Source organism: Populus alba, chromosome 14, assembly GCF_005239225.2.
Source record: "Populus alba chromosome 14, ASM523922v2, whole genome shotgun sequence".
Classification (NCBI taxonomy): domain Eukaryota; kingdom Viridiplantae; phylum Streptophyta; class Magnoliopsida; order Malpighiales; family Salicaceae; genus Populus; species Populus alba.
In genome coordinates, this window is record NC_133297.1 from 4,471,572 (window position 1) to 4,541,169 (window position 69,598).

The window sequence follows — 69,598 nt, forward strand, 5'->3', positions numbered from 1 at the left end:
TTTTTTTTATTTTTAAAATACAAAAATAAATATGGCCTTCTAGAAACAGACGAGCCATACATTTCGTGAAGGGTTTTGCTTCTTTCTTTTTTTCAAGAAAAAAAACTTCTGGTGCCTGTGGAACTAAATTGTCAACTCGAGCAACATAATTAATAGAAAAAGACTTGATGCATAATTTAGCATTGCTCTGCCAGCAAGAACAGTCGTTGACCATGGGCATGGGGACACTGAGGTGCTGTCTGTTCTGTCTATTGCTTGTAGAGTCTCAAAGTCAAGCTCATGCTATCTAATGAGCTCTCGACATTTTCTTAACAGTGACAGAAATCGAATACTTCCAACTCCCATGGACGTGTTCCATGTCTATCTTGCAAAAAAGTAGGTGAAATCGAGGTTCAAAGTCCATGTAGATCCACACCTTCTTTCTTTTCCTTGTTTATTTTTTCAAAACTATATTAGTTAATTCGAAGTTTTTCTTACAGAATGACATCATTAAGTCTCTCATGGCCATTGTCACTTCCCAATTAGATGATTTTCCCTGGATGACTAATTTGAAAACACTCTTTTCATTGATTCATGTTGTGGATTGTTGTTTTTTATTGGTACTTTTTAATGTTTTTCTAAAAATTTCATATGCAATATTAAAAATATATAAAAATTATTTTAATATATTTTTAAAAAACAATTTACACACTTGCTTAAAGAACTTTAAAGATTGGAATACTATCCATAAGAGAGAAATGAAAAAAAAATAATTCAATTATTTTCATTTTTGCCTTATACGTGTTGGTCCAAATGGGTTTTGGGATGCAATGGGCGTGTCTTTGTTTTTTTATTCTTAAATTCTCACCTCATCCCTTTGAATATTTCTTAGTTCCAATTCTCTTCATAAATATCTTAAATCTTAACGAGCAGAAAGTCTTCTTGAAGATCTACACAACCTTATATTTAAGATAAAACAGATTTTCGAATATTCTTGATAATCTTTCTCAAGAAAAATGTAGTTTTTAGCACTTTTTTATTCTAATCTTCCTAACTCTCTCCAATAAAAACAAATCCTTTTCGAATCGAATTAGAACACATAATATAAGGGTCCATTTTTTTTATTTTTTGTTTATAATCAGAAGTTGTTGATTACCCAGGCTTTTTTATTATTAAAATAGGGGTTTAGACTAGGTTATATGTATCATTTTATATACCCTGAAATTAATAAATATATAATCTTTTAGCATCTACTATGTTAGTAATTACAGTGCTAGAATCTGATATGACGAGTTGCTAGTAAACCGATTAAACAGGCTTTTGACATTAAAGGGATGCCAACCAACTTAATAATTCGGTATGGACCCCATACATAGCTGTGTTGTGTATAGAAATCCAGACAGGTCAATCTGGGAAGCTTTTTGCCTGAAACTGTAGTTCTCAGGGTTCAGAATTCAAAGCGTTTCCAACAGAAACAAAACGTAGAAGAAAGTTTTCATTTTCTTTGAAAACCTATTGGTTCTGAAGTTTCATCGAAGCTTCTCCATGGTTTACCAAAATCGAGAGGAAAAGAGAAGCCAAAAGAGGCTTCTTTATTCAACAAAAGGAATAGAAGCAAAGCAAGAAAAGTAATCCATGGAAGTCTGTCCTACCTCTATTATTAGGTAAAAGTACTTGAATATCTGCATGTCTATATCTCTAGTTTTCTCTTTTTACTCCATATGTTGTCTTCATGCGTGAAACCTCCCAATTTCTCTTCTCTCCCCATGTTTTCTAGTTTCTTGTTTTGGTTCGCGTGATTTTAAGTTTTGACAATTTTTTGTGTGTTTTCATTTGTTGTTGAGAATCTTTTTCTTGGTTGTCTGGATTTACTCAATCTCACTCTGATATCATGCTGATATTCTGAAGTTTGGAGCTTTGCTGATACCTTTTCTCTTGATCGTGTGAATTTTGTTCTTTGTGCTTTCAAGATCAGTTTTTGAAGGCAGGCAAAAAATTTGGCATTTGAACAAGATCCTTACCACTAGTTCTACTCATTCAACTTTGCAAAAAAAAATGAAGTGTTTTCAGTATTACTTCAAGGACAAATCAAGAAGCAGGGGACGAAGATCAGCACCGGAATTGAAACAGCGAAGTACAACGAAGACCGATGATTCTTTATATACTACTGATGGGATGATCAAGTCTTCATGCTCAGAAACTTCACAGAGAGGCATATCAGAAATGTATGAAGAGAAGGCTCATAATCTGAGAGTCTTTTCTTTCTCAGAGCTCAGAAATGCAACTAACGGTTTCAATAGGCTGTTTAAGATCGGGGAAGGTGGATTTGGTAATGTCTATAAAGGTTCAATCAAGCCTGCTGATGGAGAAGGTGACCCTATTGTTGTTGCAATTAAGAAGCTTAACGCAGATGGCTTCCAGGTATGACTTTTAAGCCTGGGAGTTTGCATAAGATTTTTTTGTTTCGTTGTTGAGGTTGAATACACGCGCGCGCGCGCGCAATTGGATTGAATATTAGTGACAAGTCCATCTTGAGTTCAAATTTCACTTTAATGTTCTGGTAATCATCTTTTATAAGTTCATTCTTCAAGTGGTGACTGCTTATTCATTTTTTCTGTTTCTCATAGGGTCATAAACAATGGGTGACCGAAGTTCAATTTCTTGGTGTTCTGGAGCATCCAAATCTTGTCAAACTTTTAGGATACTGTGCCGTGGATGGCGAAAGAGGTATCCAGAGACTGCTTGTGTATGAGTTTATGCGAAACAAAAGTTTAGACGATCATCTTTTCAACAAGGCATATCCTGTGCTTCCCTGGAAGACAAGATTACAAATAATACTTGGAGCAGCTCAAGGATTAGCTTTTCTACATGAAGGGTTGGAAGTTCAGGTTCTCGTCTAAAACATGCTTGATAAGTACTTGTGCTCACGCGCGTCTGCATATATCAGTGCTGTTTACGTGAACACAAACAGAGAGCTTCTAGGTTCCTTAATAGAATTTCCACAGAGGACTGAAATTTGGTTAATGAACCTTATAATCTGTCCCCGGTGGATCAACCTCCTTTTACGAGGCTTTATGGCATCTGAATGTTACCTGTGCTAGGAAATCTTAGAGAAGAACCTTTCTTATGAACTGAAATCATGTGATTCCCGTGGCTTGATTGTAGTTCGGTACCTTTTACAACAGTAAGAAGAATGAAGCAACAAGTGTTGCAACACTAAATCTGTTGTTCAATGTCCTTCGATTCGGCCCATAAGTAACGGTGGTAGTTAAATATTCATCTAATCTGTCATATTCACTACTTGGCATGCAATATGTTATGTTCAGGTCCTCTGGATTTTTGTTTATGCTTCGATTTTTAACCTTTTTCTACTCTCTTTTCGCAATTGATGCTGCAGGTTATATATCGAGATTTCAAGACTTCCAATGTGTTATTAGATGAAGATCTGAAACCAAAGCTTTCAGACTTTGGGCTTGCTAGGGAGGGACCAATGGCTGGACGAACACATGTCTCAACAGCAGTAAGTATCATGAACATTTGTTTGTTGCATTAGATGCAGACTGCATCCTTCTCATGGGATTCTTTTTATGCTGACAGGTAGTTGGGACATATGGATATGCTGCGCCAGATTACGTTGAGACAGGGCATCTCACAGCCAGAAGTGATGTTTGGAGCTTCGGTGTGGTACTATATGAGATTCTTACAGGCAGGCGATCGTTGGAAAGAAACAGGCCGAAAGTGGAGCAGAAGTTATTGGAATGGGTAAAGCAGTTACCTGCTGATAGTAAAAAGTTTGGTTTGATAATGGATCCACGACTTGGAAACCAGTATTCTATGAGTGCAGCTCGGAGGATTGCCAGGTTAGCAGACAGTTGTTTGTTAAAGAGCGCAAAAGATCGACCAAAGATGAGTCAGGTGGCAGAGACCTTGGAAAAGATAATCCAAGATTCATCAGAAGGAAGCCCTTCAAAGAATAGTTTTGAAGCCACTGGGAATGACGACCTGATTGACTCGAGTAAGAAGCCGGATCATGTAGAGGCCTCCGAGTCTTGGAAACGGCGAATGGCACACCTGGCAAAACTCAGTGAGCACGTTGACGGTGCCAGTAGAAGAAGATTTGTGATCACGCAGAGGGCCAAAGTACCCTGAATTGATTGCTAGCATTGCATATTGGCGCACTGGTATGTTGTGATGATTCATTCCAAGCTAACTAGATTAACTGGTTAAGAACCTCGCACGAACAACTTTTACGTGGAAGTGAATAGCTGGTTTCTAAATATGATGATGCTAGTAGATGTCATGGTAGTTTTAATTGAAGAGGCAGGCCTTTTCTGTGTGCAGGCAAATTGCGTGGAGGAGTATTGTCTTTTGCTTTTTGCATGGCTTCTGTAGCAGACTACTTGTATAAAAACTTTTGAATTACCAAGGAAATAAAGCAGAACGGGAAGAGGATAAATGGATTTAAATCAGTTCTCACTTTATTTGACTCAAAATATCTAGTGAGTTTTTTTTTGTGTGCGAGCGCGCGTGGATAATCCAGATAGATGATTTTATTAACACCAAGTTAGTTTTTTGTCTCCTACACATCAATGCCTAAACCTTCTGCAAGTGAGAAGTCTTCAAGGAGCACGGGGCAGATTTTAGCCTCTATCCATCTTGCGAGTCACTGGAATTTTGCAACATGGTAAACTCATCTTTTTGGAGTATAGGGCTCCGATAATTTCTTGACATCAGCTTGTAATTTACGAGGCTGCCACGCCCATTTCTTCAATCCAAATATCACACACCCCACGAGTGGATAGAAACCATCACCGTGAACTCAAAACTTCTTTAGCTGCAAGCATCATCTTTAGACAAACCAAATTCAACTATCTTGTGTATCTGATCCTCACTGCCATTCTCTATCCTGAAACTGTGGTCATTTACTTCGAATCCCAAGCATTGTGTCAAAGTCCAACAGTACAGAGTTCAATACAGAAGAATGGAGAGAACAGGAGGACAGAGCGGGGCGTAGTGAAGAAGATATGCAACTACAACTTTCTCGCCTTGAGATGTAGCAGCAGCGAAACCATAAAAAGCTGAAAGATGCATCCAAATGTCGGAAGCCATCTGTGAACAGCAAGAAAAGATGAGGATGGCCATCATCTTAAACATATTTAGAAAAATTAAAACAATAACCACCCAGTTCCCTTTTTTTCCTCACCATTAGACTGATTTTAGAGCTTGGCTGTACACAGTTAAAAGTTCTGAAACTGCGAGACCCGTGTTTAGGAGAAATGAGCACAACTATACAAAAATCTGTATCTGTTCGTGGTTCTTTCACTCATTCTTGAAAAGTTAATATCAGCAGTATGCACTGCATCTCCTCAAGAACAGAAACAAAATTTGAATATTATGGCAGAGGTTAAACACTATGACTGCTGATATAGATAAAAAATGCAAAGAGGGAACTTTCCCTGTTAAATGTACTGTTTCCAATTATAAAAAATGAAAAAGATTCAACCTTAGCACGATAAATGAATTTGACTCAATGGCTGAAAGCTCTTCGTAAACATCCACCCCAACGCCCCAATACTTGTTTCACAAAAAATAATCAGATTTGAAGCAAATCTAAATCTACTCCACAAAGAGAATATTAGGAAAAATGTGCTGCTCAAAGCCTGGAATTATTAACGCAAGATACAAATACGGCAGCGAGTTTGGCCATGTGGCAAAGCTACAAATTGTAACAGATGCACAATAATTCAAACTTACATATACCAACTTAACTCGATCATCTAAGCCAAATTCTAAACTAGTTGGGATTGGCTTCCATGCGTCCTTAATTAAGAGGCTGAGATAGTATAATACCCTCAACCAAGAATTTTCCCTCTAATACCCTCCAAAGCCCTGAGACAATCATAAGAATCATATAAAAAAAAATGAGGTGAAGAGCCCCCATTACCTCCAAAGATAGTCTTCGAACAAGAATGTGCACTATAATACTGGCAGGTGCACGCCAGGAAATGAACTCAGAGGCCATGATCATTTATCTGCAAAGATTTTATATTTTCCCCTTATGGCCCCACGCCAATGTATGTATGCTTAATTCCAATTGTCGACAGAGCCTACACATGAGTCTGTTCATCCCACCATTTATGCTGTTGCATCAACAAGAAATTCTACACCATGAACAGAAATCAACTCAGTGAACAGTTTTCCTCAGAAATGAGGATGGTAAAACATATTATTTTCTGCTGCTCTGCTTTACCTGATACTAGCTGATCTATTGACTGATGGGCAAACCACGTTTTCTTTTAGGCTATACCCTATTCTTGTATCTCTCCTTCTACATCATGCAAGTTTCCAAGAGCGGAAAGCAGCTTACCAAATACCATATCAACCAAAGAAGATTACTGTCTCCTTATGCATGGTGCTTCAAAAACTCATTGCCACTATAATGTGTAGGCAGCTGGGTGATCTTCAACAAGGCATACCAGGTTCTGCTTCCACACAAGGTTTTTAGCACATCGCGAAAACTGAAGTCCTGGAAACCCATCCAACAAGCTTTCAGGATCCACCATAACCAATTTCCATCCGTTTAAGTGAACCCTGATTTTCATTCTTTTGAAGACTATTTCTGCTCAAATAATCATATGTAACGTACATGAGGAAATCCAGAAACAGGCTCTTTTCAGGTGGTGGTTTTGGAATGTCAACATTATCTTGGATGTTACGGTAGGCTCTATCCATTAATTTTATGGAAATCTCATCGAAACCAAAGGAGATCTCATTCAACTTCTGACCCCACATTATGGTCTTTTCAGGCATTCCCTGCTTGCAAAAGTGAGATAATAGTAGATTGGCTGTAACGACATTAGGAACAAATGCCATCTTAAGCAATTTGGCAGTTACAATCATGGCGCGCTCCAGTATGTCAGTACAAACACCATTCATAACAGTGTTGTATGTTACTGTGTCCGGAACAACACCTGCTGAAATAAGCTCCTCCAGCATCATCACAGCTCGACTCATTTTCCGACCAGTACATAAGCCATGAAGACGAATATTATAAGTAGTGATATCTGGGTCCCATCCAGTGGCATGCATTTTATTCACGACTTCATCTGTACTAACTGTGTCAAATGCTTTACAGTATCCATCAATCAAAGTATTGTAGGTGACAATATCAGGGATCAACCCAGTATGGTGCATGTTTCTAAATACATCACTTGCTGACTTCATCCTGCCTTCTTTACAGAGACCGTTAATGATTATATTGGTAGTAAAAATATCAGGAAGAAGACCCTTTCGCGCCATCTCCCTCTCCAACATCAATGCTTCCTGCAGCCTCCCACTGTTGCAAAAGCCACGGATCAAAGAGTTATACACAAAATTGTTGGGCATGAACCCTTTTTTTGACATTTGTAAAAATACATCATATGCCTCATCCACTAGACCAACTATAGAAAGACCATTAATAAAGGCTGAAAAGGCAACAGCATCAGGATGTATCCCCCTCCCTTCCATCTCATTCCACAGGCTATAAGCACCTGCCACATCCCCCATCCTGAAGTACCCATCCAAAATCAGAGTAAAAGCTGTTTTGTTGATGGGAAGGCCTTTTACTATCATCTCATACAAAAGGTCCCTCGCTTCTTGCAGCCTCCACAACTTGGATAAACCCATGATTAGTGAACTGCATGTCAAAGATGAAGGAAATAAACCAAATTTAACCATCATTCTATATGCTATATAGGCTTTCTCTTCTAGGCCAGCCCTGCTATAAGCTGCTATTATTGAATTAAAAGCAACTACAGTTGGAGTTATTCCTTTCTCAAGCATATCCTCTAAAAATTTCATGGCCTCATCCAACCAGCCAGCCCAACACAAGCCTGAAACACAAATATTATATAGTGAACTAATTGGGAGCGAGCTTGATTGTGACAAATCCCTCAACAATCTGTCACGGTCTTCCTCTCTTCCATATCTATAATGCCCTGCAACCAGAATATTAAAAGTTGTACAATCAGGAGCTATAGCCTTGCTCTTCATTTCTTCATAAAGCATGTTTGCCTGACCAATGTCCCTCGCCTTAACATATCCATTCATCAAAGTATTATAGCATACAACATTGGGAATGTGACCGGCCTCTTTCATCCCATCAAAAAGATTCCTTGCTTCCATCATATTTCCCTGATTGCAAAATGCATTTATGACTGTACCAAAAGTAACCAAGCTCGGTGTACAACCATTATCGATCATGAAGCGCATCCAACCAAGTGCATCTACAGTCTGTCCCCTTGTACAGTATGCATTAATCAAAATGTTATACGCATAAACATCTGGTTGACACTTAAACTTCTGCATCACGCACAACAAACTCTCCCCGACTTTAACATGTCCTTTTCTACAGAAACCAAGAATCACCGCATTAAAGTTACGATTGCAAGGTCTAGGCCCTTGATGAATCATACCCCTAAGCAACTTCCAAACACTACCATGATCACCAACTCTAAGCAACAACTTAAAAAGAATTGTAATTGCTGATGAACTTGGCCTCAAACCCACCTCCCTCATCCTTCCCACAATCTCCAATGCCTCACAACCCATTTCCACTTTCAAAAACCCCCGCATAAGCGTATCGAGAACTGAGAAATCCGACTCAAATTCAGCATGCCTTTTCCACATAAACTCCACTACATCCCTACTCCTATCAACCCCAACTCTCCTAATAACCCAAGAAACCACGTCTTGAGCAAGGAACTTGAGATTCTGTGCACCTAAAACATGTGCCGCGACACAAGAAGACTTGACTATTTCATCAGAATCATCTTGAAATGCAAACTTAAAAAACCCAAATGCAGTTTCTCTAGATTCTAATGATTTCATTATCTTAACTAAAAAATAAGGGCAATTGTTTTTAGCAAATCCCTTCAAAATGTAACCTTGGCCTTGTTTAATAATTCTAGACAGCCCAACAACTACTCTCCTCCTCTCATTTGAGTTCAAATAGCTTAAAGAATCGATCTTTTTATCAAAAAGAGGCAAAAACTGATCAAAATAATTAATCTTTCTAGTATTACAAGAACTAGAACAGAAAGAATTTGTCTTTTTGGGGAGACAAGTGAGTTTGAAGAGAGTTAACATTTGCGAGTTCAGTGTTTGGTGGGAAAACAAGGGAGATTTAAAGTAGTGTACCTTGAGGGAGTTGCCCACCACATAGCCTACTTCATCAGACATCCGGGGGCCGCCGGAGAGTGAGGTTCAGCTGGGGTTTTGATCTTTTTCGTGGAGAAAAGGGGAACTCAGTTTTGGACCGCAGTTTGTATTCTTGCAAGAAATGGATCCTAGTTATGGACAGAGATTGAACATCTTAGGCTCCAAAGGGGTTGACAAGGTTGGGTTTGTTGGGCTTGCTAGAGCTACAGAGCAGCAAGTTTAGGTTTTGCGGTATCCCAGCACGGCCTGTGTTGGTCCCTAAGCCTAGCTCCACGCTAATGCATAAATTTACTTACTTATTAATTCACAATCATTTAAAAAAAAAAACAATTTCGTGCAAAATAAATATCAGTGCCCTTTTTCTCGTCGAATATTAATTATCAAAATTTTAATTAGTAATATTATGATAAGATCATTTCTCCATAAATTCTTAATTTCAACGTACATGATATAGTTTTAGAAGGATGAAGAAATTAAATGATTTTCATTATACTATAGCCAGATAAAAATACCATCTCTTATTGTAATGTGTACATAAAAAACCTCTGGTATAACAGCTTAACCCTCTATATTTAGTGGCTGCTAAATTTTGTAACACTCAAATTTCTAACAGTTACTGCCTTTGCATTTCAATAAAAACATTGGATAATTCACCTAGCATCATATTCCTTTATTTGGTGCTACAACTTGAAAATTTTAGGTTTTTTTTTTTTTTTGTCTAATTAGCACAACAAAACTAAAAATTTGAGGGAATGGCATCATTGAAATTTATTTTTTTGATGAAATGGCGTAGTTTGACATTGTCGCACTTCTTAAATACAACATCCATTGACATTAATTAAAATTTAAGAAGAGCATATCGAACACACAATGTGTTTTCTCTGTCATGGGAAAATCCACCGAAACCCTTATTTCTCTCTTAAAAAAAAACATTAAACACTTAAGATTTTGCCCTTAAATCAATCAAAAATCGAACCCTTCCTAGTCTCTAAGCATCCTTTGATGTTTTTGTGTTGAAAATCCACTGTTCCCTTTGTTGTTGACGCCGCTGGCCCTCCCATTCTTGTAGTCCTATAAACAATGTAAACATACAACATTGCTATTAATTTGTATTTGGTTCGGTTGAAATCAAATAATTGTCTAGGTTGAATTAAGGGTTTGTTAAAACAATGATAAATTAGTTAAAAATACATTCAATTAGAGTTTATCTAGTGTAGTTGAACATGAAAATAAGTTAAATTGATGATGAATTAATTATTCCAATTAATTATGTGTTGTGGTTAATTTAGGTTAACTTACCAAATTAGGGATTTTGTGTATATTGTTGTAATAGGCTAATAATGTAGTTATATGCGCGTACACATGTTCATACAATAGAGAATAGATATGGCTAAATTATGACGAATTGCTTGTTTCATTGAATTGTTAATAAGTTGATGAATTTAGTATTTTCTTGAAAATAAATTAATTTGCTATGAATTTGTGTTTGATTTAATGCAATTGATCATGAAAAATATCAATTGATAATGTATCATGAATTATATTTATTTTTTTGTTAAGTTTGTTTCAATGTAAAATTTTTGGAATTTGATTGAATTAATTATGAATTTTTCCAATTAGAGTAGAGGTAATGTGGTTTGGTTATAATTATGTTAAATTGACTAGAATCCAATTTTATATATAAAATATCTAGTAGCATATTTATATTATCACGTTATAGTGGAAATATTGTTCCTAAAATGAACAGTATTATCACATACAATGACGGGAGCAATTTGTTGTTAACTAGTAATTTAAGCACATCGTGTGTGGAAATGAAAGAAATCATTTGTCATGGACTTGAGTGGAATTATAATGATGCTGATGTTGAAATAACTTGAAGGTGTTAAATTGATGGACAATAATATTATTATGTACTGATTGTGTGTGATTGTAGTTTTAAGACAATGAATGATTCTTTTATTCAAAATGGTTTGAATATGATGATATTGCATGTGAATAGTCAACCAAAATCCATGTGTATTCCAGCTTCTGTTGGTCTTTAAAATTCAGTTGCTCGAGGTAAAAATAGTTTATTGTGGATGATTTGCTGCAAAGAATAGATTATACTATATTTGATAATTTTTTTGTTGATCAACATAGATTTGACTATCATAAGCCCAGTGATAATGAAGATGATGTTGATGATGAAATTATTCCTCTTGTTTCTGAATTTGGAGATGCTTTTAGGTATAGTTTTGTTGTTTCACATGATTGAGCACTTAACCATGGATATATTCAAGGAGGATCTGATTTGAAGGTTGGTCAAACATTTAATAGTAAAAAATTTTAATGTGGTTAAACAATGACACATTGCACACTCGGTTAAGTATCAAGTCTAATAGTCAAACTCAATATTTGTTCAATTAAAATGTGTGCGAGCACCAGAATATAAGTGGTATTTGCATGGGGGATATAATAAAATATTGGATTCATTTGATATAGCAAAGTTAAAAGAGTCACATCCATGTGCCGCGACCTTTGTCTAAAAATACCACCATCAACTTGATGCAATTTTTATTGCTAATGCTATATCAACCACTACAATGAATAATCTTTCAATGATGGTTGTAAGCATACATGGTGAAATAAAATTGCATTATAAATATAAAATATCATATGACAAAGCATGAGTTGCAAAACAGAAGGTGATTGATTATCCTTTTAATTCATATGAAGAGTCTTTTGAGAAATTTCCTAGGTTGTTGGAAATAAAGGAATCAAATTCCAGAACAATTGTTGATTTGACACATAAAGGATATCTTGATGATAGTACAATGATTTTTTAAATAGTTTTTTTAGTCATTTAAACCTTGTATTGAAAGTTTTAAGTACTATAGGCCATTTATCAGTATTAATGGGACATATTTGTATAGTCAATATAATGGAAAGTTATTGATTGCAATTGTTTTTTATGCGAATAATGAGATATTCCCGTTAGCTTTTGCAATTGTTAATGAAGAAAATAATAACAATTGAATATCGTTTTTTCTTTGTTTACAAATATATGTTACTGGTGGCAGAACTGGTATATGTATAATAAGAGATAGATATATAAGCATCAAGAATGAAGTAGCAGAAATTTGATGTCAACCTTTAAGATATCATCAATGTTGTACTTGATATTTTGTTAGCAACTTAAACTGTAAATTTAAAGACCCAATTACCAAAAAATATTTAATAAAGATGTATTGTGAACCTTTCATATACAAATTTGATTTGTGGTGTGAAAGAATATGTAACATGAACCTATAATATAGAGAATGACTTGAAAGGGAGCTAAAAGAAAAATGAGCTTTATGTTATGATTGTGGTCATTGATATGGTAATATGACACATAATCTCTTATAATAATTTAATTATGTTCTAAAAAAATGCTCGTGCAATGTCTATTTCTACTCTAGTGCAATTAACATTTTACATATATAATGGTTATTAGATCAAACGGAGATATAAAGCTACTGATGTCATTTGAAGTGGAGTACCCTAGCCTCCAACAATTTAGCTTGAATTAATAATGAGCATGTATACATCAAAGGATCATATTGTAATGTTGTTTGACCTTAAGGAACAAGTTTTCCAAGTCCATGCACCTATTAAATCAGGTGTTGTGAAAAGAGTCAAACGGACATTCATATTGAACGATAAAACATGTACATGTTGTAAATAACAAACATTATATCGTCCTTATTCACATGTTATTGTATGTTGTGCCGAAAATCACTCGGACTTCACACAGTTTGTTGATGGTTATTACTCGTTTGCACAACGAGATGGATATAAGAGAAGGTCATGCACGCTAAAGGTGTGGCATATGCAATGACTCAAGGTATTATAGAAAAACATGTTCTAATCGACAATGTATTTGTAACAATTTATTAGGTTATCTTATGATATATTGCAATATTTTTTTTAATCATATTAAACTTGTCTAATTTCACATCAATCACAAGTATTATAACACGCAATGTACTTGAGGCGGTAGATCATCTGTTTATGTTGAGTGTCCATATTTGGACGATGATTAGAGTGAGCATTACTATAAGCATGAATTACAATACATGCCTACCGGTCCTGCCGACACTTTTATCCCGTGATTGCAAGGTCGATATGGACCGTAACATTATTGAAATGTTATGTTTTTGAACTGCAATATCTTCAAAGTGTAATATTTTATCAAAATGTTTTCATCATATTCGATTTCAACATTTAATTATATTTTGGATGTTAATTGCCCAATTCATCTAAAATTTAAGCCTATTTTGTAGACAATTTAGTCTACCCAACAAATATAAGGAACATTTTTTTATGCCATTGGATTTCACTAGTAAGATTTCATTCTGTGGAGCAAAATAACGGTCTCATTTTGAGGGAAATAAAGTATTAAATTCCTCCGCATCGAATGAAATCGAAAGAAAGAATATTTCAACTGCGCCATAACCATCGGATGATTTCAATTTATTAATGCCACCACTGGGTTCACCAGCTAATGATTCTCCAACAGCGAGAAATTACAATAAAAGGGGAATAAAAACATGAAAGCGAAGCCAATAATTGCTAGGTCCTCTGAATTATTATCATGAAAAGGCCCACTAAATTATTTTGGCCTACCTAAAATTATTAGTCTTAATTTAATTTAATTGCTTGTTCAGAATTATCATTTTCCTTGTATGTAATTCAGGAAATAATTGAAAATATTTCTTTAATATACTTTGAATGTAACAGAAGCAAACCAAACTCACAAGCATGAACAGCAAAATGTTCTTGGATTCATTAATTTTCTCAAAATTTTTATGGAGAAAGGGGAGAAAAAGAAGAGCAGAGCGATCGTTTCAAAGTAATACAATTAACCCTTAACTTCTTAACCCTTATAAACATTAACCCCGAAACAAAAGCAAAAATCCATGGTAGGTCTGGCCCTGGCCTCGTCTCCAAATTACAGCCACCCCCACCACACCTTTACAGATCAAGATTGACATATAAGTTCCCACAATTTTTTTTGTGTTTTTTTTCTTAACTGGGACTTAAATCTCAAAATTGGATATTTAATTTGCTTTTATATAAAATCTTCTGTTCGCTTGTTAAGCAACAGCAACTGTGCCCGTCCGCACATCTTTGTTAGGGGTAGAATCCTTGGGATCTGATTTTCTGATAGATCTAGAAGAGGAGGATGACATTTTCCAGCTCTTCTTCTCCGTAGATTGATCTATCTCTATTTGTTCTTGCCTGCACTCCTTGCTACAGAATGGGGTGTTCCCTCTGCATAACAATTTTCAATCCCCGTCAGCAAAACAAGATCAATAATCATAAGCCCTACCCATACATATAATACAACTCTTTACGATTCGAGTCCATATGATGCAAAAACAGTTCACATGTTATCTTACCACTCGCAATTCTTCTTACAATTTCAAGAACCCATTAGAGAGAAGGGAGTGGAATTATAAAAACTAACCTGTACATGTAGATGTCGGAGTTGCGACCGAGGGTTTTCCGGCAGAGAAAACAAGCTTCAAGAAAGTGAGGCTTGTGGGAATCCAGGCAGCCACTGTAGTAAGACATGATTGACTTCTAACTTCAAAGAAGAAACCCAAAAGAGTTTTTTCAACCTCGAGGGTAGCAGTGAAAGTAGAGGAAAAAGCGAGGATGGAGGAAAGCCGTAAGCTCTAAGCAAGAAGAGAGGAGGAGAACGCTAAGTGGGAGCTTGGCAATTTATATAGAAAAAGACAGGGAGTGGACTTGGTGGGATCTAGTGCACGCAGGAGTAATGTATTATTGTGGTCTGTTACTTTATTACAACCTAGGTGAATTTTGATTGGTCTAAAATAGACTAGGTGTGCTGTTCATTTTTTGTAGTTTGTTTACGGTAAAGTAAATATCTTACATTGGTTTTAAAAACCAGCGGCTGATTTCCTGAATCCCTGCTGCGGTGGTGATATTGAATCCGCTACTGCTAGTCACGGTGCATGTATCTTTCTTGAAAGACACTTTTGCTATAATAATGATTCTGTTTTCAGTTTTTAAACATTTGGTACCTAATCTCTATGTATTTCTCAATACAACCACTAATGGTGATATATTTATTTTCATCCCAAATATACACAATAACATTCAAAGGAGTCCTCGCAGACAGGAGAGGTTGGGAGTTAATGATATATATATATATATATATATTAAATGTATGAACAACATATTCTTCTTCCATGAATCTTTTGAATCATGCAATAAATGATAAACAAATTATTATTTTTTTATTATTTCGAGTTTAAATTAAAAAAAAAACATGTATAAAAAAAGAAATTTTTAAAAACACCTATTTAAAAATATAAAAAAATTATTTTGATCATTACATACAAAGGACTAAAACCTTATTAGAGAATTTTCTACCCGTTAAAACTTAAATCCGGAAAACTATTAGGGTATGAAAGCATAATTTCATCATTCTCATAGGACTATATTGTAATACATTTTGCGTGCACTTCTCATGATTTCTCTAGACAAACCGGGGACCACATGCATTACACAAGTCGTTCTCTTCCACCAAGGACTTGAGTGTTAGTAGGCCCCACAGTCCAATAATGAATAAACAACAATAAAGTTAACTGGGAGCTGCGTAGACACCGGCCCCACAAGAAACCAACAAATGGTAAAAGGGCCCCACCTGGACGCAACATCCAATTGGCTCGACTTCCTAGGGTCCATGTATTTCGGGCCCACAGCAGCTGCCCGTGTGCAACGGGCAGTTGCCTCCCTGACGTTACTCTGTACACGTGCGCGCTGTATGTGTATCCAGCGCAGCACATATCATAGTTCACTATGGTACGTGGCACGTTATTATAAAAAGAAAGTTGCCTTCTTTGTATGCTCTCAAGGTCATCTAAATCAACGGTGAAGATTGTGCCATGATAGAGGCTCCATTATTGAGGGGTGGTGCCACTTTGGGTTTCCCTGCAAGTCGGAGCAAGAACATGGGCTGTATTAAAATGACTGGTGAGGTTGTGATCTAGAAAGGGTGAGTTTATGTGTTCTTGGATTGGTTTCTCAATTATTGTGATGGTTTTGTGTGTGTATTTTAATATTTCTCAAGTGGAATTTCTTAAAAGAATAATTCAATTTGGACATGTGGTGTTTGCTTATCAAAGTTTAGAAAGGTGAGGAATACATGAGTGCGGAAAGTTGATAATATTTTAATTGTTATTGTAGTTTAAAACTAATAATTTTAAGCTTAGCCTAATTCAATTTAAGATTCGTGGTTAAAAATAGATTTATATTATACATTTTGAAAGAATTAATCTATATCAATATTAATATTAAAATGATATTATTTTAATTTTTATAAAAAACCTTAAAAAAATATTTTCTTGAATAATATTTTTTAAAAGTAGATCTAATATCAACTCGGTTATAAAATTACTTGTCATATTAATTTGATTAAACTAAATTAAATTTTAAGTTTATTTTTTTAATCGGTGGGCAAGTTTAATAATTATAACAAAAATTAGATGATTAATTTTTTTACAGTAATAAAAAAAAAATAGCAAATACAACAATAATTGACCCTCCTTTTCAGATTAACAGTGTAGATATACCAAGGGTGTGTTTTAAATGTAGAGTGATTGGAAGTAAGGTGAATGTGTAAAAAAAATAAATGTAATTTGATCATTTTTAATTTAATTGTACTTTCAAACTATTTAATGTCATTTTTACTGCCCAGTACGCATGAACTTTTTTTATATCATTAAAATCAATTATGATGAAAGAATTAACAGAATCCTTTGAATTAAGAGGTTTTTTTTTTTTATATTATCTCATGTTGGAGTTTTGCGATTACTAATATAATAATTATTAAAAATTTATATAGTTATTAATTATATATTTATAAAATTAGTCAACATATACACATAAGCTAATCATATATTTATATTAATAATAAAAGGAATAACAAAATCCTTCTAGATGATGGTTTTTGAACTTTGAATCAGTGACTCATGATCTTGTCAATGACTACAATAGTTTTTGTACGGATTTAATAATTCAGCGAGTATATCTGGCTAAAATAATGAAAAAATTATTATACTTGGACATGTCATGTACACTTATCAAGGGGAGACATGTGAGGAAAATTTAAGTTTGAATTAATGGATGATTGGTAAGTATGACCAATAAGTTAAATTGAGAATTTATATTTCATTTATTATACTACACGAGAAAAAAAAAATCAAACATTGAGAACCTATAAGGAAATATCAAGGAAGAACATGAAGCAGTAGGTAATGAAAACAAGGAGAAAATGAAGATTTAAAAAAATTTAACAAGACAATTTACAACTTCATACTCTTGAAATTATACGAAGTATGCGTAAACTAATTCGAATAACTACATTAATAATAATAAAAAATTTAAATATAATTATTAAATCTAAATTCTAATCTAGATCAATTTAAAAATTAATTTTAATAATATTTTAATAAAAAAAATAAAAATATATTATTTGATGTAACACAATTGACCTGATCATTCTTAACCATGTTAAGACACTAGTTGATTTTTTTATTTAAAAAACATTGTTTGAACATAAAAAAATTAAAATGATACATTAACCTAAGTTACCAGCGAGATGACAAGAGTCATAGGACGGCCAGGTTCCACGAAACATGTTTTTAAAAGCCATCCTCGCCCACAGACAAGTTCTGATGAAATGGGCATGCATCTACATTCTATATAACCCATCATGGATTCAATATTCTGACAGGAAAAATTAATGGTATGAGGGTTCTAATTTAAAGATAGAAAAAAAAATAAAAAATAAAAATAAACGAGTGTGGTCAAGGTTTTGATCTGGGGTGGTTGAGTTCGCATGTGATTATTAGATTGGATGTCAATTACTATATGATTTATTTCTAGCGAATCTCAACAACATGTGTGTTGAATTTGTCTAGGAAATTAAACAATTAATTCAATCTTTACATGTTGTATTTTTTTTTTTTTTTTTTTGTTGGAAGCTCCGAACTACATGTCATGATAAAGTGAGTCTTGTGACATCATCGCTTTAACTTATTAATCAAATTTATTCGGCTTAATTTATTTTAATTTTTTTAAAAAAATAAAACAATGTTATTTTAAATACTTTTTAAAAAATTAAATTGAATTTATTTGATTAATTAAATTGTGAATTGATCTATTAGATTATTTTTTTTTATATCCCAGCCCAAGAGTTAAGTTTATTAAATTTTGAATCGATTCTTCAAAACAAATTGAGTTTAATAATTATATTTGGAGACTATTTCCTTGTTTGCATCTACAAATATGTTCTCTTCCGAATCAAACATAAAAACATTTATATGTTTTTTCATAGAAAAAAATCCACCATAGGCATATGAATTAGTTTTTTATATATATGTTTTGAATTATTTTAATACATTGATTTTAAAATTAATTTTTAAAAAATAAAAAAAATTATTTTTATGCATTTCAGTATGAAAACATTTTAAAAAGCAATTGTAACCACACTCCTAAACAAATATGAGATATGTCTTGTGACATCATGGATTTAACTTATTAATCAAATTTATTTTAATTTTTTAAAGAAAATAAAGTAATGTTATTTTACATATTTTTTAAAAAAATTAAATTTATTTAATTAATTAAATCATGAATTAATCTACTAGGTTAATTTTTTTTATATCGCAGTCTAGGTTAAGAGACAAGTTTGCCAAACTAGATGAAGTTTAATAATCATCCGTTATTGTAACACTATTTCCTTGTTTGCATTAAATATGTCTTCTTCCAAATCAAACATAAAAATGTTTATATGTTTTTTATATGTGCCGAAAAGGAAGAAATAAAAAAGTTAGATATGCTTGTAAGTGCTTAATAGAAAAATAAATAAGAAAGATAAAGGTGATCATAATCTTTTATTTTCAATATACTACATTAAATTTTATTGCATTTCATCAGCATATCTAGCTTATATCAGACCCAAAGCACTATTAACTTGTTAAATAAGTACCTCCGATGAATCGATGCCACGTCAATGTGTTCGAATCATTCTCTATGGACCACATTGACATGGAAAAGGAGCTGGCAGAAAGCCACCTTGCCATTGTTATTATCTTCTCATTGCTTTTGGGCCTCGCTAAAATTTGTGTAATCGCGAATTGGAAAAAAAAAAAAAAGCAAGTTAAAAAAATATATGTAAAGTATAGTCTTTTTTTAATCAAAGTTTAAAAAGAGAGTTTCTAGTATAATCCAATTAAAACTATAGTGTATGTAATTAATCAAATATTTTTAAAATTATAATTAGTATAAAATACAGCACACAACACCATAAAAATCAACCTTAATCGTAAACTCTAGACAATAATTAATAATAATTGCTTGTATTTATCGGTAAAGGTCTGATTCATCCTGATAAATCTTAATGTATTAGTCATTTATATTACCATTCTTATAATAATAATAAAAAAAAAAAGATCAAATAAAATTCTTTTTTTTCTCCTGAAATCATAGGATAAATTACAAGAATCGTTTTCATACATCATTACACTAGAGGGATCATTTATAAATTTAAAAATATGGTATAAAAAATGTCTATATTTTTTAGAAAAAAGTATAAAATCCTATTTGTGTACCCGAATCGTCCTTACACTAGAGGGGTGTTTTGGATATAAAAAATTTGTAATATTTTTTTAATTTGGACGGCCAATATAATTACACAATATCCAAGGAGGTGATTGTTACCCTTTCCTTACTTGTCGAGAGGCAGCACTTAAATAAGTTCTGTCCGTGATTTTATTTATTTTTGAAGAGGCTCCTGCGATGACTCGAGACCAAGTCAATATTGCTTTTGTATTTATTTTCCTTTAATTGACGGACAAAAAGCTCCATATCATGCCGTGGCCCACGTGAAGGTTGCTTTTTTGCGTCTCTTTTTCTCTAATTCGTCGGCTTTTTTAATATAAGAAGTTTTCAGTTGAAAAGTGCATGGAAGCATCACTTACCGGCTTACCGGCTTTTTATCACGGGCACAAGAAGACCTCTCATGTTGATACTTCCTCATGAAGATATGAAGCCCACGAAAAGCATCACTAATTTTTTTATAAAAAAAAATCAATTTTTTAAGAAACACCGCATCTCGAAACGGTCACTTTTAGAAGCAAAAGCAAGTTCTTCGCCGGAAGTTATTTATGCTCACTGAAACATGAAGGGGTAGAGTGATGAGCCAAACCTGCCTGACTTGTAAGCAAAACAAGGCCAAGGAGGCCATTAACTTCACCTCTTAATGCAAGTCTTCTACTACTGAACCAATGCTGTTCAACTCTTTGAGCACCAGATAAATCAATTCACGTATTATTCACCAATTTCCCATTCAGCTAATAAGTAGAGAAATAAAAGGGTTGAAAAGCAATGTTAAGCTTGAGGTGATGATTTTGCACGTCAATAAGCCAGACTTTAAAAAGAAAACATGCAGCAAGACTAAATCAAGGGGCTCGTTGAAGGACCGCAAACATAAAACTAGCCTGTGAGAGCAGCATTGAGAGCACTATGCACATCAACTCCAATTTGAGCTTCAGCTTTCTCGAGGTCAGTAGAGGCCGAGCTTAGCTTCTGGGTGAACTCTGCAAGACCCTTCTGAACTAGGCCGGAGTCAATTTGATCAAGGGGCGCGGCCTCAACAGCAACTATATCAGCAATCGAGTTGGCATGGATGAATGCAAAGCCACTGCTAACAAAATATTTCTTCACTTCATTTCCTTCAAGTACTGATAGTACCCCAGGTTTCAGTTCTGTAATTGTTGATACATGTCCTGGAAGAACACCCATCTGCCCAGTTGATGCTGGAATTATGACCATGTCGACCTGAACAAAGATGTCAAGGCAAGTAAGAATTCTGATGGCCAGGAATGTTCATTTAGTTACCTGATTTCAGCCAAGGACAATAGCCTATCAATATTTTTCATCCTCTCATGCTCAGGCTTTTGAAAATACCCATGGTGGAATCTACACATTGCGCAACCATGTAAGCATACCAAAATCAGGCCGGTGTTTTTTTTTTTTTTTTTTGTGGTGGACAGCAGGACAGTTCTATTTTTCTAGGTACTTTGTAAACAGCATCTCAAACATGGAACAGGTAACCAAGGGGTGCAATAAGAAACCGATACTCCATGGCAGCATTCATTTTCTAGCCAACTTTTCAGACAGTTAACAATTCCCTCTTCTGCAACAAATACCTTTGTGTACTCTTAACTTAGCCAGAAAAGGAAAGGATCCCCTACAGCTAAAAGATGTGGCATAGTGTAGCTATAATAGCAAATAAGAGATGGTCCTATGCAGCAGAGTTGAGTACCCTTTTAGTTTGCAGCTCAGAGAGGTTATCACCCTCCCCTCTGTCTGTGTGTGCATGGCAAAAACAAGAAAAATGCTTTAATAAAGTTGCTCCTGTGGTCCTACCCATTGAACCAAGTTCAAATTTCAAATTCTCTGTCAAATAAAGGATCAGATAACCAGCTCTTTTCCTCACTAACAGAAAGAATAATTCCTGACAAGGCTAGGGTTGGAAACGGGGTATTTCCCCACCCATTATTGGAATAGGAGCAAGGCAGAGTCCTACTTTTCGAATATTACCATATCTTTATCTGCTATTCAAGGTCAGATGGAAGAATCCAAAAACTAGAAGGCATGTCTTTCAGAGCTGAAGGAAAAGCACAATCTATCATGAACAGGAAATGATCTCCAAACATACTTAAGCTGCAATTTTAGTTTTCAAATTTTGAAAACAAATTAAAATTCAAGCACTCTTTTACCGCTAAGATATAATCTTGGTTGTTTAAAAAAGGAGCAAAAAATAGAAATTATTTATCAATTTGAACTCTATTAAATTTGTCAGGTTTTCAATCTATGAGGGTGTTTTGGGAGTGTGGTAGCGGTTGTTTTTCAAAGTTTTTTTCACTCGGAAATGCATCAAAATAATAATATTTTTTTTTATTTTTAAAATTCATTTTTGACATCAGCACATCAAAACGATCTAAAAACATTAAAAAATGATTTTAAGCAAAAAAAAATTTTGGGAAACATGGTTTCTACCATGTTCCCAAATGAGCCCTGTGTGCAAAAGGAGCTGGAATAAAACAATCATGGAAGAGGAGTGAAAAGGAGCTCCATAACACCTAGGATTAAAAAGGCAAAAAGCACACTCAAAGAAATGATGACAATAATGGCAAGGAGATAAATTAAGATCTAAGGATGACAGGCTTCCTCGCAGCAAAAAAGAAATTCGCACAACAAAGTATTATTTTTTGTAGGTTCCCAGCAGTGCAATTATAAGCTACAAGAAGAGAAGAGAAGATAAATGCATGCATTAAGCTTGGGAGGCATAAGCTGATGTTCAATGAAAAAGAAAATTGCGTTAACTGACCATAAATATTCAAGTGACAAAAATGGGTGGAGCAGCAACATGATCGAAACATGCCAAAAATTCCTGCAAAAACATGTATGTTTGTTTGGGAGTGTGGTTGCGGTTGCTTTTCAAAGTGTTTTTTGAGCTGAAATGCATCAAAATGATGTTTTTTTATTTTTTTTTAAATTATTTTTGAGATCAACACATCAAAACGATCTAAAACACATATAAAAAAAAAAAACTTTTTAGCAAAAAAAAAAAAGAATTTTTGTGGAATGCCGTGCAAACGTTCTCAAAGTATGCACTTGCTTGGATTTTATTCAGAGTTCAGTCAGAAAAATGCACAATTAATTTACCAGTTTTGGTTGTAAACAAAGATTGGAGATCCTAGGAAGATTTAATAGGTTATGTAGCTTCAAATCAATCTTCAATGCTTCAAGACAAAACAAACTAAAAAATGAGATCAAAGCAAATACAGAAGTGTAAATCACGTGGCCTAGATTCATGTGCTTGGGCCACAAAGTGTCCAGATAGCATGAAGTAATAGTCATTTAGTAAGCTTGGAGAATGAAGCAACTGGTCCAAACCAGTTCTTCAACAGTTTGTTTCAAGGCTGATAGAAACACACAATAACCTGGCTAGGCATACCAACCAACAATCATTCTGTTTCTTAAGAATGAAAATATTTATTGTTGAGAGTAATCATTAAAGACGCATCGTCAAGCCTGTTCAAACAATCACAAAATACATTTTCAAGACCAAAGGAGCTCTCCTAAGTCATGAGATGATATACATGAAAATACTAGTTTTCAGACTTTATAAACTGTGGAACATCAGAGATATATCCTTTTCGTGAACTTCTATTGTTGTGTGCAATGTTCCTATCAATTTCAGTTTCAATCCAATCATTATGGCATGGTTCCACTTTTTCAGACATGATAAATAGCAGGATCATTGGCATACCTCTCCCTAAGACATGATCAGCACAAACAGGATGTGAAACACTAGTGAATCTTGTTAGAATTGATTCTAGGGTGTAACTAAGCTGCAGATGTAATATATCCCATCTTCAACCCAAGGATATATCAGCAACGATCAGCAAAAGCAAGAATTTCACAATGCTAAAAGAAATCTTGCAAACCATTGATATCTTAAAAAACAAAATGCACACTCTGCAAGTCCCTAGAGCCATACGAATCTCAGCCTACTGTATTTTACACCTACACAATGCACTGGTATAAAATCTAGAACAAACGCTAATCCCCAGTTAACTTATTTTTATAAAAAATATTGACTCGATTTACTTCAGTTACTTAGTAGAATGCTTCGAATCATATCGAGATCCAAACAACCAGCAAAATGGGCAATTTCCAAAACCAAAAATGCAGACTCCACCACATAACCACAAATTCCAAAATGCATCAAATTCACTAGATTTATCAAGAAATTAAGCAAGAGGCATGCATCTTTAAGCCCGGGTAAGGGGAAAAAACACCTTATTTTATCATCAACTCTCAATCACTGCAATATAGAAAAATTGCTTCGGATCACATCAAAATCCAACCAGGCACGAATTCCAAAATACGTCAAAATCACCAAATTTATCAACAAACAAACAAACAAAAAGCACACATTTTTAACCCCGGATGGAAAAAATACGCACCTCTTTACCAGAAATCTCAGAAGCATAAGGAAGTACGAAGTTGACAGTGAGCTTAGAAGGGATAGCAGAAGGAGTAGGAAGCCGAGGTTGCATGAAAGAAAGTGGAGTCTTTGGTGGGTCCAAGTTTGGTGCCACTTTTTTCCACGCCTCAGCAAATGTTGAGTCAATGGTTTGTGCTGCTGGGAGACCAGTGGAGAAGAGTCGAACCCGAATGGTTCGGGCTAAGATTCCGGTGGTGGCTCGGCGAAACATGGTTGCTGTTCTTGAAGGGTCGCTCGGCTATTGCAAGGTCGGAGTTGAGGGGTGGTGGGGTGGTGTTTTGGTGGGGTTGCAGTGGAAATGAGAGACGGGGTGATGGGGGTAAATTACGGGCTCGGGGTGTTTTTGGGCCTGTTTGGTTTTGTTAATGAGGTAACATTCGTTCGTCGTGGAATGTTTGCATAAAAAATACAATTACAATTTACAACAAATATACTAAAATAATTTACAACTAATATACTAAAATGGAAGGCAGAATTAAAACACCTTGTAGGAATACTGTAGCTCCACGTTCATTGTCTCTCTTTATTAGATAATACGGTTTAAAAACATGCTTACAAGAAGGGTACTAAAGGAATTTTCGCATGCCTTATTTATCCTTATAAAAACAAAATTATATCTTAACCGCATGGTAAAAAGATTTAAGGCATATTTGGATTTTGGCAGCGATATGTTTCAAAATGCTTTTTCGCTTAGATATACATTAAAATAAATTTTTATTTATTTTTTAAAAATTATTTTTGACATCAGCACATCAAAACAATATAAAAACATTGAAAAAAATCATTTTAAACAAAAAAAATATCAAAATTTTTGAGAACGCAGTTTTAACAACAATGATGGGTATGCATATATTGCACTCATGAGAACGTAAAAGGTGTTTGCGTTCTTCACGTGGTGCGCATGACATCTGCCAACATACCATGTTATTGAAAGAGACACAATGTCCTCTTTTCTGTTTATGCTGCGTGTGTCTCTACTAGTAATCAACTTAGGTGCTTTTGGGGCTTTTTTTTTTCTCATACTTTTATCTCTTCCTAGAAAATTATAGTTTAACACTCATTTTTTTTTTTTCAATTTTTTTTTCTAATTCTTTCTTAATTCTTCTTGTATAAGTTTTATTTGCTTTTAATTTTATGCTTTAATTGTGATTCTCATTCATTGGATTTTTAATTCATATTCTTGGCCTTTCTATAAAAGTTTTTTGGTTTTCAAATTTATTATTTAATTTAAATTAATAGTATTATATTTTTCAATCTAGTCCTTATTGTTTCGATTTCTATCTTTTTTCTCAATCCTTTTATAGGAGATTATTATTTTTTATTTCATCATTCAGTTATAAAAAATAATTATATATCAATTCTAAACACTCATTGCTTTTGAACTTCTCTATCCTTTCACTGCACTTTGTTTTTCAACTTCACTCGTTAATTAAATATAAAAATTATTTTGTATTTTAATTTTGACCCTTATTCTTTCAATAGTTATGTTTCTTAAACTCTCTTGTGTATTTTTTTTAAAAAAATTATTGCTAGACATTTAATTGATGGAGAACTTGACTTCATGATTGTTTCATATTAGGTGTTTTGGGTTTAATGACTTGAGTCACAGGTTTTTTTAATAAAAAAAATATGTTTTTAAAAAGTTTTTAAGATGATGTGAATTTATTTTAAGTTAAAAAACTAGCTAAAATTTGGATTTTGAGAATTTAAAAACTCATATTTTGATTTATCAATCATAAAAAATGAGTTTATTTTTAAAGTTCTTCCAGCTTGAAGATCGTTTATTTTAGTTAATTTTTTGTTTTTATTTAAAAGAATCACATTGTTAATAAAAATATATTTTGTTAAAAAAAAAACTGAATAAAAAAATGGAATTTTTTATTAAAAAGTACAGTATTTTGTTATAAATATCTATTTTAATCATTACACAATCAAATAAAAATAAATTTCAAAAAATCGGCCTTGTCGCTTGGCACTGCTGTAATCCATTTGATGGCTTCTAGGCCCTGCCAAGCACAGGTAGAATGAATTCTAAGGCCCAGTTTAAAACTACTCTGTTTTTCATAAGGCGTTTGGGTTGTCTTGAAATGAAATTAATTTGTCGTAAAATACTCAACAGCCCATCCATGCAATGGATTCAGTTCAGGGGAAAAAAAAGAAAAGAAAAGAAGAAAGACCTGCTAGCTAAAAAGAACACAATCATATCGAGTTCCTGTCTTCGTGTCCCAGTTTCTGTCTTCAATGGAAGATCAAAGAAAACCTGAAAAAAACAAAACATCAACAACCTCAAATCTCTTATGGTTCTTTGGCGTATCAACATGTGTAAAACTCCTATTAATCCCATCATACCATAGCACGGATTTTGAGGTCCATAGAAACTGGCTAGCTATAACACATTCACTCCCTCTCGATCAATGGTACATTGACAAAACCAGTCCTTGGACTCTTGATTACCCACCTTTCTTTGCTTATTTTGAATACATCATCTCCTTTTTTGCTCACTTAGTTGACCCAAAAATTGTAGACCTTGAAAAGGGACTCGATTATAAGGCAGAGAGTGTGGTTTTATTTCAGAGATTGAGTGTGATTGTGTGTGATTTGGTTCTTTTATATGGGGTTTATAGATTGAGCAAGAATTTTTCTATGGGGTTTAAAGAGAGAGTTTTGATGTGGGTTTTGGTTGTTTGGTCACCTGGGCTAGTGATTGTAGATCACATGCATTTTCAGTATAATGGGTTCCTGCTAGGGTTGTTGATGATGTCGATTTCGTATATGATGGAAGGGAGGGATTTGATGGGTGGGTTCGTTTTTGCTGTTTTGTTGTGTTTTAAGCATTTGTTTGCTGTGGCCGCTCCTGTTTATTTTGTTTATTTGTTGAGGCATTATTGCTGGAAAGGATTTGTTAAGGGTTTCTGGAGGATTTCGGTTTTGGGAGCTGTTGTTGTTGCTGTTTTTGCTGCTGCTTATGGCCCCTTTGTTTATCACGGGCAGGTAATTCCTGGTTTCTATGATTCTAGTTCTTGTAAGAATTTAGTCAACACCAGATATTGTTTTTATAGCTGTTTTCACTTTTCATACCCTGGTATAACTGTTAGAGAGAGTGAGAGACTGATGCAGTTATATTGTTGTTACAATTTTTGTGGTTCTTATGTCACATTTTGTTTGATTGTTTCTTTCTTTCCTTCCTTTTTTGGTATCTAGGAGACCTAAAAGTCTTGTGATCCCAAACCCCACCATCCCATACCCAAGAGCCTTACACGACTCGAACACAGGACATGCTCAATGAGCTATCTGGGTACCATCAAGCTACAACTTGTGGTGGTGTTTGATTGTATCTTAATGTGAAATCATCATAAGCGATTTTGTTTGTGATCAAACATCGTTGAAGATGAGGATTTGCTAAAAAGACCACTTGCATTTGTTCGTATGTATAAGCACTGAAATGAAGATGGAGTTTATACATCCACTCTACTGTTAGGCTTATTCAATCTGTATTCCTAATGCACACACTTGACAATTACTTGCTTGAGCTATCAGAAGAGATTCTAACAAACTCAGCAAATTCAAACTGCTGTCACTGATGTTTTGAATATGCAGCGACTAGCATCTTGGTGGTAGACATGGTGCTTTTATCAACATATTTAAGTTGTTTCCTGTGTTATTATTGTGCACTCAATTGACTTCTCTTTCTAGCTCAAACTCACAATGACACTTGTGTTCACACAAATGATCTTTGTAGGTTAATGGTAGTGGTTGATAGTCGATAACTAACTGCTGAAAGTCATAAACTATTTCTTGTATTACTTCTGCTTAGCGTATTCATTATATAACTCATACTTTGCAGATGCAAAAAGTTATCGGCCGCATGTTTCCTTTTGGAAGGGGACTTTGCCATGCATACTGGGCCCCAAACTTTTGGGTGTTTTACATTATATTAGATAAAGGGCTCGCTTTCTTACTCAAAAAACTTGGGCTGAACATCCCGGTACCGGCAGCCTCTTTCACTGGTGGGCTAGTAGGGGATTCGTCACCATTTGCTATACTGCCTCAGGTAATTCTGCAGAATATTCTTGAAGATGGAAACGATGTTGATGTCATTAAACCTGATGCCATATATCTAGCAAGGTGCTTCATTTCTTAAAATTGATTTCAATAAGTTGGTGGCTCTTATCATTCACGAATCAGCATCAGCTCAGCTATAGTGTATAATTGATTGATTCTTGCGTGATTTGGAAAAATATGATCTGGCAATGGAAGAAGCTGACACGCTCCCATCTGTCATCCATGGCATGCCTACAGGATGAACAGTTCTGTCGAACATATTTGAATTGATTAAATAATGATTTTATTTACAGTACTAGGAGATTGATTTTAACTCTAGAACATAGTTAATTTGCTTATTTTTCTTATTTTATTTTCTAGCTGCTGCTAGATGTAATTTCATATATCTAAATTTAGTCACATGGCAGGTCACCCCCTTGACAACATTCATTATGGTCCTGCTTGCCTTATCTCCATGTCTTATCAAGGCCTGGAAGAATCCTCAGCCACGATCAGTCCCTAGATGGATAGCTTATGCTTATATGTGTGGCTTTTTGTTTGGGTGGCATGTTCATGAAAAAGCATCACTCCACTTTGTCATCCCTTTGGCAATTGTCGCAGGAAACAGTTTGGAGGATGCAAGGCATTATTTCTTGCTTTCTATAGGTATGCTGAATTGTTCCTTATTTTCAAAACTTTCTAAATAAACATGGTCTTGGTAGCAATAATTATATGAGAGATTTGAGGCAATTGTGGTAGAATTGGGTTTGGAAATTTAAGCAGTTATATGGGATTTTTTTTTGGATTGAATTCCAAACTTCTGTATGTACTGGAAAGGTTGAATCCCCATACCCCGTAAACCCATTGTCCAAACCCCATAACATCACACTTGCTTGTGCAGGCATATTTCACTGCGCTTAGATAAATTCCTCTAGCCTCTCCTGTTTTAGAGGATATGTTTGTTGTTTGGTTTTTGTTTGCTCAGACAATCGATGCGCATAAGTTTAAGCATTATTAGCTAAGCGCAGCCAGTCCAAGATGAAAATGAGAAGGCTTCTGCGAGAATAAATCCTGAACAAGCATGAAATCTAATTCTGTTTGTGTTGTTTGTCAGTGTTGTAATTGCAGAAAGACCCTTTTTTTAGCAGACTAAATGCATTTTTGAACGGGCTAACTGACTAGATCAAGGGAAATTACTTTAGAACATCAGAAAATGCGAGCATGAAGCAGGGTCAGCCAAATTTAGAGTGGTTTCAATTTCAATTGCAATTGTTGGTTCATGCTTCTTTATGTCTAATGCAGTGTCTTGCTACTCGTTGTTTCCCCTTCTATATGAAGCCCAAGAGTATCCAATCAAAGTGCTGCTGCTGCTGCTACATTCAGTTCTGATGTGGCAGAGCTTTTCTGCACTATTCACCAAGGATGCGACAGCCAAAGCAGTAGTTTCAGCAAAGAAAACAGACAGACAGGTGGGTTTGAAGGGAAGTTCCAGTGATGTTGTTGAAAAAGGAGGATTCTGTATCGGATGGATTGGAAGGTGTTACCTGTTTGGTCTGCTGGCTGTTGAGATTTGGGGTCAGTTTCTGCACCCTTACCTTCTCGGAGATAAGCTTCCTTTTGTACCACTTCTATTAATTTCTATATATTGTGCACTGGAAATTATGTACTCATGGATATGGCAGCTAAGACAGATTGTCGTATCCCCCTGACTCGTCATCCCTCAAGTAGACAGCAAATTTTGTGACTTAACACTTCAGTGTTTCTATTAGAAAACTTGCATTGTGTTGGAATGTATACTAACTTTGACAAGCGTAAAGTCTCTTAAGGTTACTCTGTTTCTCGTTGACTCGGAGCCTGTGTCGGTATTTGTACAATGTGGTTTGAAAAATTTTAGGCACTTTTTTGGGAGTATGGTTCGATGTTTTTTTTAAATTTTTTATTTTTTAAAAAAATTTAAATTAATATTTTTAGTGTTTTTTATTGTTTAAATGTTCTGGTGTTATAAATAAAAAAAGTATTGTTTTAATATATTTTTAAGTAAAAATCATTTTGAAAAATATTATGCATTATACAGGAGGTTGCCAGATGATTTCATGGGTTTTTGTAAGATGTTAGAGCATGATAAGCTCAAGCTTTTTAACCTCGTTTTTAGGATAACATTTGGTTACTATATCTCAAGATAAAAAGACAGACGGCTGAGATGGAGGGTATATATTATGATTTTTTTATTGTTTTAAAATGACAAAATTTACCTTAAAATCATTTTAAAGACATTTATTTTATATTGTTAATTTATTTTTTCAACCATATATATTTATATTGCTTTTGCATTTATTAACAAAAAATAAGTCGTGTTAGAGATGCGTTGTTGCATTGTTTACTCCTCACAAATTATTACGGATTGAAATTGTGTATTTTTTCGGTTGAATTTAAAAATAGAGGACTATAATAAATGAATATAATAGGTAAGTTAGGTGGTGGTTTTGAATATTTTTTATTTAGATTGATTTTGGTTTTTTGAATTTCTTAAGGCAATGTATAGGTCTATCAAGATATTTAGTGTATTTTCTATACATTTTGGATTAAAATAGGTTCTTAAGAACAAAAAATGAAGCCCTTATTTTTTATACAACCTCTAGTTATCGGAATATATAGAAAGCAGACAATGCCTCATTTATTGTTATTGTAAAGCTCCTATTTGTTTTTAATGGCAAGACCCGTTGGGTCACCAAATCTACGCACCTTGGTTCATTCTAGTCTTTAATATTATTTTTGTTGTTACTGCTATTTTATAATCAAGTTCAAAAACATTTGATAAAAAAACAATTGAACTCAATTGAGTCTATGAGTCGCGTTGCAAGTTTAATCGGTTAATTCGCAACATCCATCTCTCAGTTTTTCAATTCATTATTAAAGAAATTGACTATGGTCAATATAAGGATAAATATGATTATTATTATAGTTTTAAAACTCTATTTAGAGGTCGATCCGAATCTAAAATTAGGTCAAGAGTTGTGTTGATCATTGATCCATATCAACACGAGGATACAAATGATTTTTATTATAATTTTGAAACCCTATTCGGGAGTTAACCCAGAGGAAAGCCCAGCCCATGGGACAAGATGGTCAACTTGGGTTAATCCGAAACAAAATAAGAATAAAAATGATTATTATCACAAATTTTAAAAACTAACTTGATGGTTGTCTTTGGAGTAAAGCTTGAGTCAATAAAAAATACAAGAAAAGAACATATTTTTTTCTTGTGTTTTATCCTGGATCAAGTAGGTTATAAGTTGGCTTGAATTTTTAATCGTGTGAAGTCAAGTCAATCATTCTTTTATTTTTTTTAAACTCGAAACAATTTAGACCTTGGATTGGTCGGGTTATGTTTAACATCTAACAAACACATAATAAAACAAAATTTCTAGTCCAATTCTAAGCATTAGAAAATACAGGACAATATAATTATTTGTCCAATTCTATCCAGTTCAGCTCTGTCAAATCCAATTCAATCAATATTATTCAACATACCAGATATTACCTTATAATTTTAAATGGATAGTTATCATTTAAAAATGCAATTCATGCATTGTTAATTTAAAAATATATTATTTTATAACATAGTCCAACTCAAACTTGATATATGATTGATTTTCCGCTCATATCTTGGGTCTAAAAAAGTTAATCTATAGTTAATTGAGCCAACCTAACTAATCAATTCATGCTTGGTTGTTTCAATGTATCAATCCAATATCTAATCAAAATTTATTGAGTTTTTTTTAAATTTCTTTATAAAACAATGTTATTTTTTTTTTTTTTATTGAAGTTAAACAACATGAAGGTAATCTGAATTTTAGGTTGGTTAACTTTTCTGATTTTAAAAATTATGCAACAACAAAGACAAAAGTAAAAAATAAAAAATAAAAAATAAAAAAATCCTCTTTCATGGGCTGGATTTGGATGATCAACACTGACAAGAAAAAAAATCCCTAAACCCATATTCCATGCGAAGCCCATAACGAACATCGCTCAAGTATAAAATACTACAACTAGGGATCCCATTATAGCCGCTAGGGTTTTCTTTCTTGTTCTCTTCGCAGCGCCAACAGCAGCAGCAGCGCCAGCAGCAGCAGACATCTCTCAACAACCACCGCCATGGCTGAGCAGGTACACTTTCTCTCTCTGATCTTGTTTGTTTTTTTCTCATGAACTCAAACGATGAGTCCTTCAAATCTGGTATCGATCTGATTTGTTTATGTTCTTTTTTCTGTAGACGGAGAAGGCATTTTTAAAGCAGCCTAAGGTTTTCCTTAGGTAATATAAAGCAGTACTGCTTGTTATTACCATGCTTATGATGGTGTTACTTCTTTGTTCGTGTTTGTTTTAATGATGTTTTTGTTGTTTAGCTCGAAGAAAACTGGAAAGGGAAAGAGGCCTGGTAAGGGAGGAAACAGGTTCTGGAAAAGCATTGGGTTGGGTTTCAAGACACCCAGAGATGCCATTGAAGGTTTGCGCCGCTATTATTCTGTTCGCATCTTGGTTGTTTAATGTTATGTGTGTTTCTGTGGAGACATTTAAATGCTCCTTTTTGTGTGTTTATGAGCCTCTGTTATATTTTGATACAATTTTTTTTTGGTTTGAAAATGTCGAATTTGTCTTTTTTGCGAGACTGTGCTCTATTTTTTTTTTAATGTCTGGAAGAGGTTTTCGTGTTAAGCTCAAGAAAACTTGTTTTGCAGTTAATTTTGTTAGTTTAGAACCCTGCCAATGTCGTCTGCTCTATAGGGTTGCCCAGACCCGCCGTTTGCAACTGAATTTCCACTGCTTAGTTTATTTGATTAAGCTGTCTATGCTTGCGGTGTTGCTGAGCAATTTGTCGGCAGAATCTCTATTCATTCCTAATATTAGTAGGAATACAGTAGCACAAAACATCTTTTTTGGAATCTTGTTTTAATTCACCTATAAATCAGTTCGCTGCTATGTGTTTTTCTCTTTGATTCACTATTGTTCCGAGTGCTTGTCGCAATCTTTTTTAAAAATTCATTATCATATATATATATTTGCTTTTTAGCTGGAATCTGATTGTTGAATAGTTGATGGAGTGTGGTAGCTGCAATATATTTTCATTGCGGACTGGCATATGTTAAACACACACACACACACACACACACTTGTAAATGGTTTAATGATAGGGTTATTTGCTTTGCATCCTTTGATGTGGTTGAAGTGTCTTGGCCTTGGACAGCTCAAGGTTATTTATCCTCTCATTTACTTTTCTATCTCGAAGTTGTTATTTAGTTGCTAGTTAGCTGTCTGCCTGATGTGTGCTTCAATTGATTGATCATGTTGATATTATATATTTGAAATTGCTTATTTGAAATTGCTAGTGACTTGTATGCTAAGCAGGAGAATGTGCTGATCTTGCACTTTCTTGCAATTGTACACGCTTAACGCAGTTTTATGATTGAGGTTGTATATCATGTTTTCAGGAACTTACATTGATAAGAAATGCCCATTCACTGGGACAGTTTCTATCAGAGGACGTATCTTGTCTGGTACTTGCCATAGTGCAAAAATGAACAGGACCATTATCGTGAGGAGGAACTACCTTCACTGGGTCAAAAAATACCAGAGGCAAGGACACTTGTTTATTCAATTTTCATGCCACTGTTTCGTCTTGTTTTTTTCTCGATAAGATGGCAACAAGTCATCCTCTCTTTCTGAATGCTAAGTTATATTTGTTGTCTCGCTGGTATCCATCAGATATGAGAAGAGGCACTCAAACATCCCAGCACACATCTCCCCATGCTTCCGTGTCAAAGAAGGAGACTATGTCATCATTGGTCAATGCAGGTTTGTATTCAGCAGTATTCTTCTGTTTCAAATCCAATTATTTTTCACCACTTGCAAAATCTGATGAAATATATTTGTTTTTTATTTATTTTGCAGGCCATTATCAAAGACAGTGAGGTTCAATGTGTTGAAGGTAATTCCAGCAGGATCTTCTGGTGGTGCAAAGAAAGTTTTTACAGGCATGTAAGAGGTTTGATTCTTAAATGACGTGATGCTGCCAGAGATTCATATACCTATAGGCGATCTTGGCTGTGTCAGCCTTCAGATTAAATGAACTGATCCTTTTGTTTTCCTTGTATCCTAGCTTTTGGTCTGTTTCTGTTACTATCAAGGATGATCTAGATTGAAATTTTGAGGATATTAATTGCTTTATTTTGCTGGGTGTTATGGTATTTCTGATTTTTGTCAGCAATATTCATCCTTTCCAAATCTCTCCCACCAAGAGTTTTCCTCCTGTCTGGAACAAGTTTTTATGGCTCCTTTCCCTATCTGCAATTGTATTGCCCCATGCTTGTCTGTTTCCCCATTTATCATGATCATTGTGCATTTTAGCATATTGGCAACGCCATTGCAGGGGAAAAATCTCCCTCTTTTAACCAGTCTCTTTTATCTGTCTTCGTCGATTGTGGCGCTATAATTGTTTTTAGTGGGGTTATTGATGTTTTTTGTTTTATTTAAAAATATATTTTGTAATGTTTTAAAAATTATTTTTAATAATAACACATTAAAATAATTTTTTTTAAAAATTAATTTAAAATAAAAAAATATAAGATTTTTAAATTATTTTGAAAGTAATTTTAAAACATAAAAACAAACTGGATAAAAATAAATAAAGAATTTTGGGTTTTGTTTGTTTTTATAAAAAGTGAATTTTAAAAAATTATTTTCTAATTTTTTTTGTATTTATGTGTTATTAAAAAACTTGGATAATAAAAAATATTTTTTGGTCAAATGGAAAATGTATTTTGGTTAAATAAAAATTTGGTTAGGTTTCTAGAAAATTGTTTTTTTTATTTTGAGCGAAAATATTTTTTGAAAAGTTATGAAAATTTTAGAAATATTATAATATTTATCTATTATATCAAACTTTGGTTTTTAAATATTTTGATTATGTATATTTTGTTTTTAATCTTTATTTTTTAATTAAAATTTTTTATTTATTAAATTTGTTATTTATTTTATTTGAAATAATTTATAAAATATTTATTATTATTATTTTAATTTTTTTATCTTTTAATTTTTTTAATTTTATTTATATTTTATTTTATTTTATTTGAGATAATTTATGAAATTATATATATTTTATAATTTTATTATCATTTAACTTTTTAATTTGTAGAATTTGTTTTTTATTATTTTAATAAACTTGAAAAAAAAAAATATTAATAAGTTAATTTTCAGTTTATTTTTCATGACATAACTAAATATTAAAAAAAAGTATTTTCTAACCTATTTTTATTATATTATCATTATTAAAAAAATAATTTACTTTTTTAAAAATTTACTTTTAAAAAAAATTAATTTCGAACAAATAAACAAACCTGATCAGTAAGAAATTTCCAAGCAGATGTTTTCGGTTTGCCGTATGTTTTACGTCTAGCAATAACAGGACCCACAATTTGATTTATGCTTTGATGATGCATGACTCTCCTCGTAAGCTATAACGTGTTTTCAGATCTTGGAAGCTACCTGGCATCTGCTATGAAGTCTTCATCTACGGTAAGATTTGACCAAAGAAGTCACTGGTCCTGCTGTAAAATGCCTATCCAGCGTTTCATCTACTTCCTGAAAGACTTCTTTAATCTCACATCTCCACCTTCTATTGTTCACCTACTTAATATTGGCCGTTCATCTCTACTGCCATACCTCGTTATTGAACGGAAAGTACTGCTTCTAGTTAAAAAAAAAAAAAAAAAAGCCCGTGACTAAATCACCGTATAGCCACCCTCGATAACACTATTATAGTGTCTAGTTTTTTTTTTTTTAAAAGTTATTTTTTGGTGTTTCGAAAATTATGATTTGTAATTTTATTTAAAAAAATTTCAGTTGTGTTATGCATTGGTTTTATAGGTTTATTTATTTTTATCTTGATTTTAATCTTTAATTTTAGATTTAGATTTGTTGAAAGTGGAGTTTTATATTTTTTTTTTATCATTTTGTTTTCTATTAATTTATCAAAGCGCTGACTTGAGTTGACTTGAGTTTTTTTAAATTGTTTTTTTAATTTTATTTTTAATATCAAATTAATTAAGAATTGATATTTATAATTTATTTTGATTTGTTTTAGGATTGTCAAGGTTCTATGATCTAAGTTGGAAATTTAAATCAAGTTAATTAAATAGATTTTGATCTCAATATTTAAAAATAAATGTCATCCAATATATCATCCTAATAAAAATATTATTTAACATGCATTATATTTTAAGTTTATTGTTATTTTTTTTAATTTTTAAAAATTTAACAGTACCTAATATTTTTCTTACATTAAAATAAAATTTATCTAATTCAACCCGATTAGGAGTGTGGTTGCGGTTATTTTTTAAAATATTTTTCGTGTTGAAATGTATTAAAATAATTTTTTTTTTATTTTTTAAAAATTATTTTTAATATCAACGCATTAAAATGAATTAAAATATAAAAAAAATTAATTTTTAATAATAAAAATATAAATTATATTTTTTTAAAAGCACATGAGAAAATAGTGCAATTTAGTACTATAGATTGAAAAATCTGCGGTGTCCTCTCCTTTTCAGTAATTGTCAACTTGACTTGTCCCGCAGGTTAAGAATCTAATTTTTTGAATTTGATTTACGTTAAGTTTTTAGTTTAATTAAATTATTGATATGGTAAATCTGAGCTAATCTATTCGTTTTTTTAGTAACTTTATTGAATCTGTCAAAACCTATTTTTTTTTTTAAAATACAATTTTAATACATGCAGGCAAGTTAAATGATCTACCAAATTAATTATTTCTTCAGATCAATTAATTCCTATATCCAGTTTTACAACCATGAAATTGCTGGTTGAAAATTTGACAGAAAAAACGCAAAAAATGCTTTATATATATAAAAATATGAATATTTTTATTATCGACATATTGAAATAATTTTAAAAAATTAATTTTTTTTTTAAATTAAATATATTTTTAAAACACTTTCAAACATAATTAATCTAAGGCAACCAGGGTGAGTGCTCCACTGCTACTTCAAATTCAAGCTAGAGCAGGCTTCGTGGAAATCCAAGCTATGACGGGTCCCGCTTAAATTTTCCCAAATGTTACTGGTTGGAGCTCGACCGTTCAGCGGGCCCATTTGCTTACGTGTACGCCCCCAGATTCCACCGAGTAGTTTTTAGTGACATAGTAAAAGGCAAAGACAAACTGCTTTTTGGTTTCTTTTGTTCTTGGTAAAGACTTGTGCTTTCTTCTCTGTTGTTTCCTTCCCCTGCTACATAAATTCTCTTTCCGCCCTTTCTCTGTGTTTTCTCTCAAGAAAAATTACATATGGGTTCAAGTAAAAGCAGTTTAAATGGGTCAGGTTCAGGTTCAGGTTCAGGATCAGGGACTAACAAGTTCAAGCGCAGAGCCCTTGCTTCTCTCTTTTGTGGTGGTTCTGTTTCTCGAGCTCCTATTGAGGTTCTTTAACATCATTTCTCTCCTTCTCTTTAGATTTCTTTTTATGAATCCATCCACGAACTTGAATTTATTTAATTTAAGTTTAGTACTAAAGAATTCTTTCTGATCAATTAGTTGCTGACTGATGAAACTATTTTAGCATTAATGGTTTTGTTTTTAATGGGATTATCTTTAGTTATTTGTTCTTTTCTTTGGTTGCTTAGAACATGTTAGAATAAAGTGAAAAACAACGAATGGAAGGAAAAGATAGAATCTTGATATGGGTATTCGATGTTTTCTCTTCTATTCTTCTTTTTTTTGTTGGGTTGGATGCAAATGTTTTGAAGTCAATATCTCACGAACGTGAAGTTCACTTAACTTATATTACAAGTTTTTCGTATGAATTTATAAGTTTGATTACGGCGGTTGAGATTTTTGTTTTTCTAGAAATGAATCAAAACAATATTTTTTAATTTTTAAAAAAATTATTTTTGATAATAGTATATCAAAATGATAAAAAAACGTAAAAACAACTGATTTTAAGAATTTTGTTTTTCAATTTCATTAAAAACTTTATTTGGAAAGCAATTCTAAACGGCCCTGAGTCATAGCTGTTGGTCTGTTATGGTAGATGTTATTCTTATTTATTTGTGCTTGGTTATATCAACAACAAAGACTAAATCCCAAATCAGTTGCTGTCGGTGATATGGATCCTTTTGTGCCATTCATGTGCTGGGTTACGGTAAAACAAGGGAGAAAACTATCCTGGAAATCGAAAATTGACTGAAGTATCTTGTAATGGAGTAATTCTGAGACTGATTTTGACTTTCAGATGGGTGATCATGTAGATGAATCATTGACAGGATCTCTTGAGAATCTAGCTACTTGTCATGATGTGTCTGCGAGCTCTAAGCAGGCCTCATTTTCTAACCTTGGTTCGGAAACTGGGTTAAGTAGTTCCAGTGTTGAAAGTGGGGACTTATCTCGAAGTAGTAATGGAAAGGTTGAGGATAGTCCTGCTTCTAAGAATAGCGAGTTACAATCTCAGCAGTCAAATGTCAATGACAGTCTTATGGAAGCTCATGCAGCTAGTGCTTCTGTAAAAGAACAGACACCAACAGCATCTGTCTCTGATGTTACAACGGTGGCGGGTGTTGCAGGTCCGGATTCTGAGAATCTAGATTCGAATGAGGAGTCCGTTTCAGATGCAAGTATTGATTTCTCCAATACAAATTCTGTTATTCCTGCTTCCTTAGTACCTCAACAACCACTTTCAGAATTTGTCTCATCTGATGTGGAACAAGAAGCGAGGGCTGCAAGAGTGGTTGTTGTTGATGTATTGAGCATACAATCCAACATTTTCTCAAGTAGCTTTGCAGAAATTAGTAACCGTGAGGCAAGAAGGAATAGTAGAAGGATGTTTTGGGATGCTTTTTCTAGAAGCAGTTTGAGAAGGAATGGAGGTTCCCAAACCTTAGTTCTTACAACTAGTCATGCTGATGATCTAGGATCTCATGACAGATGGCTCCTTGATTTTAGTGGCGATTTACATTTCGATGGAGTTGGTCGTGGATCTAGATATTCTAGTACTAGAAGTCGACGCAGGAGTGAACGATCGTGGCAATCAAGATATGAGGTAACAGTTTATACATTTCCTTCTGATGCAATCTGTTTATGGGATAAATTGTCTAAAGACCCTTGAAAGTTTTTTATGTACAGAAAACTTATTTGATCATATAATCAACAATTCATCAAACTGGAGGTTCTTTGACACATGCAATTCATTTTGATTTAGAATTCTTGTTGCTATTTTTACCTGGTTATGCTTCACAGATTAATATTTCCTGTTTATTGTTTTTTGATTACATTTCATTCATTATGCAGAGAGAAAGATTTCATGATGTGCGTGATGAACAAGGTTGGGACGCTTCCTTGTGCCCTGCTGGCCTTCATCGTAATGGTACATGTTTATGTGAACCCTCTTCTGTGGCTGAGGAGTCTAGCAGCCATGCAAGTATTTCCCAAATAATTCTGTTGACAGATGCACTTTTTGAGGTAACTAGATTTCTTTTACGGTGACTATTTTTGAGGCACTCTGCTAGTTCTATGCCTTGAGAAGTGTCGACAGTTTGCACTAGTCCAAATTACATCCTTTAGCTTTCATATGTCTTTCTGTATTGAAAGCATTGATACACATAAACTTAGATGATTCCTTCATGTTAACTACATCTACTTTCTAAAAACCTTTACAACTGTGTTAACTCATCAGGTACAATATGTAGAGACTTGTTAAGTGGAATGGGCATGGGATTTGTAACATTTGTCGTCTTATGTGAAGCATGTTCATAAGCATCACATATGCAGAATCGTCCAATAGTCTTGCTTCTCATGGTTTTCTTATCGTGTTTGTTTTGTAGGTTTTAGAGGAAATTCATCGCCATCACCTATCCCTTTCACCTTCTATGCTCTCTCTTCCTGCTCCTGAAGCTGTTGTAAATTCGTTACCTCTGAAGAATTATCAAAAGTCTCATGGAACTGAGAATGTGGCACAGCATGAACAACAGTAAGTGAAAATCTTATAATATAATACAAAACTAACATTAGCAATTACTTCTGCTTGAAAAGAGAAGAATAATAAATGACACAAGGTAAGTAATTTACTAACCAGAATAAAGAAAGAAAACCTTTAGGGAGTAGATGTTTTTGTTACTTCCTAAAAGGGATGCGTGTAGTCATGTGGCTAACACATTATATGTACGTAAAATGTCCTGTATAGCTGTGCGAAATTGTACAAGGAGCCATCTTCGTGCTAGGTCACACAGGAGTACAAGAAATATCCATTGATACCATGGCTTCTTGTACCTGCGTGCAACATGCTCTCCCCCCGCATTTGTACTTGCTTACCGAATCTACTTTTACATGTGGAGAGGTGGTGATAAAATTCTGACCATGTGAACCGTGGTACTGGATCATGCTAGCCTACAATTTTTGTTCCTTTTGACTCGACTCAAAATGGGAAAGCGAAAAATGTAGATAAAAAAGGAAAAAAAAATTAATTTGAAGAAAAATAATACATATATACATATATTTTTAAAATTTATTTTTATATCAGTACGTCAAAACAATAAAAAAGCATAAAAAAATTTAAATTTGTTTCAAAGCTCCGGTTCAATCAGAGGCCAAACACCGCCCTTAATTCCACGCATAAATCAAGGACTTGAAATCATTTATCTACTGTTCATTTATGATTCTGAATAAATCTGTATGGCCAGCATGCATTCTACTGTTCGCAGTATTATTCATTTTCCCTTCAAACGCCTTGTGAACTGAATTCTTGTTCTCTCTAGTTAATCCTGACCAGTATCGGGGAAAAAATATTTACAGGTGTCACATTTGCTTGGTTGATTATGAGGAAGGAGATAAAATTCGAGTCCTCCCATGTTCTCATGAATTTCACATGGCATGTGTTGACAAATGGCTCAAGGATATACATGGGTAATCTATCTCTATCACTACCATGCTTGATGTTTTAGATGACCTGGGCTGATTGCGAGCTGAGTTCTAGTTTCTTTTTGTTCTTATGTTCGTTTTCAGGGTATGCCCTCTCTGCAGAGATGATGTTTGCAAGGGTACGGTTGAAAGTCCGGCCTCAAACCCAGAGAGCACGTCACCTTGATGCATATACATAAAGACTTGTGAATAGGGCAAAGTTCTTCCTGAAATGGTTCGAGGTCTTTCCACAAGACCACAGGACAAGATTACATGTTAGGAATTTTAATTTTCTTCTTTATGATATCCTACGCTTTAAGCTTTTCAACTAAAGTATAGCTTGCAGTATAATCATTTGCTGTCAACAGTTGTAGAAATCTTATATTATCAAATGGCCATGAATAAGGTTATGGAAAGTAGAGGACATGGAATAAGATTTTGATATGTCTGAGCCCCGAACTTTTGTTTTTCCTAGTAACATCATCCTGCTTACTCTTTTTTTGGCTCTAGCTAGCTAGTAACTCGTGCATTTATTTTCTTTCCTGTCACCGAACAATTATTGTACCAAAAAGTTCATCTTTATTACCTATACCAGCAAGGCACCAACCTTGCGAATGGCATTGAGTTGGTCAATCCGTTAGCGGCATATGGCTTGTAGAAACTGGATGGGGCCTTCCTGTAAATGCTCACTGCCCAGATAGTTAAAAGTTGTTTGGTTGAATCTTGCAAAGTAGACTAGTCTAGGAGAAGCTTTGATGAGGAAAAAGCTGGAAGTAGGAATTTCCATTTATTTAATTTTGGGAAATATATGACTTTTGGATCTTAGCCGAAAGGTCAATTCAAGTCTTGCAACATGCTAGCGTACTGCAAGCTGCTTTGACTATTTTAGGCCCTTTGATTCCCAAACTACGTTCGAGGGCATTTGTGATTCTGTTTGACTCATCCATCTGGGTTTCTTCTTGCTCATGCTTTGCCTGCCTTCATGGGCCATGAGCATCCACATACGAATCAAAAGCTAAAGCTTGTATTCTTAACTCATGGGGCCTACATTCATAAGTTTTTTGGGCAGGCATCTATAGAGTGCAGGTGAAGCAAAGTGAGGAGCAGTAATTGTGCCTGAGAGGGTCACTGTTCTTAAAATCTGTCGGTGTTGTTATGTCTGCTTAACCATTTCTTTTTGTAAAGGAAAAAAGGAGGAGAAAAACACTCGGTTAGAGAACTGGGAGAGGATGGTTCACCTCATCCTCCAACATAAATGAGGTTGGTTGCAGGTTTCAATTAAGAATCAAATGTTCTGCTGGACTGCAGGGAACAGTCCACCTGATACCACTTCCTACTATACGAACCAACATGCATGCATTCATGTGCTCCTATAATATGCTTGGTTTAGGAAAGCAAGGTATGAAGGAATGGATGAACTGCCCTCAAATTTTATGCTTGTATAGGCATGTCAGCATGTCATCTGCTGTTCTAGTCCTGACAGAAATTCACCTTCCTGTAGAGCTTGAGAAGAATCAGCCAAATTCATCAGTTTCTTGGGAATTTCTCCTTTACATCAACAAAAGTAAATAAGAACCCAGTTTTTCCCAACTATATTATCTAGATATTTCAGCTTTGCAGCTTTGCAGGTCCAGATGATAAATACATGTCCTTTTACACATAATCTCTTCTCTCTTTGCGGCTGGGGGTTTACCTAAGCGTCTTAAGTTTCGTGGGACATCCTCATTGTGCATAAGAACAGATAGCAAAGCTAAGATACGAGAGCTCTACATTTAGCTGAGCTAATCCATTAATGCAGTGGCAATGTTAGGTGAGAAAAACTCCATGGCCATTCCCATTGTCATCTATCTAGACTCTGATGATAAAATAACACACGCCCACCATCATTTTTTATGCCCTAACACCCACTTTATTTTTCTCACCTGCGAAAAACAAGAAATACTTGAGAGCTTTATCTGTTTTTACTCTGGTACATAGTAATTACGACCAGGACCTATCATGCCAGCATTGTCAGTCAAATAATTGGATCAAAAGCTCCTCCTTGTTGGACATGCAAATCCCGAACGTGGTTTGTCTTCTTCCATGTTTTTAGGCAGGGAGATGAAGAAAAAAACATTTCATCACAGACTTGTGCACCCAGTTCATATATATTCTGGTGGTAACAGCCTTGTCAGATGAAGCGCTGCTCTGTTTGTTTTTCTTATCAGAAGCATGCCAAGAGTATGGATGAAGCAACGCAGCTTGAACAAAGAGAAAGATCCCCAGAAAATAACTTTTTTTATTATTGAAAACAGATGGTGGCACGGGTGTGCTGCTTTCGTACATAATCTACTAAGATAATGAGAATGTTATGTTAATTTTTTATACAATAGAATAATGCAACATCATCCGCTTGCCTCATAAATCCACGGTATCCAAGTAAGTGCAGCAACTCCTTACAACCCATTCCCTCGAGTCAACTAATTTTATATATATCAAAAACTGATTTGGATCATGGAACACATCACTTATCTCTTAATCACATTGTTATGAATTATTAACTCATCGTGGAATATGAAATCAAGCATGGTTTCAGATTTCATACTCCAACTCAAATTTGACCACGCAAAGAGTATATATCAACTTCAAAACAATATTGATTTAATTAAGAAAAACAAAAACAAAATAAGGTTGTTTCAGATAAAATCTTCTTGAAATTGACTTGACTGGGTTTTATTTTATTTTAACTAGATAATTCAATTTTGATTTCAGGTTCCAGGTCATTGAATCAATCCAGCGAGGTTTAATACCTATAATACTTTAAAAGATCAAACTTTAGAATAAAACCTATTGAATATGTTTATTTTTTAGTTGTAAGTGATGGTGAGGTTTGTAAGCAGGAAAGAACATTATATTTATGTAATGTAAAAGTAATTAGTTACTTGAACTAGGAGTTTTGTCATGGATCAAGGTTGCTATCCCTTTAATGAAAGTGAAACAGTTCATATTCTTACATTTATAACAGACTCCCATAGGCCAGGCCAGAGCAGTAGGCACACGCCCCTCCTCCTCTCCTCTTTCAAAAACTGCGAGCATTTATTTACTCAGAGATTTCAATTCAATGCCTTGGCAGGTGAAACCAATGCCATAAATGACCACCACCACCACTCCCCTGTCTCTCTTTCTTTGCCCCTATCCTCCTCCTCCTCCATCACCCCCACCACAATAATCCACCTCACGTTCAGTTACTATCCTATACACACCTGCACTTATTAAAGGCCAACCCGCCCATTTTATCAGCCTCTCTAGAAACTGAAGCAAACGATGTCTGCTCCCCCAGACTTGTTCACCACAACACCCACCGATACGGCCAGCGGAGGCACCAAGTCTTCGCCGTTTCAGAACCTTAACTCAAGCATCTTGATCATCATTTTAATCCTCTCCATCACTCTGTTAGTCTCTGTTTCTCTTTGCTTCCTTCTTCGTGTCTTAAACCGCCGTTGCCTCAGCCACCTCTCTCCCTCTAGAACCACCGCCACAACTACCACGACAACAGCCCCCTCCTCCTCTAATAACCGTCACTCAGGTAACAACAACCACCGTGTTTCACCAGAAACCTTAGAGCCTTCCATTGCTGACTCACTTCCTCTCTTCTCCTTTTCCTCCATCAAACGGCGGTCATCCTCCTCCCCTGCTATCTCCGGCGGCGATTGCGCGGTTTGTCTGTCCAAGTTCGAACCGGATGATCTCTTGCGATTACTTCCGCTTTGTTGTCATGCTTTCCATGCACATTGCATTGACACGTGGGTCAATTCTAACCAATCATGTCCTCTCTGCCGGTCTCCTATTCTTATATCGGAGTCCGACCTCGCCAAAGCTATCTCCGATGTCGAAGCTCGCGGTGGTGATAGTTTCCGCCTTGAGATTGGTTCTATTAGCCGCCGAGAACATCCTGCTCCTAACTCGGCCTCCTCTCTCTCCACATCCGCCGCCTCCTTTGCTGCAGGCGAGCATCGGAGCTCGTACTCTGTTGGTTCGTTTGATTACGTCGTGGAGGAGGAATCGGAGGTTACTATCAATCAATCACACAGGAGGAGCATGTCGAAGGAGAGTGGTGGCGGTGGCGGTCCGACATTGTCCGAGCAGCAGATTTTGGCAGCGGAAGTGGCTCCGGCGAGAGGAAGTTGGTTAAGAGAATACGTTGACCGTCTATCGACTTCTCTCTCTTCACGCACGGCATCGTTTAGAGGTTCTGGAAGGTTCTTTACGGGAAGCAGTCGCCGGAGCGAGATCGCCGGTGTTGGGGATTATGATTTGGAGGCGAACCGTGTAGGAGAAGAAATTAGTGAACTGTTTCGTTGGTTTTCAGGGGTATAATTCATAAATAGATGAAACGGTTAGGGTCAATTACGGGATTTCAATCTTACCGCATTTTCCTGGTCCAGTCCATTTCTTGCTATGTCCACTCTACAACGTACAGAATGACAAGACATGCTGGTAAGTGGATAAAGCAAAAGAGAGAGTGGAAACTCCTGAATCTATGGTTCCTTCCTTGGCTTGTCATCAATCTTTTTCGTAGATAAAGCACCAAGAGAATGACATTTTTGGAAGCATACTGGTCTATGATGCCGAGGGAGATAGATGATGCATGGATGGATGATCCATCCAAGAGGTACATACATAGATGTTGATTTCCAACCTTTCTATAAACGATGGTTTGTGGGTTTTTTTTTTTTTATTTGAAATTCTAGAGAAAAAAATATATTAATTAGTATTATTAGACACTCAGTACATACGGGGCTGTCATCATGTGAATTCTGTGATTGCTGAATTGAATGTTGATGTTCATTGGTTGATCTTGGCGAATGGATCACAAGCATACATGAATTAGTTCTTGGTTAATTTAAACGAGTCACGTTCACGTGAGGTCATATGGACCTTGAGATTAGTCTCTTAATCAGCACTAGCTTAATGATAGGTTCATGGGAGATGAAGTTCATGCATGAATTATGACCTTAGAGGTTCTTTACCCTGTGTTTTCATGCATCCGATGATTTAGCCATCTTGAATACTTTGAGATAATCTTGATTACCCTTTTGGATATGATGAATTTTTTCTTGAAAAAGAGGGATTGTCTTGTTGACAGTTTGATTACTGTCAGATACCCCCGGTAATCTGAGCCATGGCCGTGCTTATTAACTTGCAGCTAGAGATCTTAGGAACCTCCTCTCTGTTAAGAATTTCTGCCACGTATTTTTTTTATCCCTCTCCCCCAGCTTCAAGTCCTCTCCAACTTGACCTAATTTTTGTTGGAGCTGTAGCCATTTGGACATCTAATCTGGGTGCCCGAAAATCAGCTGCTGACTCCTTGGGAATTAAGGACACGTAGAGAGTATGGTCGGATCAGAAAAGGTCTCCATTTCCAATTGAGGGTGATCCCAGACGAGGGTTAGGTAGCTTGGCACACTTGTTTTTCTGGTTATGGATAATAATATATTTGGTTGATAGTGAGACTCAAGTTGTCAGCAAAATGATGGCTGCGTACTGCGTCCACTCACAACTAGGGAACGAGTGATCGGAAAGGCAACGGCTTGGTTCTGTGCTCGAATTAGAAACCCATGCCTCATATGATGCCTTGAAAAATCACACATTCTGCTGCCTCTGCCTTTTGCAAATGGTAAAATCAGCCTTTAAATTGGTCCAAATCAACCCCTCTATTTCCAACCAAAGGTGATTTGAGTCCTTTTACCCCACTCTTGTATGATTAAATGCCCAGATGAACGCTACGTGTAATTAAGGAGATAGAATTACATGTCCTGATAGATTTTCGAAAAAACTCCGACCATAAATTTATGGTCAAAGTCCACACACACAGAGATTTGATATTTTTTTTTTTGTTTTATTATGTATTAACTATCAAATATTATGTTGCAAATACATGAAGATATATATTTTTTTAATTGAAGGAGAATCCTCAAACCTAGTTAATATGAGATATGACTAAGTGTTTAGTATTGAGATTAAAAAATATATTAAAATAATTTTTTTTATTTTTTTTCTATACCAACACGTCAAAATCATTTAAAAATATTAAAAAAAATATTAGTTTGATGTTTTTTTAAGTTAAATGAACTTTTAAAAATGTATTAAAATACAATTCTAAATAAAAAAAAAACGGTGCCCTAGGTAAAACACTCAAAATTCAATCCACTATCATCCCTAGCTAAATATTTGATAGAGAATCTCAAATTGCCTTTAATTAGAAGTACGACAGTTGTTTTGAGCCAATTTAAAGTAGATGCTTTGATTTGAACAAATCTGTAAAGTAGAGGAACCATACATGATTTTAAGCCTACAGCCTCCCTTTACCGTGAAACTTGTAGGATTTCTGTTCAAGATTTATTCTCCAGCGCAATTTTTTTAATGTTTTTGAATTGTTTTAATATTTAATGTTAAAAATTAAGTTTAAAATATAAATAAAAATATTATTTTAATACTTTTTATAATAAAAAACACTTTAAAAATTAATTTTTATCATATTTTTAAACACTCTTTTAAAACTCGTGAAAGAGTAATGCTAATATTGAATTATAGAATTACAAAATGTATTTATTAAGAAAATAATGATTAGAAACGTATATTAACGTATTGAATAAATAAATTTTATCAATAGATTTCATGAAGTGAATTGTTGATGTTTAATAAAAAGTTAGAATTTTGTTTTGCCAAGGATTGGACACACCTGTCCTGAAAGCCTGAAAGCCTGAAAGCGAGATACGTGAAGAAGGCAGGGAGTTCTTGACTAACAACATTAATAATAATAATACAAAAAACCCATGTCTGGTCTGTAAATTCATCATCTTAGACAGGACAAGTTTGTTGGATTAGCCATGTATGGAATCATTTCCATCTTTCTTTGTCGTTTTGTCAGACTTTTCATGGTCTGTAATTATCCATGAAGAAATCGGGTTAAAATGGAAGTGACTTGAAAGAAACCCCCGACATTTTGTTAGGATTTAGAATTGATTGTGACAAGCTGTGCCTGTCTCGTCGAATAACAGTTACGTTTTCAAATTGAGTTAGTAGTTTGTTTCGAGTTATTTTTTATTTATAAATTTATTAAAATATTTTTTAAAATAATTTTGAAATTAACATATTAAAAATATTTGAAAATATAAAAAAATATCTTAAAAAATAATAATTAAAAAACACTTTTAAAACACAAAAAAAAAAAAAAATTATTTTTTATTTTTATTCTTATTATTTTATCTCTTGTTTTATGAGGATGACAAAACTATCATATATCATATAGAACATGTTTATTATTATTGATGACAGCTCACTTTCAAATTTATTATTTATTTATTTATTTAATTTTATTTTTTTAATATTAATAAATTAAAATTATTTAAAAACACAAAACCAAAAAAATTTAAAATTTTAAAAAATACTTCTACATCCCATAAACAAACATACTCCTAATTGAAGTTCAAACATAAGATTCGATAAATATGAATTCAATAACCAAGAAAGAGCTACATAACCCATCACAAATCACAAGTAAATTGTATCTAATTTAATCACGTGATAAAAGGAATTTGATTTTGAAATACAATGGGATGATCATATGCATTCATGACATCACAAATGATAAATGAAACCTTTAAATTACGAAAACCTTTTTCAATACACGTCTTGCCAGGATTTCCAAGATCTAAATTCTCTTCCGAGTTAGCTGCGGGCAGTCTGGGCGCAAATGGGCCCATTATAAAGTGAAACCAACAATTAGTGGGCTTATACATTGGCCGAAACAATCAGGGCCGATGAGAAGGGCCAGGAAAACTAGTAGCAGTTGGAGGGAGGAAAACGTTGGAAACGACACCTGGCCCGGTGAATCGCGGGTTGGATGGATTTGCAGGTTTGTGGGCTGACCTGAGGCCTATTGGTTTTTTTAATAAAATCAAAGTAATTCTGAATAATTAAAAGAACTAAAATGACTTAATTTAAAAAAATTAAGAAAAAAAATCTTATATTATAAGGTTATGGAAAGTACAGGACATGGAATAAGATTTTGATATGTCTTAGCCCCGAACTTTTGTTGGATCGGGGGAAACTTAGAAGAAACAACATCTGGACTAGTTCGAATTGTGGGTTGGATGGATTTGCAGGTTCGTGGGCTGACATGAGGTTTATTATATTTTTTTTTAATAAAACAAAGTAATTTTGAATAATTAAAAAAATTAAAATAATATTTTTTAAATATACTTGTGGTGGATTGTTGAACGAACCATTAAAAAGCCAACTACCAGTAAACCTAACCAGCACATACGGATTTTTGTTTTATCACCTCAATAATAAATACTATTAGATATTTATGATTTCTTTTTGGCTAAATTGCTTAAACCTCTGGGAATATTAACCCATTTATTAATTAAAAATCAGATTCTTTTATCAAATATTATATGTTCATTCATTAAAAAACTCTAATATGTGAAAGTCACTTGTAAATTAATCTAAACCCTTTATCTATTATTAATTTTCGATATCTTTTTTAAGTATTCAAAAAAAATAAAAATATCAATAATGATTGATTCAAGTAGTTCAGTGTTTGTTTCTTTTAAGTAGGGTTTTGAGTTCAAATTTTATAAATATAGTAATTCATTACCAGAAAGATTTATTTTTTAGTAGATCAATCTGGCTTAATAAAATTATTCGGGTCTAGTGGATCTAGATTAAAAAAAATGATAATTGAACTATTTTTCTAATTTATTTCTCACCATCTAATTTAAAAAAAAAACAGCAACAAAAAACGCCAGTAATTTCAGAACTAGCCACCCAAACTTCATTAAATCAGGCATCAATCGGCATTGCAATCATCCAACCAAAAACGCCAATAATTTATTTCATTCGTCCCTCTCGGTCATGGCAGCCCCCTGTAGCATAGTCAAAAGGTAGCTTTTTTATGCTCCACAAAAAACCTTCATCCTTATCCTCTTCCTTTCCTTCATTTTTTTTTTGTTGGGTCGAGTCCCCGTCTGGACCCATGCTAGCTTGACTAAAGGAAAGAGTTGTCCATTAATTATTAGTGAAGTGAAATGCATGTTTTTCGAACCAAGCCCCACTGCCCTCGAGATATTAGTCTGCTGGTCACTGTTTTGAGTCCACTTCATTATCAGTACAACTCACATTCATTTTTTTTTTTTTATTTTTATTCAAGAAATGGTCAATTTTTAAATTTATTCTTAGATATTATCAATTTGATTTTTACAAATTTTAGAATTTTAAAAACTTATATAATTATTAATTTTAAGCTCATAAAATTAATCTAGAAAGATTTCAAGTAGACTTATAAGATTTTATTTGGGATAGAGAAACAAGCTATTTTAAAAAAATAAATTTTAAATTTTTTTTTTTTTTTGTATGTTTATGATATTCTGTGAAATTCTTGTTATTTGTACTCTTTTTTTTTTTGTACAGTAACCCTATTCGACAAAATCGTATCAACGGTGCGTGAATTGATACCAGAGTTGCGTCACCGTGGGTCAACCCGCTGAACCCCCAAGGTCCGATAGCTGTATAAAAGAGTGCTATCACCATACTAAAGAGCATCACAAAACACAAAAACAGACAGAGAGAGAGAGACTGCATTCAACGTATGATCAGTATAGCTTCGAGGAAATCTAGAGCCTCCTGCTTCTCAGGTTAAGGTACTTGGGTTCTTCATGCACTAGTTTTTTCTCCTGTTCATACTCCCTTGTTTCATTATTTTTGTTCCAACAACTGAGAACGTTTAAAGCTCCCAAATCATTGAAGGTTTCTTAATTTCAGTGTTACAAAGCTCACATGGTATGCATTAACAATAAACCTTCGATCAACTTTGCAAGGGATGAAGTTCGGTTATAGTTTTTTATTTTTTATTACTCCATGTATTCCTATTAAAGTTTGGTTGCAGTTCTTTTTTTCTAGATCAAAACACCAAGTTTGGCTGCTAGCTGCTTGTTTGTTTTAGTACCTTCTCCTTCATCTAGCTAACTAGGGGCAGCTACATGATGCTTGAGGAAGAACTCTTGGCTGTACATATACAATATCTAGTTCAGAAACCCCCAATTTCCATGATATATGGAACATTATGCTATACAAACCCTGAACCGTGTATTTTACTAGAAAATCTAATTTGGCTTGTTTGGTTAGTAGAAGAAACCGAGCAAGCAACTGATTGCTCCAAACGATCCACTGTGATAAAAAGTTTGAGATGTCATGAAAGTCAGACTCCTGATAAATTTGATGTTTTGCATAGTATTGACTTATAGTGTATAATTTATATATAGAATTCGATGTTTTGAGATGCCATGAAAGTTTTTGCTAGTGAGTATGCATAGAATTATTTTGAGAAGTTAATTTTATAGCTAGTGGTGACTCTTGTTTTATTTGTCATGCGAGCAGAAAACTTCCACAAATGGGAGAAAATAAATCATCAAACTCTTCGAATCATATTGAAAAAACATGCAAACATATTTCAATTGAAATTCCAGAGGACTTGGAGACTACCTTTCGGCCAGAGGAATGTATCTACAAAGCTCCAGCTGCACTTTGCGATTCAAACAGAGCTTCCTACACTCCTCGGGTAATTTCTATAGGTCCTTTTCACCATGATAGTGAAAAACTGAGGCCTATGGAAATTCAGAAACAAAGATATCTGAAAGAATTTTGTAAGAGATTGCGAGGGAAAACAAAGGAGCAAGTGCAAGAATCTTTGAATGTACTTTTGAGCACCATTCAAAGTCTTGAAGATGAAATCAAACGCCGTTATGCAGATAATACCTCTGTTGTATTTTCTAGCAATGATGATAAGTTTGTGAAGATGATTCTGTTCGATGCAGTGTTCATCTTCGAGCTCTTCTTGAAGAATGAAGAAGATATACGCGATAACAAGCGATATCAAGATGATTTCATCATAGGCAAACCCTGGCTGAGAGCTGCGATTCAACGGGACTTGATATTGCTTGAAAATCAGCTTCCATTCTTCATTCTCGAGAAATTATATAGCCTTGCCATCGAGGAAACAAAGCCCACTTATCGTTCTTTTCTGGACCTTTCCTGCCACTACTTTGAGAAGTACGGTAAGAACAAAACCAAGCTAGATGAAACCAAGCCTTCTAAAGTGTTGCATTTCACTGATTTGGTAAGATATTTTCTATCCTTCAAGCACCTGCAGTTAGAATCACTAGATGGAAAGCAAGTTAAAAATCTTTATAGCGCAACCATGCTGCACCAAGCAGGAATTAAGTTCAAGGCATTGCCGGATGAATGCTTGCTTGACATAAGAGCCTGGAAGGGAACTGAGAAAACAGTCAAGAAAGGTGAGTTGCATATGCCACCACTTGAAATCGACAACAGCACCGAATGTCTCTTCCGAAACCTCATGGCCTTGGAACAGTGTCATTATCCAAGAGAAGAGTTTATCTGCCGTTATGTTAAGCTATTGGATTTTCTAGTGGACGTTAAAAAGGATGTGGATTTGCTCATTGAAAATAAGGTTATTGTTAGCAGGCTTGGTGACAGTAAAGCTGTGGCGGAGCTTATTAACAAACTTTGCCTGGAAATAGTAGAAGTTACTTCTGGTTATGATGCTCTCTCCCAACTGCTGAATGATTACTACGAGAGCTCTTGGAACAAAAACAAGGCATACTTGGTTAGTGTGTATTTCCACAATGTTTGGATTGGTACTGGAACTGTTATTGGATTAATCATCCTAGCCATCACCGTGACGCGGTTTATCCTATTCTTTTTCCGCTAGTATTCTATGTTTTTGCTATGAAGGAAAGGCTCGAACTCGACATCTCTGTAAAAGAAGAAGACATGGATGCTAGTTGAGCTACAAGCTTCTTGTTGGATTTGCTCTAAATTAATTCGTATCCCTCTATGACTCACTGTGTCGATCCCACTGTTGTGAATGTGGCCGTGCCTGTAGAATTTTAGTTTCCCTTGAAGTTAATAAATCTTGTCATTCCTGTTGTAAGGTAACAACAACTATTATTGAACTTGAAGGTTTTCATTAGCAAGGATGTCAATGAATTGCGGTTTGCATCATTTCCACATCTTTATCGTCATTAAATACAACATGTACGTGCGCAAAATGTTTGCTCGTCTTTTTCTTCCTTTTCTTTTAGTTGTGTGGACAAAAACAAAATGGTGCTAACCACCTGGCCTAAGAAAGATGACACAACCAGGTAGGATCTGAAGGGGGGCAGATGCCAGATATACTTTAACAGAGGTGTCGGTTTAGGTGATCAATCAATGAACGCTTATATAAAATATACGACAAACAATGCGTTTTCACAAGCTCTCGTTCGTTGTTTTCATGATTGTTTTGTGTTAAAAAGCAAACAGACCTCCATGGGCTTCGATACAACACTGAATCTGATGTTCGAGAAACACCGAGTTCAATGGGCTATCTGTCATCCGTTTCAGTCGAATTTTTGAATTACAAGAGCTGATAGAGTCAAGATATCAAAACCATGTCAAGATATTTTACTATCTCTCGTCCCCTATTTTACAGAATATGCATCCCAAAGGCACCGGAGAAAGTTGTTGTTCTTTCCCTTTCATGTTTTTTCCCCTTACTTTCCATGACAAGTAGCCAGCTAAAAGTCGGACCACCTCACTTTAAAAAGAGGCCCTACTTCCTCCGTCTGCAATGTCTTTTCCCATTTCAAGTCCCATCTACTTAGGCCATGCTTTTCATGTGTTACTGTGAAAAACTAATGCATGACTGCAATTTGACTTGCGGGGGTAGATTACTATTGAAACTAGTTTTTTCAGGAGGAAAGTCTATCTTTATTCATTATCAAAGTGACAATATATATAGCTATACAGAGGATAAAAGAAAAGCTAATACAACGCTAATCCACATCAACATAGATCATAGCCAAAGGAATACGTCATTCCTTGATTTCCAGGGATTATTATTAACAAAAAGCTTTCAACATCTTAGTAACATTCCCTTTCTTAAATTGACGATACTGTCTTCCGTTTACTATTGGATCTTCACAAACACCCAAACAAACACCCAGCAAACATATGCAGCTTCTAAAAAACAACTCGTATCAAGGATTTGGTCATGATATCAGCCAATTGTTCTTAAGAGCAACAATTTGTAGCGTTACTACTTCATCTCGAGTCAGATTACGAAGGAAATAAAAACAAACATTAATATTTTTGCTTCGATCGTGCATAATAGGATTTTTAGAGAGTTTAATAGTATAACTATTATCACAGTATATCATCGTAGTCCTAGTAGAGGCATGATTAAGTGTTTATAACATTCTTCTCAACCACACGGCCTGACAAGCACAAGAGGCAGCAATAATAAACTCAGCTTCAGTGGTGGAGAGTGTGACGATAGGTTGCTTTTTTTGATGAACATGATATATGTTAAGAATCCTATTAGGAATAGGTAACATGTATACTTTAGGATTCCTACTGTAAAACTGATTCTCTAGGAAGATAAATTGCAGGACAGTAAGCAATTGATTCCTAATCCATTGGAATGACTGTAAATGCTCTTGTATATATATATACGTGATGTGATCAATAAAACTCAACTCATTCCAGCAAACTCTGTTCTCTCTTTTCAATTTACATGGTATCAGAGCTGAGATCCTAAATACACAATCCTTAGCATCTTTTTCTTTCAATCTCCCTCTCTGTAGTTTGAGGGAAATAAAGGAAAGTCAGACCAGGCAATTCCTTTCTCTCTTTTCAATATCCTTAGCATCTTTTCTTTCGATCTTTCCTTTCCATTGTTTTCTATGGATTCTTCAAAAACAAATATCTCAAGTCCCTATTTCACTCACCATTCAGATCATCCAGGATTAATCCTGATTTCAAAACCATTAAATGGAGACAATTATTCTACTTGGAAAAGAGCCATGACTCTGGCCTTAAATTCCAAAAATAAATTAGGGTTCGTCAATGGCACAATCAAAGCTCCCTCAGAAGAAATCAATCATGAAGAATATGCAGCATGGTCTCGGTGCAACGATATGGTTCATTCTTGGATCATCAATACTCTTAACCCAGAAATCTCAGATAGTGTCATCTACTACTCAACTGCTAATGAAGTATGGGAAGATCTACATGAACGATTCTCCCAAAGCAATGCACCCCGCATCTTTGAAATTCAACGAGACATTGCTTGCCTCCGACAAGAACAACTCTCAATCTCTACATATTACACGAAATTGAAAGGATTGTGGGATGAGCTATCCTTCTATAACGACACAATGCAGGGAACACAGCAAGAACAACAAAAAATGATGCAATTTTTAATGGGATTGAATGATTCTTACAGTGCCATTCGCGGACAGATCTTGCTAATGAATCCCCTCCCTTCAATTCGTCAAGCATACTCCTTAATCTCACAAGAAGAGAAACAACGATTCCTAAGCTCAACGCTTACAGGTGATTGTTCTGGTAACAGTGCCGCCATGGCAGTACAACACAACAACAGTAGAAGAACTGGCAATTTTGATGCAAGAACAGGGAGACCGGAGCGATTCCACCATTCATATGGATCACATGATTTCAGATCGCACGAAAAATCACCAGAAAATAACAGTGGAGGACGACGATTTCAACATGACAGACGGCGCTCTGGCGGAGGCAGAGGACGCCCTTATTGTTCACACTGTGGAGAAGCGGGTCACTGGATACAGACCTGTTATGAATTACATGGGTACCCGCCGGGTCACCCAAAGACAAGGTATGGGTCAGGGTCAAAACAGTTCAGCACAAAAAATCCAGTAGCTAATCATGTGTCCAAAGAAGCCTCTCCAGAAAATGGACAACCACTTATCGGGATTTCACAGGAACAATTGAAACAGCTCCTATCACTTTTAGACAATAAAAATGACGGACCCAGCTCTCGTGCAAATGTCGTATCTAAACCAGGTTTGTCTGAAATCACATCCCGCAGTTGGATCATTGATAGCGGAGCGACAGATCACATTTCTTCTAAGATATTTTCTGACAAGCATAACAAATGCACATTACCTCCAGTACTACTGCCTAATGGAGAAAAGGCTAAAATTGTTGCAAAGGGTTCTTGACCTCTTAATTCTGTCTATTATCTGCACAATGTATTATGTGTACCTACATTTAAAGTAGATTTGATATCCGTCAGTCGTTTGACAAGAGACCTGAATTGCTCAATAATTTTCTTCCCTTATTGGTGTCTTTTGCAGGATCTGGTTACGAGGAGGATGATTGGTTTGGGTAAACAACATAACGGACTTTACTATTTGGTGGCTCTGGCGACAAAGCAAAATATGATCAACCCTTCATCCACCATCACTCAACCCACCTGCCACCTTACCATCTCATCCACCGATCTCTGGCATAACCGTTTAGGCCACACATCACCTTCCCGCTTACGTTTTATTGCTAATTTTTTTTTAAATTTTTCCATTCAATCCAACTCTATTTGCTCTATATGCCCTTTGGCAAAACAAAATCGTTTACCTTTTAATCCTAGTGTGATTTCCTCTACAAAACCTTTTGCAATTATTCATTGTGATATTTGGGGTCCTTATCGACACCCTTCTCTCTCTGGTGCTCATTACTTCCTCACTATTGTTGATGATTTTACACGTTTTACATGGATTTTTTTTAATGAAACATAAAAATGAGGCACAATCACTCCTAATTTTTTTTTTCAATTATGTTCTCATTCAATTTGAAATTCACATTAAAATTCTTCGAAGTGATAATGGGGGAGAATTCCTCTCACTTCGCCCTTTCCTTCAAGAAAAAGGAGCTCTTTTTCAACATTCTTGTGTTTACACGCCTCAACAAAATGGGGTTGTGGAACGCAAACATCATCATATCTTACAAGTAGCTCGTGCTTTGAGATTTCATGCTCAACTCCCACTCCAATTTTAGGGTGAATGTGCCCTCACTGCTGTCCACATCATCAATCGACTCCCTTCTCATGTCCTTTCTTTCAAAACTCCTTTTGAAATTGTTTTTTCAAAACAACCTTCTTTTTCTCATCTCCGCGTATTTGGATGTTTAGCTTATGCTACCAATGTCCACACTTCTCATAAATTTGCTCCTCGTTCCATTCCTTTTGTTTTTATCGGTTACCCTACCGGTCAAAAAGCATACAAATTATTTGATTTATCCAACAAAAAAGTTTTTACTAGTCGTGATGTGCGATTTCATGAAAATACCTTCCCATTTGCAAATGCCAAACCCAATTTTTTTTCCCAACATTATGACCCTGGTCCCATCCCACTAATTACCACCGATCATAATCTTTCTATCCCCTTTCCACTGCCAAAACCACCATCACAAACCACCCAAATTCACCCATCAGACACGCAATCAACCCATCCCCCCACCTCTCTCCGCACATACGGCCGCCGCCCAAAGCCAATCGATCCTTCAATCCATCAAACACTGCCGATTAACCACCCACATCCACCACCCACCCCTCTCTCACTAGAATCAGACACACTTCAAACACCAAGCCCCTCCAATGACATAGACACAAACATACCACCCACACCTACACCGCCTCGTCGATCCAACCGCCATGCTGGCCCCCCGGCCAAACTCAGTGACTATGTATGCTCCAATGTCTACACTGCCCAATCATTCTCCTCCCTACCCGGTCCACTCAAAGCCACCCGCTATCCACTGGCAGCTTATGTTTCATACCACAAATATCAACCTCTACATCGCTCCTTTATTGCCACAATCAGCCAGGTCACAGAACCTCGTTCTTATTCAGAAGCTGCTGCTCATCCTGAATGGCAGACAACTATGCAGTCTGAATTACAGGCACTTCAACAAAATGGTACTTGGTCCCTCACTCCATTACCCACGGGCAAAACTTTGATTGGCTGCCGGTGGGTCTACAAGGTCAAACACCAGTCTGATGGCTCTGTGGAGAGATTAAAAGCCCGCCTGGTTGCTAAGGGTTTCACCCAACTTGAGGGAATTGATTATCAGGACACCTTCTCCCCCACTGCAAAAATTGTATCTGTTCGCTGCTTGCTTGCTCTGGCTGCAGCACGAGGATGGACACTCCATCAATTAGATGTCCATAACGCCTTTCTACATGGTGATCTTTCAGAAGAGATCTATATGTCTCCGCCGCCGGGGCTACTTCGACAGGGGGAGGAACAGTTAGTGTGCCATCTCCATAAGTCCCTATACGGGCTGAAACAAGCATCACGCCAATGGTTTGCAAAGTTCTCTAAAGCCATCTGCTCTGCTGGATTCGAACAATCTCAGGCCGACCACTCTTTATTTACCAGACAACGAGATAAGTCATTCACTGCCCTCTTAATATACGTTGATGACATCTTGATTACTGGAAATGATCCTATTAGTGTTGATATGACTAAAAAATTCCTGCACAGTCAATTTAATCTTAAAGATCTTGGCCCCGTAAAATACTTCCTTGGTATAGAGTTTTCAGCCTCTAAAAATGGAATTTTCATTACTCAACGAAAGTATGCATTGGAAATTATTGAGGATGCAGGGTTATTGGGTGCAGCCCCTGTTGATACACCCATGGAACGTGGGTTAAAATTGTCGGACAAGAGTGATTTGCTCAAAGACCCGGGTCGATTTAGGAGACTTGTTGGAAGATTGATTTATTTGACTGTTTCAAGACCAGATATCACCTATGCTGTGCATGTTTTGAGTAGATTTATGCACCAACCCCGAAAGCTCCATATGGAAGCAGCCCTTCGGGTTGTCCGATACCTGAAGGGTGCGCCTGGTCAAGGCCTGTTCTTTTCCTCAAAACACTGATTTCAAAATTGAGGGCTTATTCAGACTCAGATTGGCAGGCTGTCCATTAACTAGGAGATCTACCACAGGTACTGTGTGTTCCTTGGCCCTTCATTGATATCTTGGAGATCAAAACGACAGAAAACAGTTTCACTCTCCTCTGCAGAAGCAGAGTATCGTTCGATGACTGGAGCATGTTGTGAGTTGACATGGCTCCGATGCCTTTTGAGGGATTTAGGCCTTTTACATCATGAACCTGCTTTGTTATACTGTGATAACAAGGCTGCACTGCATATTGCAGCCAACCCAGTCTTTCATGAGCGCACGAGATATATTGAGATGGATTGCCATTATATTAGAGACAAAGTCCAAGACGGTTCTGTGATAACAAGACATGTAAACTCCGAGCATCAATTGGCAGACATCTTTACCAAGCCCTTGGGGAAAGAAAATTTTGTTCCTATGGTCTACAAGTTGGGAGTGCAGGATATCCACTCTCCAACTTGAGGGGGAGTGTTAAGAATCCTATTAGGAATAGGTAACATGTATACTTTAGGATTCCTACTGTAAAACTGATTCTCTAGGAAGATAAATTGCAGGACAGTAAGCAATTGATTCCTAATCCATTGGAATGACTGTAAATGCTCTTGTATATATATATACGTGATGTGATCAATAAAACTCAACTCATTCCAGCAAACTCTGTTCTCTCTTTTCAATTTACAATATAGCTCCAGCACTTAGCAAAAACAAGAAACCCAATGTACTTTTCCTATCCTTGAAATTAATCTCCTGCATAATCATTATTGGTGTAGACAAGAAGCTTTTTATTACCACATTGTTTATAAAAAATTTCATATGTAAGTGTCCCCTTAATATATCAATATAATCTTAACAACTTGGAGGTGGATTTTTATAGGATGTGCTAAATACCTACTAAGCAAATTAACATCAAACATAATGTCAGGTTTGGTAGATGTTAAATATTATGAAACTTCCTCCACTACCATGCTAGCAGAGTCTGTAATTAACTTGAATCTTGGAACAATAGGATTATATATTGCATTACACCTAGCCATATTAAATCGTTCCAACACCTCCTAGGCATATTTGTTTAGGCAAATAAAAATACCATCAGCTCGTTGTAGCACTTCTAAACCAAGAAAATACTGCATTCTTCCAAGATCCGTCATATCAAATTCCTTCATCAAGGAATGTTTAAAAAAGCTGAACAAAGTCTTATCATTTCCAGTAAAGATGAGATCATCTACATAAAGACACACAAGCAATAAGGTACCCTGTGAAGTTTTTTTGATGAACAAAGTATATTCATAAGGATATTTCTCAAATCCTTCTTTTAGAAAATAGGCTTCAATGCGGTTGTCCAAGCCCGTAGAGCTTGTTTCAAACCATACAAAGCTCTTCATAAGTGTTACATCTTGTTTTATGCTCCTTTTACTATATAACTAGAAGGTTGCTCAACGTACACCTCCTTATTTAACTCATCATGAAGAAAAGCATACTTTACATCTAACTAAAACATATACCACCTCTTTTGAGCTGTTAGAGCAAGCACCAGCTGTATAGTGTCCATGCGAGCCACATGGGTAAAGAATTTCGTGTAATCCATCTCATGTTGTTGTGTGTACCTTTTGGCGACAAAGTGAACCTTGTATTTGCTGACTTCTCCATGCTTATTTGGCTTAATCTTATATATCCATTTCACCCTAACTATTTTTGCACCATGAGGAAGATTAGTGAGGTCCCATGTATTGTTTTTTTTTGAATGGCTTCAATTTCAGATTCCATGGTATATCTCTATTTGGCACTTTGAGTTGCATCCTTATAGAATGAAAGATTTGCATCAACAAATAAAGCAAAATTATCTTGATGATCCTCATTAAAGAAGCCCTACCTACTGTCATAGTCACGTATCCATACTGGTGGGTGTTGAGAATGCCTTTCAACAGGACTAGAAATATGATCAGTGATTGTATGTGCGTTGATTGCTTGATGCTCCAAATTCTCCTCTTAAAAGCCATAATGATTATCAATAGTAATGGATCTACTGTCATTGTTTTCTTCATGACCTGTCCCACCCAATTCGTTGTCTATGGCTTCATCCTAGATAATATTGTTGCTGTTTTCATCTATATCCCCCCACTCAAGAGATGTTTGAATTGTTTCAACATGATTTTTACTCTAGGGCCAACTGTCCTTTTCTTTAAAGATAATATCACAACTGAAAAGTATTTTTTGATAAAGTATATCATATAAACAATAGGCCTTGGACTCCTCGCTAATGCCTAGCAAAACATATTTCAAGCTTTTACTATCCAATTTGATGCATTTGCTATCCGGAACATGAGCATAAGAAACACATCCAAACACTCGAAAATGAGCAATAAATGGTTTAGTGCCACTCCATGCCTCTTCTGGAGTTTTATTTCGGACTGCAAACATTGGACTTCTGTTAAGAATATGTACTGCCCAGGTGATAGCCTTGGGCTAAAAGGTTTTGAGAATTCATCTACTGGTGAGCAAACTTTGAACCAAGTTCATGATCATGCGATTTTTCTTTTCTGTCACTCCATTTTGCTGAGGAGTGTAATCCGCGGTGAGTTGACAGTGTATCTCATTAATTGCATAAAACTCAATGAACTCACTTGATGTGAATTCCCCGCCTCAAGAAAAATTGAAGCCAATGAATGGAAGAAAAATAATAATTAAAGGGATCAGACTATTGGGTTGACCTATTAGAAAATCTAGCCTGACAAGTTGATAAGAAATCCTGTAAATATTAAATGTTTGTCTTTTCGTTTCAAAAGTGCTTTTAAAAAAATTTGAAAATTTTTGATTTTTTCTTTGCTTTAAATTAATATTTTTTTGTTGTTTTCAAATCATTTCGATGTGTTAATATCAAAAATAATTTTTTTAAAAATAAAAATATATATTATTTTAATGCATTTCTGAGTAAAAAATGCTTTGAAAAGCAAACCATAACCACACTTTCAAGTTATGAAGGATTTTTCCAATCAAATAGCTCGATTAATCTATTAGACCTGGTTACATTCTACGGGATTCGACAATAGAAAAAAATTTACCATGTAATATAAATATTCTTAGATCATATTGCATGTCAATTAAAATTAAATTTTTTATTAAACAATATTAAGAACACACATTCTATATCAATTTTATATATTTAAAATAATTAAATGAATTTTTATGAATACTGATTTTAAGAGTCTGAATTAAAGATTCAAGAAAGACAACAAACTTCATTAATCTCCAAGCCAATTTCTTAGGATCTTGTGCTCCTCAAGTTTACACGTGTTGATTTCACAATCATAATTCTTTTTATATAACGACATATCTATATCTAATTAGTTTTGTTTAAAATTATGTCATATTCCGAGTGTCTCAACTTAATTCAAATACAATTATTGTTTTTAGACATGCACAAGTATAAAAAAATGCAGTGTTTAGTTCAACAAATCCAACGGCCAGCGAATTTCAGTATAAAAAAACAAGAAAGAAAATACAAAATACAATTATGGCTGCACCTTTCCTGGACATGAAATTAGAGAAAGATAAGTAGAAATTGTATAATAATGCTGGACACAAACTCGGCTTGGTTTATCATTGTGTTTGGTAATTTATTATGATTTGTTTTTTAATTAAAATATATAAAAATAATATTTTATTTTTTAATTAATAAATTAAAATCATAAAAATACATCAATTTAATTTTGTTTAAATAAAAAAATTTTAAAAATTACTTTGCAAGGAAAAAGTTACGAGCACTAAGATTCGAAATTTAGCCACTTGAATTCTGGGTTTATTTTTATACACGTTTAAAAGACATAAAAATAATATTTTTTTAGCTTGAAACAGAAATAAATACATAGAAAAACAAGCACCAGCCGCGAGACAAACCATTATAGCAGTAGAGACACGAGAGCACTGCCACAATAAATATACTTGTGGTGGGATTGTTGAACGAACCATCAAAAGCCAACTACCAGTAAACCTAACCACATACGGATTTTTGTTTTATCACCTCAATGATAAATACAATTTAGATATTTATGATTTCTTTTTGGCTAAACAGCTTAAACCTCTGGGAATATTAACCCATTTATTAATTAAAATCACATTCTTTTAATAAAAATTAATTATATGTTCATTCATTAAAAACCTCTAATGTGTGAAAGTCACTTGTAAACTGATCTAAACCCTTTATTTATTATTTATTTTTAGATATCTATTTTGAGTATACGATGAATGAAATATTATTAATAGTGGTTGATTCAAGTAGTTCAACGCTTGCTTCTTTTAAATAAGGTTTTAAATTCAAGTATCGTAGATATAATATATCATTGTCGAGAGAGCTTCTTCTTTTAGTGGATCAATTTGGCTTAATAAAATTATTCGGGGCCTAGTGAATTTCCAGATCCTAGGATTTAGATAAAAAAAATGATAATTGAACTGTTTTCTAATTTATTTCTCACCATCTAATTTTAAAAAAAAAAGCAACAAAAAACGCCAGTAATTTCAGAACTAGCCACCCAAACTTCATTAAATCAGATTTCATTAAATCAGGCATCAATTGGCATTGCAATCATCCAACTAAAAACGCCAATAATTTCTTTCATTTGTCCCTTTAGCATAGTCAAATGGAATATTAACCCATTTATTAATTAAAATCAGATTCTTTTATCAAATATTATTTGTTCATTCATTAAAAAACTCTAATATGTGAAAGTCACTTGTAAATTAATCTAAACCCTTTATCTATTATTTATTTTTAAAAATCTATTTTAAGTATATAAAAATATAAAAAATCAATTGTGGTTGATTCAAGTAGTTGAATGTTTATTCCTTTTAAATAAAATCTTGAGTTCAAGTCTTATAAATACAATATTTCATCATGAAAGAGCTTTATTTTTTTAGTAGATCAATCTGGCTTAATAAAATTATTCGGGTCTAGTGAATTTTCAGATAGTAGGATTTAGATAAAAAAAATGATAATTAAACTATTTTTCTAATTTATTTCTCACCATCTAATTAAAATAAAAACAGCAACAAAAAAACGCCAGTAATTTCAGAACTAGCCACGCAAACTTCATGAAATCAGATTTCATTAAATCAGGCATCAATTGGCATTGCAATCATCCAACTAAAAACGCCAATAATTTATTTCATTTGTCCCTCTCGGTCATGGTCAAAAGGTCGCTTTTTATGCTCCACAAAAAACCTTCATCCTTATCCTGTTCTTTTTACTTTCCCTGCATAACCTCTTCCCATCCGGACCCATGCTAGCGTGACTATGGAAAGAGTTGTCCATGAATTATTAGTGAGGTGAAATGCATGTTTTTCGAACCAAGCCCCACTGACCTCGAGATATTTAGTCTGCTGGTCATTGTTTTGAGTCCACTTCATTATCAGTACAAATCAGATTCTTTTTTATTTTTATTTTATTTTTATTTTTATTTTTATTGGAGGAATGTAACTTAATTAAAATTAGATTTTAAATTTATTTTTTAAAATTATTAGTTTAACTTTTATAAATCTTAGAATTATTGAAAACTTATAAAATTATTAATTTTTAAAATTCATAAAATTAATCAAGATATATACAAATTATTTTAGACGTGCACATTAATAAAATATACAAAAGATTTATTTATTTTTTGTCCGGCAACCACAATTTTAGTTTTGTTGTGAAAAATCGTGGTCTCTCAAGTTTTTATTCATTCAAATGTGGTCATTGATCTTCATTTTCTCTTATCTTCATCATTAAAAGTTATAATATTTTTGTCCTACATGTTATCACGCGTCCTAGCAATCAGAGATTATTTCGGGGTTAAATGATAAGTCGATTTCACATCATATAATTCTTAGTTTTTGTTAAGAACAATATTTAAAAAACAAGATTAAAATTGATATCGATAAAAATCAACTACCTTTCCCCATCAGTATTGCTCAGGCATAAATGTACATTTTAGTCCCTCAAGATTTTAATTATTTATACTTGGTCCCTTCTATTTCTGGATTTGCTATAACTGGATTGTGTGAACAATTTAAAGGGATAATTATGGGCTAATAAAAAAAGGCTAAGTGCAAGAAAAGTTCTAAGTTCCAAAAACTAGTTTTATAGGGGCTAGCTTGGTATAACTAGTCTAGATTCAGAAGGATTCCAAATTAGACTTATAAGGTTTTGTTTGGGTTTCAGAAACAAACCATTTTAAAAAAATTAATTTTTAAATCAATTTTGTTATGTATGGTTATGATATTCGGTGAAATTGATACCATGGATGCGTCACCATGGAGGCGTCACCGTGGGTCAACCCGCTGTACCCCCAAGGTCTGATAGCTGTATAAAAGAGTGCTATCACCTTACTAAAGAGCATCACAAAACACAGACAGACACAGAGACAGAGAGAGAGAGAGAGAGAGACTGCATTCAACGTATCAGTATAGCTTCCAGGAAATCTAGAGCCTCTGCTTCTCAAGTTAAGGTACTTGGGTTCTTCATGCACTATTTTTTTCTCCTGTTCATACTCCCTTGTTTCATTATTTTTGTTCCAACAACTGAGAACGTTTAAAGCTCCCAAATCATTGAAGGTTTCTTAATTTCAGTGTTACAAAGCTCACATGGTATGCATTAACAATAAACCTTCGATCACCTTGTAACCTGAAATGGTCAGGGTTTTCGCCTTCCCCCCACTTACTTTGCAAGGGATGAAGTTCGGTTATAGCTTTTTATTTTTTATTACTCCATGTATTCCTATTAAAGTTTGGTTGCAGTTCTTTTTTTCTAGATCAAAACACCAAGTTCTATAATACTAGGCTGCTAGCTGCTTGTTTGTTTTAGTACCTTCTCCTTCTTCTAGCTAACTTGGGGCAGCTACATATGCTTGAGGAAGAACTCTTGGCTGTGCATATACAATATCTAGTTCAGAAACCCCCAATTTCCATGATATATGGAACATTATGCTATACAAACCCTGAACCGTGTATTTTACTAGAAAATCTAATTTGGCTTGTTTGGTTAGTAGAAGAAACCGAGCAAGCAACTAGTTGCTCGAAATGATCCACTGTGATAAAAAGTTTGAGATGTCATGAAAGTCAGACTCCTGATAAATTTGATGTTTTGCATAGTATTGACTTATAGACCGGTGTATAATTTATATATAGAATTCGATATTTTGAGATGCCATGAAAGTTCTTGCTAGCGAGTATGTATAGAATTCGTTTTGAGAAGTTAATTTTATTGCTAGTGTTGACTCTTGTTTTATTTGTCATGCGAGCAGAAAACTTCCACAAATGGGAGAAAATGAATTATCAAACTCTTCGAATCATATTGAAAAAACATGCAAACATATTTCAATTGAAATTCCAGGGGACTTATTTCCAAAGGACTTGGAGACTACCTTTCGGCCAGAGGAATGTATCTACAAAGCTCCAGCTGCACTTTGCGATTCAAACAGAGCTTGCTACACTCCTCGGGTAATTTCTATAGGTCCTTTTCACCATGGTAATGAAAAACTGATGCCTATGGAAATTCAGAAACAAAGATATCTGAAAGAATTCTGTAAGAGATTGGGAGGGGAAACAAAGGTGCAAGAATCTTTGAAAGTACTTTGGAGCACCATTCAAAGTCTTGAAGATAAAATCAAACGCCGTTATGCAGATAATACCTTTGTTGAATTTTCTGGCAATGATGATAAGTTTGTGAAGATGATTCTGTTCGATGCAGTGTTCATCTTCGAGCTCTTCTTGAAGAATAATGAAGAAGATATGCACAACAACAAACGATATCAAGATGATTTCATCATAGGCAAACCCTGGCTGAGAGCTGCGATTCAACGGGACTTGATATTGCTTGAAAATCAGCTTCCATTCTTCATTCTCAAGAAATTGTATAGCCTTGCCATCGAGGAAACAAAGCTCAATTATCCTTCTTTTCTGGACCTTTCTTGCCACTACTTTGAGAAGTACGGTAAGAACAAAACCAAGCCATATGAAACCAAGCATTATAAGCCGTTGCATTTCACTGATTTGGTAAGACATTTTCTATCCTTCAAGCACCCGCAGCTATTAGAATCACTAGATGGAAAGCAAGTTAAAAATCTTTATAGCGCAACCATGCTGCACCAAGCAGGAATTAAGTTCAAGGCATTGCCGGATGAATGCTTGCTTGACATAAGAGCCTGGAAGGAAACTGAGAATACAGTCAAGAAAGGGGAGTTGCATATGCCACCACTTGAAATCGACAACAGCACCGAGTGTCTCTTCCGAAACCTCATGGCCTTGGAACAGTGTCATTATCCAAGAGAAGAGTTTATCTGCCGTTATGTTAAGCTATTGGATTTTCTTGTGGACGTTAAAAAGGATGTGGATTTGCTCATTGAAAATAAGGTTATTGTTAGCAGGCTTGGTGACAGTAAAGCTGTGGCGGAGCTTATTAACAAACTTTGCCTGGAAATAGTAGAAGTTACTTCCGGTTATGATGCTCTCTCCCAACTGCTGAATGATTACTACGAGAGCTCTTGGAACAAAAACAAGGCATACTTGGTTAGTGTGTATTTCCACAATGTTTGGATTGGCACTGGAACTGTTATTGGATTAATCATCCTAGCCATCACCGTGGCGCGGTTTATCCTATACTTTTTCCGCTAGTATTCTATGTTTTTGCTATGAAGAAAAGTCTCGAACTCGACATCTCTGTAAAAGAAGAAGACATGGATGCTAGTTGAGCTACAAGCTTCTTGTTGGCTTTCCTCTAAATAAATTCGTATCCCTCTATGACTCCCTGTGTCGATCCCACTGTTGTGAATGTGGCCGTGCCTGTAGAATTTTAGTTTCCCTTGAAGTTAATAAATCTTGTCATTCCTGTTGTAAGGTAACAACAACTATTATTGAACTTGAAGGTTTTCATTAGCAAGGATGTCAATGAATTGCGGTTTGCATCATTTGCACATCTTTATCTCCATTGAATAAAACTTGTACGTAAAATGTTTGCCAGTCTTTTTCTTCCTTTTCTTCAAGTTGTGTGGACAAAAACAAAATGGTGCTAACCACGCCTGGCCTGAGAAAGATGACAGAACCGGGTACGATCTGAAGTGGGGCAGCTATACTTTAATGGAGGTGTCTATCAAGGAACCTGATGATGTTAAACTCCTGCCAAGTCAATCACAGCTGTTACTAAGATAAATGCCAGATTGTGTGCTCTCCGGGATCATAGGATCAGTTTGAATTATTGTTATCAATTCTTGATTGTAATTATCCTTCAGTTACAAATATTTGAATTCTGTAATTATCCTTCAGTTACAAACATTTGAATTCTGTAATTACCTAGACTGTATAAATGTTAACACAAATGAATAAGAAAAGTTAAGTTGCATTACATCAAGTTTGCAGTGTTGAGTTTCTATATGGTATCAGAGCCAAAAAATCTCTAACGAGTATCTCTTCCACTATCTTTCCACCTTTCTTCCACTGCTTCCTGCAAATTCTTTCACTGCATCTGCAAATGACAACTTCCACTACACCCTCCACCGATTTAACACTTTCACCCATTATCACCATCAATGCTGCCACAACCATCAATGAAAAACTCACTCCTTCTACCTTTCCTCAGTGGCGTGCTCAATTTGAAGCACTGCTCATTGGCTATGATATTATTGACTTTGTAACAGGTATAAACAAATGCCCTGTTATTGATGCTCAAAACCTCACTGCATCTAAAACCGCGAATTCCCACTGGATTCGCCAAGATAAACTTATCTTACATGCTATTCTCGCCTCCACTTCTACCACTATAACCCCTCTTCTCTCTGCCTACAAAACTTCAAATGAGGCATGGACAGCACTTACCCGGTTGTATGCTGGCAAATCCAGAACGCGTGTGATGCAGCTTAAGGAAACTTTGACCTTGAGCACACGTGGGTCTCGTCCAGTTACCGAATTTCTTCAGAGTATTAAAGTCATTGCTGATGAGCTCGCCGTCATAGATCACCCTGTTTCAGACGATGACCTAACTCTCTACATACTCAATGGATTGGGTATTGAATTTAGAGAAATTGCAGCACCCATTCGTGCTCGGGAAACATCTATGAAGTTTGAAGAACTTCATGATCTTCTTGTTAGCCATGAAAATTATCTTCGGCGGCTGGAGCACCAATCTACAAATTCATTTGTTCCCACTGCCAATTATTCTAATCGCTGGAGCCCTCAGTCTTCTTCAAATTCCAGATCGTCTAAATGGCGACCTTCGGTTCCTTCTGTCACTCCACGTGGGCATAATGGAACTCACCGAAATGGGTATTTTAATTCGGGCCACAGACGGTTTAAACCAAAGTGTCAACTATGTGACCAACTTGGTCATACCGCTAAACAATGCTCCCAAATGTCTGGTACTGATTTTTCCGCAAATTGTGCAGCTTCTTCTCAATCAAAAAATCCAAAGTGGCTAGTTGACTCTGCAGCAT

The 69,598-nt window shown here is 34.9% G+C and overlaps 11 protein-coding genes across 15 annotated transcripts in view; 8 read left to right on the forward strand and 3 right to left on the reverse strand.

Moving 5' to 3' along the window:
* Positions 1–1,054: 1,054 nt before the first annotated feature.
* LOC118049470 (probable serine/threonine-protein kinase PBL19) lies at positions 1,055–4,445 on the forward strand. 4 transcript variants are annotated; one of them, XM_035059471.2, is made up of 6 exons: positions 1,055–1,643; positions 1,950–2,400; positions 2,607–2,867; positions 3,377–3,499; positions 3,577–4,160; positions 4,304–4,445. In XM_035059471.2, the coding sequence occupies exons 1-5, from the start codon at positions 1,615–1,617 to the stop codon at positions 4,126–4,128; spliced, it is 1,416 nt and encodes a 471-aa protein (XP_034915362.1). In that variant the 5' UTR covers positions 1,055–1,614; the 3' UTR covers positions 4,129–4,160; positions 4,304–4,445. The 4 variants fall into 4 exon arrangements, with proteins under 4 accessions (XP_034915362.1, XP_034915361.1, XP_034915360.1 ...); XM_035059470.2 differs by having other exon boundaries at positions 1,060–1,643; positions 4,321–4,445; XM_035059469.2 differs by having other exon boundaries at positions 1,060–1,643; positions 3,577–4,445.
* On the reverse strand, positions 4,436–9,319 carry LOC118049469 (uncharacterized). 2 transcript variants are annotated; one of them, XM_035059468.2, is made up of 4 exons: positions 6,230–9,319; positions 5,924–6,140; positions 5,183–5,335; positions 4,436–5,088 (listed from the first exon to the last, which is right to left on the reverse strand). In XM_035059468.2, the coding sequence occupies exon 1, from the start codon at positions 9,199–9,201 to the stop codon at positions 6,529–6,531; it is 2,673 nt and encodes an 890-aa protein (XP_034915359.1). In that variant the 5' UTR covers positions 9,202–9,319; the 3' UTR covers positions 4,436–5,088; positions 5,183–5,335; positions 5,924–6,140; positions 6,230–6,528. The 2 variants fall into 2 exon arrangements, with proteins under 2 accessions (XP_034915359.1, XP_034915358.1); XM_035059467.2 differs by lacking the exon at positions 5,183–5,335.
* A 4,647-nt stretch (positions 9,320–13,966) lies between these two features.
* On the reverse strand, positions 13,967–14,913 carry LOC118049471 (FCS-Like Zinc finger 3-like). The gene is made up of 2 exons (XM_035059475.2): positions 14,675–14,913; positions 13,967–14,478 (listed from the first exon to the last, which is right to left on the reverse strand). The coding sequence occupies exons 1-2, from the start codon at positions 14,779–14,781 to the stop codon at positions 14,301–14,303; spliced, it is 285 nt and encodes a 94-aa protein (XP_034915366.1). The 5' UTR covers positions 14,782–14,913; the 3' UTR covers positions 13,967–14,300.
* A 5,639-nt stretch (positions 14,914–20,552) lies between these two features.
* On the reverse strand, positions 20,553–24,680 carry LOC118049472 (ATP synthase subunit delta', mitochondrial). Its single transcript, XM_035059476.2, has 2 exons — positions 24,279–24,680; positions 20,553–21,078 (listed from the first exon to the last, which is right to left on the reverse strand). Exons 1-2 carry the CDS (start codon positions 24,528–24,530, stop codon positions 20,734–20,736), a joined length of 597 nt encoding a protein of 198 aa, XP_034915367.1. The 5' UTR covers positions 24,531–24,680; the 3' UTR covers positions 20,553–20,733.
* A 1,750-nt stretch (positions 24,681–26,430) lies between these two features.
* LOC118049473 (dolichyl pyrophosphate Glc1Man9GlcNAc2 alpha-1,3-glucosyltransferase) lies at positions 26,431–30,204 on the forward strand. Its single transcript, XM_035059477.2, has 4 exons — positions 26,431–27,310; positions 28,164–28,370; positions 28,789–29,026; positions 29,663–30,204. The coding sequence occupies exons 1-4, from the start codon at positions 26,561–26,563 to the stop codon at positions 30,067–30,069; spliced, it is 1,602 nt and encodes a 533-aa protein (XP_034915368.1). The 5' UTR covers positions 26,431–26,560; the 3' UTR covers positions 30,070–30,204.
* A 2,178-nt stretch (positions 30,205–32,382) lies between these two features.
* Positions 32,383–34,585, forward strand: LOC118049474 (small ribosomal subunit protein uS17). Its single transcript, XM_035059478.2, has 6 exons — positions 32,383–32,527; positions 32,634–32,674; positions 32,767–32,867; positions 33,850–33,994; positions 34,124–34,213; positions 34,310–34,585. Exons 1-6 carry the CDS (start codon positions 32,516–32,518, stop codon positions 34,398–34,400), a joined length of 480 nt encoding a protein of 159 aa, XP_034915369.1. The 5' UTR covers positions 32,383–32,515; the 3' UTR covers positions 34,401–34,585.
* A 3,008-nt stretch (positions 34,586–37,593) lies between these two features.
* On the forward strand, positions 37,594–41,759 carry LOC118049475 (uncharacterized). The gene is made up of 6 exons (XM_035059479.2): positions 37,594–37,847; positions 38,659–39,462; positions 39,711–39,881; positions 40,244–40,389; positions 41,211–41,321; positions 41,421–41,759. The coding sequence occupies exons 1-6, from the start codon at positions 37,716–37,718 to the stop codon at positions 41,500–41,502; spliced, it is 1,446 nt and encodes a 481-aa protein (XP_034915370.1). The 5' UTR covers positions 37,594–37,715; the 3' UTR covers positions 41,503–41,759.
* A 2,436-nt stretch (positions 41,760–44,195) lies between these two features.
* Positions 44,196–46,160, forward strand: LOC118049476 (E3 ubiquitin-protein ligase ATL4). The gene has a single exon (XM_035059481.2). It carries the CDS (start codon positions 44,619–44,621, stop codon positions 45,669–45,671), a length of 1,053 nt encoding a protein of 350 aa, XP_034915372.1. The 5' UTR covers positions 44,196–44,618; the 3' UTR covers positions 45,672–46,160.
* A 4,725-nt stretch (positions 46,161–50,885) lies between these two features.
* LOC118040069 (UPF0481 protein At3g47200) overlaps positions 50,886–69,598 on the forward strand; it is a 53,586-nt gene continuing 34,873 nt past the window's right edge. Inside the window, exon 1 of the mRNA XM_073404299.1 lies at positions 50,886–51,001. The gene's annotated coding sequence lies outside the window, so the exon portion shown is untranslated. The remainder of the gene's footprint in view (positions 51,002–69,598) is intronic.
* LOC118049478 (UPF0481 protein At3g47200) lies at positions 50,911–53,384 on the forward strand. Its single transcript, XM_073404301.1, has 2 exons — positions 50,911–50,995; positions 51,738–53,384. The coding sequence occupies exon 2, from the start codon at positions 51,751–51,753 to the stop codon at positions 53,089–53,091; it is 1,341 nt and encodes a 446-aa protein (XP_073260402.1). The 5' UTR covers positions 50,911–50,995; positions 51,738–51,750; the 3' UTR covers positions 53,092–53,384.
* LOC140954173 (UPF0481 protein At3g47200-like) lies at positions 65,512–68,132 on the forward strand. Its single transcript, XM_035059485.2, has 2 exons — positions 65,512–65,623; positions 66,419–68,132. Exon 2 carries the CDS (start codon positions 66,432–66,434, stop codon positions 67,785–67,787), a length of 1,356 nt encoding a protein of 451 aa, XP_034915376.1. The 5' UTR covers positions 65,512–65,623; positions 66,419–66,431; the 3' UTR covers positions 67,788–68,132.

Coding starts and splice junctions, on each gene's coding strand:
- LOC118049470 (XM_035059471.2), top strand. CDS start 1,615: ATGGAAGTCTGTCCTACCTCTATTATTAG. Junction 1,644..1,949: donor TGTCCTACCTCTATTATTAG/GTAAAAGTACTT, acceptor TGTGCTTTCAAG/ATCAGTTTTTGAAGGCAGGC. Junction 3,500..3,576: donor GAACACATGTCTCAACAGCA/GTAAGTATCATG, acceptor TTATGCTGACAG/GTAGTTGGGACATATGGATA.
- LOC118049469 (XM_035059467.2), bottom strand. CDS start 9,201: ATGTCTGATGAAGTAGGCTATGTGGTGGGCAACTCCCTCAAGGTACAC.
- LOC118049471 (XM_035059475.2), bottom strand. CDS start 14,781: ATGTCTTACTACAGTGGCTGCCTGGATTCCCACAAGCCTCACTTTCTT. Junction 14,479..14,674: donor TCCGACATCTACATGTACAG/GTTAGTTTTTAT, acceptor ATTGTTATGCAG/AGGGAACACCCCATTCTGTA.
- LOC118049472 (XM_035059476.2), bottom strand. CDS start 24,530: ATGTTTCGCCGAGCCACCACCGGAATCTTAGCCCGAACCATTCGGGTT. Junction 21,079..24,278: donor CTGAGATTTCTGGTAAAGAG/GTGCGTATTTTT, acceptor ATCTTTGTTCAG/GTCGACATGGTCATAATTCC.
- LOC118049473 (XM_035059477.2), top strand. CDS start 26,561: ATGGAAGATCAAAGAAAACCTGAAAAAAACAAAACATCAACAACCTCA. Junction 27,311..28,163: donor CCTTTGTTTATCACGGGCAG/GTAATTCCTGGT, acceptor CATACTTTGCAG/ATGCAAAAAGTTATCGGCCG. Junction 29,027..29,662: donor TTATTTCTTGCTTTCTATAG/GTATGCTGAATT, acceptor TGTCTAATGCAG/TGTCTTGCTACTCGTTGTTT.
- LOC118049474 (XM_035059478.2), top strand. Junction 32,868..33,849: donor ACCCAGAGATGCCATTGAAG/GTTTGCGCCGCT, acceptor TCATGTTTTCAG/GAACTTACATTGATAAGAAA. Junction 33,995..34,123: donor TGGGTCAAAAAATACCAGAG/GCAAGGACACTT, acceptor GGTATCCATCAG/ATATGAGAAGAGGCACTCAA.
- LOC118049475 (XM_035059479.2), top strand. CDS start 37,716: ATGGGTTCAAGTAAAAGCAGTTTAAATGGGTCAGGTTCAGGTTCAGGT. Junction 39,882..40,243: donor TGACAGATGCACTTTTTGAG/GTAACTAGATTT, acceptor TTTGTTTTGTAG/GTTTTAGAGGAAATTCATCG. Junction 40,390..41,210: donor GTGGCACAGCATGAACAACA/GTAAGTGAAAAT, acceptor AAATATTTACAG/GTGTCACATTTGCTTGGTTG.
- LOC118049476 (XM_035059481.2), top strand. CDS start 44,619: ATGTCTGCTCCCCCAGACTTGTTCACCACAACACCCACCGATACGGCC.
- LOC118049478 (XM_073404301.1), top strand. CDS start 51,751: ATGGGAGAAAATAAATCATCAAACTCTTCGAATCATATTGAAAAAACA.
- LOC140954173 (XM_035059485.2), top strand. CDS start 66,432: ATGGGAGAAAATGAATTATCAAACTCTTCGAATCATATTGAAAAAACA.